The 72,089-nt window shown below is 40.6% G+C and overlaps 1 protein-coding gene and 1 long non-coding RNA gene across 6 annotated transcripts; both read left to right on the top strand.

Moving 5' to 3' along the window:
* Positions 1-18,130: 18,130 nt before the first annotated feature.
* RFT1 (RFT1 glycolipid translocator homolog) lies at positions 18,131-42,757 on the top strand. Of its 5 annotated transcripts, XR_013983292.1 has the most exons (14): positions 18,167-18,398; positions 20,752-20,837; positions 21,729-21,845; positions 22,926-23,115; positions 23,657-23,758; positions 24,961-25,095; positions 27,934-28,012; positions 29,796-29,846; positions 30,624-30,754; positions 32,167-32,311; positions 34,556-34,661; positions 39,023-39,272; positions 39,932-41,653; positions 41,689-42,757. XR_013983292.1 is itself a non-coding variant. In XM_080996552.1 (13 exons), exons 1-13 carry the CDS (start codon positions 18,315-18,317, stop codon positions 40,097-40,099), a joined length of 1,644 nt encoding a protein of 547 aa, XP_080852678.1. In that variant the 5' UTR covers positions 18,167-18,314; the 3' UTR covers positions 40,100-42,757. The 5 variants fall into 5 exon arrangements, 4 of the variants coding, with proteins under 4 accessions (XP_080852679.1, XP_080852680.1, XP_080852678.1 ...); XM_080996552.1 differs by having other exon boundaries at positions 39,932-42,757; XM_080996555.1 differs by having other exon boundaries at positions 18,340-18,398; positions 20,752-20,832; positions 39,932-42,757.
* A 15,896-nt stretch (positions 42,758-58,653) lies between these two features.
* On the top strand, positions 58,654-65,654 carry LOC308470801. Its single transcript, XR_013982660.1, has 3 exons — positions 58,654-58,921; positions 62,488-62,579; positions 65,008-65,654. It is a non-coding gene; the product is annotated as an uncharacterized lncRNA (long non-coding RNA).
* The last annotated feature ends 6,435 nt before the right edge of the window (positions 65,655-72,089 follow it).

The following is a 72,089-nucleotide window of genomic DNA, read 5'->3' as shown; positions in this document are numbered from 1 at the left end:
AGCAACAAAACTATGGGTATGTTTGCACTAATGATCAATGTGTACTCACCATGTTTCCCGTACCGTATTTTCATTAGATGTTCTCAGCAATGCATGTGCATCCTATTTATTTTTGAAGAAAAAACAAGATTGAAGTGCTTGTTCTCAAACTCGCTTCACAACAGTTGGAATCCACAAGCTGATGCAATATCATCTTTAGCTAATGTGTGAACCTCTTACCAAAGCCACTTCTTCTGCTGTAGGTGGTCCTACACTGGTGATGTGACAGTGAGAGTAAACAGGACCAAATTCAAATTCTTCAGGGCACGGGTGTGCAGAGAGTGGTGTGCAGATGACTGCTACATCACATCCAGATTACCACTCTTGCTTTCAAACCTTTGAGCATGCACAGATGGAACAGAGAGTGCAACACTGCACTGAGGGTAAAAACACCACTACCCCATCAATGCCCTCGGGTGTGAACACATATTGAAATGGATCAGAGACTAATCAGCAACGAGGAGCCTGCTTTCAAAGCACAGTGGGGAAAACAGACTTCTGTGTGCTTTAAAGGGAAAATGTGAAGATACTGTTGTGAGTTGAGGGGGGTCGGTCTGCATGATACTCTGAGGTCCTTCTACTTCCAGAAGGGTTAAAATCTAATGGGGGGATTCCATTGTTGTACTAGTCCGGCATGTTTTTTTGTGAGGTAATGGCTGCACTTGTCACCTAAGAAGTGCCACCTAAGTTTGTATTGTTAATATAACAAAATAAGTTGCTCTGTGCCAGAGGGCAAATGGGTGGGCCCCTTCCCTTGCCTGGCTGGTACAGTGGTACCTTGGGTTACAGACGCTTCAGGTTACAGACACTACAGGTTACAGACTCCACTAACCCCAAAATACCTCGGGTTAAGAACTTTGCTTCAGGATGTGAACAGAAATTGCATGGCGGCCGCAGCGGTAGGCCCCATTAGCTAAAGTGGTACCTCAGGTTAAGAACAGTTTGAGGTTCAGAACGGACCTCCAGAACAAATTAAGTTCTTAACCCGAGGTACCACTGTAGTTGGAAGACAAAAGCAGAGGGTGTGAGAGCTGAGCTGGGAGACAAAGGCCAGCCTTGATTTCTGCTTGATTCCAAGGCTGTGACTATGGGAGAAGCAAGACCCTTCAGGCTGTTGATGCTGTGAGCCCCTCCATCTTAGGCTCAGGTTGTATATGTGTGTAAATAAACCCTACATCAAAAAGACAACACAGGCTCTGCAAACTGAACCCTGGGTAAGTGGCTGGAACCCCTGCAATCACTTGCCAATTGGAAATTGGGGTGGTGTCTAACAATACCCTCTGTTTGATTAATCACACTTGCATTGCCATAACTGCAGTGTTTCCTCTAAATGCTAGTGGAGAGTTAAAACAGAAGTTAAGCCTAGGGTGGAGAAGGTATATATAGAAATCTATTTTTCTTCTTCCCTCATAATCCTCCAACTCAGCTGTAGCTACTGGGGGAGGAAGTTGGCTAGCTAGGGATTTTGCCCCAGGTGAAGCCTCCATAGGGCCACCATTGAGGCTGCCAGCTTGTGTGTGTGTCCACAAAAGTGTGTGGGGGTGCCAAACTGGGTATTTGTCTCAGTTGAAATAAAGTCCAGTTTCATCCCTGCTCAGGGCCTTCCAGTGAAGCTGAATGTTGGAAGATTCAAGACATACGAGAGGAGGTACCGAGTTAAACTATGAAATTTGCATCATCAAATCATGCTGGCTGGGGCTGATGGGAGTTGTAGTCCAAAATATCTGGAGGGCATTTGGTGGAAATGACTGGTAGAATCCGTGACCAGGGAGAAGAGTCAGTGGAGGAAGATTGGAAGAAATTCAAAGATTATCTACAGAAACACTGCAAAATTAATGAATGTTAGAGTGATGTTGGATTGAAAATAAGTGGTTTCCAGCTGTACAGGATAAAGTTATAGATAGATCAAGATTAAAGATTAAGATTAAAGAAGTTTAAGGAAATGGAAATTTGGTACTTAAGAGGTAAAATTTTAACGTTATATTACAGTAAGATTAAAGATTAGGATTAAAGAAGTCTAAGGAAATGGAAATTTGGTACTTAAGAGGTAAAATTTTGATGTTATATTATATTAAGATTAAAGACTGGGATTAAAAAAGTGGAAAAGAAATTGCTGGACAAACAATTTGGACTGGAATACGAAAGAGGGAGGTATGAGGAAGTCCAGAAAATAAGTAAATTTAAAAATGGAAATGAAAAAGTGATGTTGTTTTTAATTGTTCTGTTTTTTCTTTTTTCTGCTTTTTGCCTTTTTTTGTGTTTTTCTTCTTCTTTTTGGATTATGTATTTGTGTATTTCTTTTTTATGTCTTTTTGTCTAACTTTTTATTGAAACCTTAATAAAAATCATTTATAATAATTAAAAAAAATCAAAAATCTGGAGGGCATCAAGTTGTTATGAAAATGCCATTTTCTCCGCTATTTCATTCTGCGTCTTCTGTTTCAACATAAATTCAGTTGCCACCTGCAATCTTAAAACCATAAGGACTACTAAAACCATAAGGACTACTCTGAAGTAAGAGGCTTGAGGCTTGTGGCAATAGTTTAGAATGTGGGGAGGACTTTCAGGCAATCACATTTTGTGAGACTCATTTCCTGAGCCAACGCAGAACTCTGCAAATCTCAGATTCCGAGAATGGCAATCCACTGGGACCAATTACTCCCAGCCACCTTACCATTCATATCCACATTGTTGTGTCACTGGCTTAGTAGCTCCTTCCCTTGCCATACGCATGCTGCTTTGTTTGATTTCGCATACAGGCTTTATCAAACAGATAATCTGTTTGTTTTAGCAAGGCTTATTGTTCAGGAAGCTGCAGAAATAAAGGAAGGTTTCAGGGGTGTCAACTTTATCGGAGAAAAACTAGTCCAGCTTGAATTATGGGTTTTCTTATTTAATCGAACCCACTTCAAGTGATATGCTTGAAAAAAAACCCAACCCCCAAATCTTGGAACAAACCTCATTCTGTACATCAGAGCATTTCTGTATCCATTAACTGGGAAATCAGAACAGAACACCGCATAGACATCCAGCAGGATTTATTTACTACTGGCATTATATTACTGTGGTGTTAACTCCTGTAACTGAAGAGAAGCAGATGTTGTTTGTTTAGCAATGCTGGACATGATGAGACATTGCCCTGAAAGCTTTAAACAGGGTAGAAAAGTCTGCACAGCACGACACTGGAGCATTGTAAAACTACCCATGTGTAAAGTCTGCTATTGCTTTCCCAGGACACTTATTTCTGGACTCCTCCTCCCTCCTTTCAATTCGAAGGACAAATTGGACTTTTCTTTTTCCATTCAACCTCATAAATTTGTTTTCGTGAAACAGTTTAACCGAGCTTCAACAGCATTGTTTTAGAAGTATATAGTTTAATAAATGGCTGGCACATTTATTTCTGGTGTGCTGCTGTGGCCCAGCCGCTTCTTCTGAATCTGAATGGCTTCCAGGCAGCAGCTGGTTTCATTTTTAGCTGGGTCAGTGTGAGCCTAATTCACAAGGAACAGTATAAATGTTCTTTATAATTGTTTAGCTTTGGATTCTTTAGGAATACTGTGGGGTGTGGTTGTGTTTTTAGCTGCACGGTAATATTTAAAAGTGATGTCTATTTGTGTAATAGGATTATGTGACGGGAAAAGGGTTTTCCATGATTCTAACTTATGGGATTCATCACTGGGAGATTAGCACACATGCCCTCCTTTCCCCTTTGCCTGGATACCTTCAGAGGAATAAGATCCAGCCAAGATACCCTCCCTGGTTGTGTATGCTGTTCCACCCTTCTCCTCTTGAATAATGACATATACCATATACATGTCCATTAAAATGCAGGTCTTCAAAATTTGCTTGACACAGTTCAGTGAATATTATTACTCTAATGACTAGAGAACACAAATGCAAGGTCAAAGATACATAATCCTATCTATTAAAATAAAATGACAAAACATCACAAAGTCTGTTCCTGAGCCCATGTTTGCCAAGGTAACGTAGAGGTTCAGGGGAGGATTTGGGTGTGGGGGGCAGCTATTTAACTTCTAATCCTAAATCTATTTATGTTGGTATGGGTTAAACCACAGAGCCTAGGACTTGCCGATCAGAAGGTCGGAGGTTTGAATCCCCGCAATGGGGTGAGCTCCCGTTGCTCGGTCCCTGCTCTTGCCAACCTAGCAGTTCGAAAGCATGTCAAAGTGCAAGTAGATAAATAGGTACTGCTCTGGTGGGAAGGTAAACAGCGTTTTCATGCACAGCTCTGGTTCGCCAGAAGTGGCTTAGTCATGCTGGCCACATGACCCGGAAGCTGTATGCCGGCTCCCTCGGCCAATAAAGCGAGATGAGCACCGCAACCCCAGAGTCGGCCATGACTGAACCTAATGGTCAGGGGTCCCTTTACCTTTACTATCTTTTACTGGTTTCAAGTTAAGTATGCTTAACACATAGTCACTACTAGGAGCTTTTGTACCCTCCACCAACTACAACTCCCATCAGCCCTAGACAGCACCACCATAGGAGCCCGAAATGTTTAGAAGACACCCAGTTGGAGAAAACAGATTTAATAATTCTGAAAAGAATCTGTAGAGCTCACAGATTTCAACCCCTGTGTCTACCTGCCTGAAGTATTTATCTTCCTTGTTTTTAATTTGTGCTTTGATCAGCATTTCCCACAAAGTTTGCCTCATTCCAAATTGTATATATTGTCTGGTTGGCAGCCTAAGAACACACATTTTTGTGCTTTTTTGTGTAATCCATAAATGTATGGGTTGTACAATGAAATGACACATGTTTGGCCAAGCAGTATACATTGGGAGCCTGTGAAAAACCAAAGCACAGGTACAGTTCTGGTGTTACACACTCTCACCTTCCAATAATTCAAACATGGGACTGAATAGATGAGACAGTTCGTTTGATCTGGCCTCATGCTAAGCAGTTTCTGCCACGCCAGAACTCATATAGAGCGAGAAACAACAAAGTATAACTCCCAGACGGGTAGCCATGTTGGCCTGTGGCAGCAAAAACAACAGTCCTGTAACATTTTAAAGACTTTTTAAAGACTTTAAAGATTTCTGAGACAAAGAATCTTTTTTATCCATTTGGAATTCTTTTAAGCATGACTAAAGAGGTCAAATGAATGACTTACCAGCAGGAGTGGGGACTTCTTTGAGCCTGGGGGCTGCTGTACCTTCCGGGCATCATTCCAGGGGTCATGCCCTAGCAGTGTGTAGGGCCAGAGACAAAAGCTACCAGGCAACAAGTGTACATTTTACCTTAGTGCAATAGCCTATTTTGATGAGCCTCTGTAGAGCTTGCTCAGAGTGCGAAGTCAAGGCATACGACATCTCTCGGATAAGGACCTGCCACACTTTTTTCTTGGTGTGTAGACGTGTCAGGTTGAGCAGACCCCCATTGCTCTCTGGAATGGAGACACACTTAGTCTTCAGGCATAGGACAGGGAAAAGAACATGCCAAAGAGAGTTGGGGTAAGAACACAGCCCTGTTTTACATGGTTGAGAGTTATGAGTGCCAAGTAAACAAGGCTGGGAGGCTACCTGTGATCCCTGGGTCTAAGGTCCCCCCACCCATTTAGAGATACACCAGTCAGGATGCTATACAAGAACTTTATCATCTCTCTCTTATACAAGATTGGAGCAGCATCATGCTGCATCTACAGGAGGCACTGCTGGTCTCCTCCTACCCTTGCCCCCAATGGAGATCTTAGCTCACCCTTCTTCCCTGGTCTGTGTGCCATTTCGTGGTTCACCTCGGGTGCCAAAATGCATTGGGTCAGCTCTGTGCACAAACATATTTAATCATGTTCCTATATACAGGATTCCTATTGCATAGTTATAAGGGCTTTAGAGTCCTCTCAAGCTACCAAAAGCAACCTGAAGAATGAAGTTGCTTTTTTCCTTCACTTCCTGTGTTCCATGCTATTCATATAAAGAGGAGAGGCCTTTTCCCAGAACATGCTCTCCAGGACGAGCGTCAGGCCTCACTGCTGTTAGAAATGTTGCAAAGCCTTTGAAAAAGGTTCTTCTTTTTCACCCTTTTGTTGTGGCAAAAGGCTCTTGTTGAATAAATCCGATCATCCCATTCAATTAGGCTGTTGCTGACTATCTATTATTCATAAAGTGCTTGATTGCCTTTTCATTGTTGACTGTGTAAGGTTGGATAAGATACGATTTCTGACGGTATTCTTAGTCTAACATTGCCCGACTCCTCGGAGTGATACAACAAAGTCCCCTAGCTGGCTCCACATTAAGCTGTCTTCACCTGCCTGCCCACTTACTGGTGATAATAGATACCGGATCATAGGAATGTTCACCATGTGCCATCAAACAAATTCACCAAAAGCTTATCAGGTGGTAGCTTTCTCTCCTTGCTAATTTTGTGCTAAATCTGAATTAGGAAATAAGTTACTATGCGATATCAAGCAGAATAGGTTTTATGTGTACCTAATAGCGTTCCTTTGGGGTTCAGCCCCCTGTTCTGACACTGAGAGTTGCTGTCTACCACTAGCCCTTCAAACGTGGAGCACAGACCCAGCAGTGCTGCAGGAGTTAAATGTACAGTGAATCACCATGTCTGACACTGAAAATCTTGAAAAGTGTGGCCCTCAAAATACACTGAAGACCAGCTTAGATGTCACACTTGCCACACCCAAAGCACACATTTAATGGGTGCCATTTTGTCTGAACGCACCAGCCACTTGCACTCAGGGCCGGCCCTCCCATGAGGCATGGAGAGGTACACACCCATCTATTTTATTTGCCACATATTTTGAACACACATTTTACATGCTAGCCTTCAGAATGATTTTTCAATGCATGACACTATATATACACGTTGGCCAGCATATTCCCAAAATAAAGGTTTTCCCTGGAGATTAAAAGTTTACAAGAAAAGGCATCGAGATTGAGACAGAGAAAAATGCCTTATTGGGAGAGAAAATAGCTGCAGTCATCAGATACATTAAGATAATATGTTTTTCTTGTGCAGGGACCTTTTCTGAATTTTATATCTGGAATTAAAGAGAAAAGCCTTAAGCTGCAGCTTCACCACTAATATACACTAGTGTAATCATATTCAAGTTAATAGAACAGCTCTACAGTAAGATGACTCTATTTTCTTATCCTCCAACAGGCTTCAAATAGATATTAACTGGGTCAGAGTTCAGCAGAGAAGTAATGAGTATTAGCGTAAAAAAATGAGAGGCACAAGCTTCATGGGTTTGCTGAGTGGCATTCAATTTGTGGCAAGCTGTCCAGTTTTTCTAAACATGCTGAAAGGTGAGCCTTAGTTTGGAACAAAACATTGAGCTGTCTTTCTTGAACTACTAGCTGCAGTTCACTAAAGAGTCTAGATCCTTAACAAAATGCTTGCCTTGGTTTTCAAGTGAAGTGTGGCTGAGCTTCCCAAGTAAACTCATGTGCAAGGCTTCATTCAAGAAAGCCTAAAACTGAGGATGTAAATCTGCTTGCAAATGGTTTAGATCCAGAACAGCCGCTCCTGCTCTTACATGGCCCTTCTCATTTGCTCTGCTTCACTAGAGGAGCGGTGGGTGTAATCAAGATATTTTGCTTCTTGGGGTGATGGACAAGATGGCAGCCCACCCCATACCACAAAGAGAAGCTGATTTGACTGGCAGTTGAATATTATCTCCTTGGTAGTGACTGCCAGCATTGTCCACTGCTCCTGAGGGTAGCAAGCAAGCAGTCTATGTTTAGGGGTGCAGGGCAGTCTATGTTACCCACACAGCACTGTCCTCACCTCAGTGCTAAGTCCCCACAACACTCAGTGCCTGAGGTGGCTGCCTGACACTAGGTTCTTTCCCCGAAATTCCTTTTTTAGGGAGCCCCATTTGACCATCTCTGAATTTTTAGAAAGGTTGCTATGGCCTTTTTAAAAACAACAACAACAAACCAATACCATTTAGGACTCTGGGTTGTTTTATTGCACTGCTCATTTTCCTTTCAGCAGCTGACTTTAAACAATAATATTAGTGTTTAATTTTGTTTTTGATTGTACTGAAGTTATCTGATATATGCTGCTTTGAGAGATCCCATGGGCTAGTTAAGTGGGATGAAAATGGTTTAATGAACAAATAAAGAGAACATTGCCCTGAAAATGAGAGAGAAAAGAATGTCTTTTCCTAGTCTTAGGGCTGGTTCACATATTCATATCAATTCCTCTGGTAACTTCAGAATCATGTGAAGAAATTTGACTCTGGAGTTCTTACACATAGGGTGGCTCTCAACCGGGATTGTACTTCTGTGTTCAAAGTAGGAAGACAATAGAGCAAGGATAGGAGAATATGTGGCTCCTCCCACTGTTGTTGGACTACAACTTCCATCATTCCTGATCTTTGGTCATGTTGGAGTCTTACTAACATTTGAAGGCCACAAGTTCCCCATACTTGCACTAGAGGGACAAACAAAAGGAACATTTCACTGACTGGTGGGTCTGCTTATTATATTGCAGTCACTGTGTTCCTCTAACTACAGTACTAAAACTCCCATCATCCTTGACTATGGACCATGTTGGCTAAGGCTGATGGGAGTTGTAGTCCAAGAATATCTGGAGGACACCTCAGCTAACCAAGCTGTACTATTCTTAGAAATCCATGACACAATGAGGAGCTCGCTGCAATGAAATGGGAGTTTCCCAGTAGATTTTGAGGGAATCTTCATAATACACATGTTCTAAAGACAATAACTTGAAAAAAACATATTTTTAAAAATTGCGAATGAGAACCTTTATATGAAGGATATACAGATGAAATAGGCATTAAGTGGTGGAAGACATCGAGTAATTGAAGTTACAAAAATAACTACCAGAATGGAATTCAACTGAGCAGTTCACCAAGGGAACAGGAGAGCATCTGAGAAGGAGGGTAATTGGCAGGCATTCAAGCATTCCATTCCTTTCAAACAACCACCAGTCCCAGCATGCCTTTTTTGGAAAATTAAGTGTTTTTTGTTTCCTTATTTGCATGAATTGATCCATTCCCATCATTTTGTGTAAATGCTGAACCAATGGTGTTGACATTGCAAATGTGCCATGAATCAAAATAAATATTTTTCTCACAAAAATATAGATACTAGAAACAAATTATATATTATTTTTCCCTTAACACAGATTGAAGTCTGATTCACATAATTGCTTCTTGCGCCAAATCTATGACCACACAGTATGTATGTATTTCTATATTTCGGTATGCACAGATGACTAATCTGTGTTCAGGTACCTAAACAAATCATACAACTACTGGAGCACAGTACTCCAGAATGGACTGTGGCTCTGTACACATTAAAGGCATAAAACACAGTGAGTTTGCTCCCACTCCCCACCCCCATTGCATTTTAACTTGAATTTGCAGTGTTGTGCACATCAGAGAGGGGCAGGGATGTCTTCACCCAATGCTCATGGCCTGTTTTGTTTCCCTGCCCCACCAATGCTCCAGAACACATGAAGTTCTTGTCTGTGGGCATGTGCCCTCCTCTGCACATGTGTGGCAGCTGTCTCAAATGTACACACTCAGCTTAAGTACAAAGTGAATGTGACTTAAGTTTTCTAGTCAGATTGAAGCTCCCTTGAGGGGAAAAAACATCAAAGAGCAAGAAACTACAGGATGAATGTGGATTGGGGCTAAGGTTGTGTGTATGTGGCTTCAAAAACTAGCAGTTGAAGTGTGCTGGAGTAAGCAATAATGTATACAAGGCCTGAAAGTGTGAATTATCCCTAAGTTATGATTTCATTTGTGTGGTGTGTAAAAATATTAAGCTTTAGAAGAAGTATCAATCTTCTCCAGGACCTGAAAACTTGACTACAGCATAGTTTAGGGTCGAAACACAAAAGGCACCCCCCAATTTTCTTGTTCAGATTAATGATTTTCTTGGGGGTGGGAGGGATGACTAATAATTTCCAAACTTTGTGCTTGGAAACATTACTAGCTATCCATTGCAGAAATGAACTTGGCTCAGTTATTATCCAGCTGCTACAGACTGGAGATTGAACAAAGGGGAAGGCTTTTGCATCTAGTATTTCAAGAACAGAATAGCTGGCCTAAAGTCAGCTCTCTTGGGGAGAATCTTTCTGCTCCCCTTTGAAACTAAAAACCCTCAAACAAAGAACTGTTCTCTCATGCAGTTTTTTCCTTCTTGATGGAGAAATGAAACTTCTTGGATCTTTTGCTTGCTTCTTTTTATGCTTCTTTATGCACCAGCAGTTTATTACTAAATATTTTAGTGCAATTTCTGTACAAGTCACTTATTATTAATTGCAAATTTAATTGCATATATGTATAGCCCACATTTTGAACTAAAAGTGATCCATATTCCAAGATTCTTCACAAATTTAAAGTCCAAATACATACGTACATACATACATACATACATACATAAACTACCACAAAAAAATGATAGCAAAACAGAAACAGACTTCTTCTTTGGCGATCCCTTGAGACTAAATTACTGCAGTGCACTTACTATGGGGCTGCCCTTTGCTTCACTTGGTGCAGAATACGATGGCTAGGTAGCTGACAGCATGTGACACCTCTGCTAAAATATCTGTGATAGAAAGGAAATTTACATACCAAGTTTATTCAGTGTCATTTCACTATAAATGATTACCTAAGCTCTTTTAAGTTTGACTCAAAATAAAATTAGACACTGTAGAATGCAAATAAGTCAAATTAGGGAAGACATATTTATGGTGTCTTTGTTGATTATTTTCCATTCTAGTCATATAGTTCAGGGATGGCAGAACCACCATCTGAAAGCAGATCTTATTTTTAAATCTCTCTAGTTTGAATAAAGACACAGGTTTGAATAGATGATCTGCATCAAGAAAAAAAGGGTATGTATTTTTTTCCCTCAGCTGGCAAATTCACGTATCTGTGGAAGAGAATTTTTTCCTTTTATCATTTAGCAATCTGGACTACTTACCACATGAAACAGTTCCCTGTTATTTGAGCTGCGTGATCTAACCAAGGAAAGAGTCATCGCTGACTTATCATTTTTATTTGTTCATGTACTACCTAAGAAAGTATTGGAAACAAATTTATTGTGCCATGGCACCATGAGCATTTTCCAGAGGGGTATTATACATTTGCTGCTGATTAAACTCACTGAGCATGGCTACTTTAGAAAGAAAAGAAAAAGACCAGTGTTTTGATTTCCAGTGCCCCAAGAGCTTCAAAAGATTACACCGTAGTTAAATGGAGGTACAGAACTCAAACAAAGGCAATGTTTGTTTGACTACATTCAAACTGGCTCAGTTTCAGCTCCTGTTCTGGTTCAGCACACTGCATGTTTTCAGTAACCAGATAGAAAATCTACCGTATGTAAAAATGAAGAAAGAATGGGTGAAGGTTATAGTTAATCATCTTTTTACTCTGGCTTTAGGCACTTGAGGTGTATATTTTTAGGACCCACCTTTTTTTTGTGACTGTAACTTGTTTTTAAACTGTTTATTATTATTTAATGTTGTAAGCTGCCCTAGAACCTTAGGGTGAATGGTGGGTAATTAACAACAACAAATGCCCAAATGCCTGAACTATCCTGAAGTAGATTGTGAAATTACTCTTAGTATATAATATGCAACTTCTTACTTGTTCCCCCGCGAAAAATGGGAAACCATCTTTCTTTTGTACATATGGCCAAAATCCCCCACTGCTTCTGTACATTGTCAATCCAAGTATCATAGCTAAATGAGGAAGAAAGGTGCTTCAGAGTGGCGAACAACTCGGCATGAGGCTAGGAGGTGCATTAAGGAGCTAAAGCCTGCGAAATCTCCAGCACAAAAGCAAAGTCCATGCTTCAGAATTATCATGGGTTTTAAATCCAATCTCAGGGCAATGCCCTGATTAGAATGTTTTATAATTAAATATGTCCCCATTAATTGACTAGACTAATGCGCTATTGTGTTCATTACTTTGAGCTGTGAATGGATAAAAGGCCTTTCTGTTTTTGTAATCCAGTAATGCACTTGGATTTATTGTGTACAAAAGCATAAAATGAAGGGATTAAAGCACTGCAAAGCAGAATTATGTGCCACTTGCTACAATTTGTTCCACTGATAACCTTCTTTTAATAGGCACTTTACAAAAGAAATTTATTTTATTATCATCCATTTGCTGTGCCAAGCAGGGTTTTTAAAACACTCAGATGTCCTTGCTGAGTACCTTGATGTGTGTTAACCACGAAATAAGATGTGGCTTTTAAATAGGACGTTAATTAGTGCATTTGGAGGAAATCTTCAGTGTTGATAGCTTAGCTGTCAATGATCATTGGCTGTATCTTGATTCATTTCATCAATTTATATTTTCCAGAGGAAAAAAAAGTAGTTTACGGTAAGGATGCTTACAAATATATAGTTTTATAAGTGAATCCTCTGCAGATACTGCAATTTGGGAAAATAAACTTTGCCCCCTGTATATAGGGAAATACAGTCTTTAGGTTTTAAGCACAAGACAGAATTTCACAGTGAGGCACATTCAATGAACTTGGCATCAAATGTGAACTGACTCCGTCAGAAGGCACTGTGTTGTGAAGAGCTGATGAGACTATTTTGTACCTGGTATGTGAACAAGTTGGTCTTTCTCCCTGTGCTCTGCTTTATCTATTTCCTGTAGAGTTGAACTAAGTCCTGATTCATTCATGACCACAGCAGGTGTACCACGCCTTCAACTCGTTCCCAAGTGACAAGATAGTAATGGCTGTGTGGAGAAACTGTATGGGCAGGATGCGTGATATGGTTCCTTCCCACACAAGCATTACCCATCTGCCCAGAAGAGTGACACTTGCAAGGCAAGGAACTATGTAATTTGCCTGGCTCATGTAGAGATGTTTCCTGGAGCAGTGTGGGAGTGGATCACAGGGAATCAGCTCCCACACTTCTCCAGTGTTGCAGGAATCACATCTAACATAAAACACTAACATGAACCCTCTATACATTTACACAAGACGGTCACATTGAACTTAGTAGAATTTATTTTTCAAATAAACAGAGCGTTGGGCTATATGGCTTGCCCCTACAACTTACCATGTGTTGGAACTATTCACCTGACCTGCTGCCCTGTTTAACTGTAAGTCATTATTCATTTTGAACAATTAAAAAGTAGGACTTGCAGTGATAAGAAGGCATCCCTGTGTTTAAGGTTGCAATCCCAAATAAACTTACTTGGAAAAACTCTCCACAGAAATACAGAGCAGAAATATTTGTGTGGCTGCCCCTGTTCTGTGGAACAGCATTCCTGCTGAGATACAAGGGCTCACTATCTGCAGTTTATAGAAACAGTTTAAGACATTTTTTTTGTTCTGGAAGGCTTTCCCAATGGGACAAACGAGTCTTTAACATGAGGGTCCATTTGTTAGAGTTGTACATGTTGTTTTTCTGTTTTTTAACTGTTTTAAATTATTTTATGTGTAAATTGCCGCAGCAGCAGCAGCAACAACAACTTTCTTCCTTGATACAAGTGTGAAATTAACATGCAACAGGAAGGAAGAGTATGCCATGTATATGTCTGCCCTTTCCATACCATGTTATAAATGTGTATATCTATTTTTGTATCTACAGGCCAGTTGAAGACAATACTTCATCTATGTTTGTGCCCATGCAATCGGTTGTAGTAGGTTCTAGTCCACAAAGTCTTATACCACAATGAATCGCTTAGCCTTTTAAGGTGATGCAAAACTCTTAAAACTATAAAAAGGAACTGAGAAAATGATTTGGTTACAAAGTTGACTATTTCTATACTGGGATTAATATAGCTCAGCAAATAAAGCAAATCCTGACTAGCCCAGTAATTAGACTTCCGGTATGTGATTGTTTGGAGAACATGGTGCCTTCCTTTGCCTTAGCAACGAGATCCTGGCCATGAGTACAGTCCTCCATAATCATCATCCTGACTGAGGAGGTTGTGGAAGGCGGAATTGCACAGCTGAGGTTTTCCTGATGGGTGGATGTATTTTAGGTTATCTTCATCTTTTATTCTCGAAAAGACAGCTTCCACTTAGCTCTGCTTTAAAAATAAAATAAGGCATTCTGAACAAGTGTCTCCGACTGCCGACTGCCACAGGGCCTTCTTGAAAGTTCTCAATAGAGATACCCCAGGCCTAGAGGGAACTATATAAAACCTTGTTAATAATCCTGTATTGGTGAAGTCACTGTTCTGCTGTTTACAAATATGTCCACAGGCCCAATAAGTTTGTTGTCAGGGTAGGACGACATCCCCAGAGAACTGTAACACAAGCAATGGTTTTCTACGGTTTTTGAAACTGGAAATGTTGTAGAGAACTGGTCTACATAACAGAGGTGGCTATAGATAAGTGCAGTGTGGAGCTTCTGGGATGGTGGAGCAGGTGCCAGCATTATTACTCCAATGGAAGACAAGAAATTTGAGACACCAAAGCCCACCACTGTAGATGAACTCAGCGTGTGAAGAGGTTTCAGCTGGTTGCTCCAGCTTAGCTGCATGGCTCTCACAAACCATGCTTGCGTTCCTATACCAATACAGTGGTACCTCAGGTTACAGATGCTTCAGGTTACAGATTACGGACTCCACTAACCCAGAAATAGTACCTCGAGTTAAGAACTTTGCTTCAGGATGAGAACAGAAATTGTGTGGTGGCGGCGGGAGGCCCCATTAGCTAAAGTGGTATCTCAGGTTAAGAACAGTTTCAGGTTAAGAACAGGCCTCCAGAACGAATTAAGTTCTTAACCCAAGACACCACTGTACTTCCATGCTTTACTTAGCTACATATTACATGATTTTAAATCTCTGCTGGGGTTCTCTCACCAAAAGAGTACTTGCAAAACTAGAATCTTGGCATCCAGGAATTCTCCCCTCTATATTTTCATTTGCGCCAACAGAAGTAAGCTGGGCCCTGAATCCAGCACACGGCTGCTTGGTCATACACTACTGAGTAATTTGTGAGGTTGAGGCTCAAAAGATAGTGAGTGGACACTTTGGCTCCTGTCTCTGCAAATTTCAGGGGCACCCAGAAACAATCTGAGAAACAATCCTGACTCAGGATTGGGGGACTACAGGGGTGGTGGCTGTACTACCAGGCAGAGCTGGTTTCCTCTGGGCTATTATTAATTATAAAAATATTTATTTATAGCCTGCCTTTTTCGCTTACAGGCACTCAATGTGGCTTACAGACAAAACAGAAACAGCTAAAAACATGGGGTATGTGAAACCATCATTAAAAACAATTAACCCCCCCAATATTTATTATATTATATTAATATTAAATATATTAAAACATCATCCAGGTCACTAAAATAAAAACATCACAGTACCATCCCTTTCCTTAAATACGGTCAGTTCCCAAAAAAGAAAGTCTTCTTCTGCTGAAGGAAGGATAACAAAGAAGGAGCCAGTCTAACTTCTCTAGGAAAGGTGTTCCAAAGTCTGGGAGTGGCTACCAAGAAGTGTTATCACTCATGGTTTGTAGCCCAAACAGAATTCTTTATACATTGGCCATGATGAGATGAAAAAATAAACCACAAACCCTTTACATGGTGTCAGCATGGAATAACACAGACTGTTCATGCTGCTAATTTTGGATACAAGGCACAAATTCATTACATGCTGTGGAATGTCCTCTGCTGAAATGCAAAAGGACCCATGCCCCATACTACAACTTTCCCATTTACAGGTTGTTGCATTTAGTTAAAACACAATATCAAAATAAAACACAATTACAATGATATGATAGAAGGTCACAAAAGAAAAGATGATGCTAGGATACACGGTTGAAATAAGGCTGAGGCAGCAACTTTTCCTACTCATTGCCTTGAGGAAGGTTTGCCATCTAGTGGATCCAACAGATAAAAACATGTTGAGGAAAAGTCCCCTTAATGCCAACGGAAAGAAGTGAATTTAAGTTAACTGTTCCAGTTATTCCTCTTATTACACATTTTTTTCTGTACTTTTAGAAAGTGTATGATGTGATACAGGACTATAAATCAGTGATTATAGTCTATAGACTATAAATCAGTGACTTGACATCTTTCCGCAGGGCCTGCAAGACAGAGCTGTTCCACCAGGCCTTTGGTCAGGGCGCAGCCTGACTCCCTCCTTTGGCAATCTTTACAAAACTTTAGTTTATGGTTGCCATCAATTTTGATTTTAATTTATTTTTATAATGTTTTTATAATGTTGCACTATTTTAGTGTTGTTAGCCGCCCTGAGCCCGGCTTTGGCTGGGGAGGGCGGGATATAAATAAAATTTATTATTATTATTATTATTGATTATAAAAGTACATTTGCTCTTAGCACCAATTGCTTTAGATGTCACAGGTTTTTTTCATTAAACTATCTGTTGTGACCATTTCTACCTGTTACGCTAAGCCAGAAAGTAATGTTTATTAAGTCATACTGTGTATGAACTAAGTGCTAGTTAATGCAGCCTGAGCACTTCTGCCTTGCTCCCTCCTTTAGTGAGTAGGAAAACAAAACACAAAGTCACCAGTTTAGCATAGCACACACAAAAAGTCCTAACTGCTAAGCTAATTCTTGCTTACCATTAGATTCTGTGTATGTGACCAAGCTAGTGTAGATGTCGCTGAGAAAGAAGGGTGAACATACTGGGAATGTGGGCTTGGGAGAGCACCTTTGGGGGTGCCCAAAATCGTCCTGACACAGCACCTATGGAAGGCATTGATGCGTCGCTACTTGTGGGTGTAAGTTGCCCACAGCTTTCTTCCATAAAGCAGTCTGCTCAACAGACAAGCCTGGTAGGCCTTTATTTTGGTACTGGGTGCTAGCATCACATTATTTAGATCTGTTCTTTTAACCACAAGTACCAGCATTCAGGGTAGAGGTTCACATGCAGTGGAGCTATTCCACAAATGCGATCAAGCAAAGTCATTGCTGCAGGGTGATGGAGTTCTCTACCTTAGAAATGTGGTAGTAATAATTTCATTCCCATGGAAATCAATACTATAGCTGGAGAAAAATATTGATCATTAAAAAACACACAAAAACGGTTACATTGTAGAGATAGCGAGTTAACGTGAAGATATCAGTTAACATGGGACCAAGTCTAACTGAACAATTGACTAAACATACATTTATTCTTAAGGAAATCAGCCCTGAGTGCTCACTGGAAGGACAGATCGTGAAGCTGAGGCTCCAATACTTTGGCCACCTCATGAGAAGAGAAGACTCTCTGGAAAAGACCCTGATGTTGGGAAAGATTGAGGGCACAAGGAGAAGGGGATGACAGAGGATGAGATGGTTGGACAGTGTTCTTGAAGCTACCAGCATGAATTTGACCAAACTGTGGGAGGCAGTGGAAGACAGGAGTGCCTGGCGTCCTCTGGTCCGTGGAGTCACGAAGAGTTGGACACAACTAAACGACTAAACAACAACAACAACAACATTTAAGGGTTGCATATGGAAAAAACAAGAGACTTTTGGGACGTTAATGCTGTGAACTCCTCCCTCGTAGGTTCAGGTTGCATATAGTGTAAATAAACCATGTATCATAAAGGCACCACAGTCGCTGCTGTGCCTCATTTCCAAAAGGAAACATGAACCCTGGGTCTTTCAGCCACATTATCAGGGCACCTTGCAATACTTCCCTTTACAAACGCACACTAAGCTCCCGACCCTCTCCATAGGAATGATTGGCAGTCACTTGGGGGTGCAAGGCTGTTCAAATAAATCCCTGCTCCTTAACCCGGCTGCACCTGCACTTGTGTGTTTGATAAGGAAATATAGGACGAGCAGGCAACTGGCAAACAACTTCACCCCCGCCCCAAAACTGTGGTGAGGCAGAGAAAGGTTGCCCAGCCGACCTCCCGTGCCAGAAAGCACCGGCACATCGTGGAGAGAGAAGGAGAGGCGCTACTGCAGGCGACACACGGGCTTTTTGCGCGCCAAGAGCCTTCAGAAAGATGGGGCGTGGAGGGGGGGGCTCATTTCCAGCTTTGCCAGCGTGGCTCCTCGCATTCCCCAGCTATGGCAGACGAGCAGCATGCAGAGCATTCCTGCCTCACTCCATCCCGGCTCGTCGTAGCTGCAACCAAGCCGAGCGGCCGCCTCTTTCTCGTCCTCCCCTTTTGGGCTGACGCGCTCGGAGCGCGACGGGGAGGAGCCATGTTGGGCTGCGCCCTCCGACTAGGAAGCGGCGCTCACCGGGTAGCCGGACAGGGAGAGAGGAAGAGGAAGGGAGGAAAGGAGGCTGGCGGGGCGGCGGGGAGCGCCTTCCCCTTATGCACGCGCCAGCTGAGGCGGCGGCGGAGGGCTTGTCTGTGGCAGGGAGGAGATGGAGGCGGCAAAGTCAAAGATGGGCTCTGAGGACGTGCTTCGGCAGACCAGCCGGCTGGCCTCTTCCAGCGCCCTCTTGCAGGTATCCGTCGGCGGCAGAGGACGGAGGCGAGGCGGTGCTCGCTCAGCCCTAGCCTCGTCCCTTTCCCTGGCTTCTCTTCGGTGACTCGTTTTCAGAAACGCCCTCTCGACCCAGTCATGGATGCCTCTTCCCGCAGTTTGAATTGCTTGCCTCCTCTCTGCAAGAGGTTTGCGCAACGGACTCGCTGGCCACCCCTGTGGCTTGGTTGCGTTTGGTTTGCTTGCTTGCTTTTGCGCCCTGTCACCTGTTTCCAGCTCCAAACTATTAGATGTGCGTGTGAGAGAGAGACATCCACATATCTTTATTCCCTCGCAGAAAAGACCCTTCGCCGGCGATGACACATTACCTTGCTCAGTGGGTAGACTCAGCTGTTGTTGGACCTCAGCTCCCATCATCCCGGACCGTTGGCGCAGCTAGCTAGGGATGATGGGAGTTGTAGTGCAACAACAGCTGGGTCCTCGAGTCTGAGAAACACTCTGGTAGAGCCTGAGACTCTTAATCTCATGGTCGTGGGTTTGAGCCCCACATTGGGAAGAGGGCTGCTGTCTGGGGGTTGGACTAGAAGTCCCTTGTATGATCCTGCGTAGGATCCACACATTTGCTTTCCATTTTGCATTTGTGGTCGTGGAAGAAATGAGGCATGGATTTTTTGGAGCCGCACCCAATGGGCGTATCTCCTCAGACAGTATTGTCTCTGTACGACATTGCCATACTGATCACACAAGAGTGTTTTTCCACCATATGTGAACAGGACTATTGGCTTCCCAATAGTCTATTGGACTGTTGGTGTCCCTGTACAAGTACACACATGTATAGTATGGACATGCTCCATACATGGGGTTTGTGCAGCCTCCTTCACATGTATTTTGGAGCATCTTTCACAAAAGTGCCTTCTCTAGGGATAAGTAGTATTTGTAAAATGTTCCTGAGCATCAATTTCCCAGCAATGCCCACTATTTGTTGTTAGAATAAATTCAGAAAGCTGTGAGTTCATGCGATTCAGTTAACTGCTTCAAATAATTTGTGACTTGTGGCAGAATATGTGCATAGGAGAGAGCTGTTAATCAACAACACAAAATCGTGTAATTTTAGGGCTTTTCCTTATACAGTGGTACCTTGGGTTTAGTAATTAATTCGTTCCGGAGGTCTGTACTTAACCTGAAACTGTTCTTAACCTGAAGCGCCACTTTAGCTAATGGGGCCTCCTGCTGCTGCCGTGCCGCTGGAGCACAATTTCTGTTCTCATCCTGAAGCCAAGTTCTTAACCCAAGGTACTATTTCTGGGTTTGCGGAGTCTGCAACCTGAAGCGTATGTAACCTGAAGCGTATGTAACCCGAGGTACCACTGTATTCATGTTTGCATTCTTTGCTTTCTGTATGTCTCAGCATCAATAAACAGATTATTTATTTAGTGTTTGGTTCCTTGTGTCTGAGTAAGACCTAGGTTAAAATTCCCACTAGGCCAATAACGCTCACAGGGTGACCTTGACTTAGTCACCCCTCATCCAGACCTACCTTAGAGGGTTGTTATGATGTTAATAATGAGAGCCACGTACATCACTTTGAATTCCTTGAATGAAAGTTGGGTTATGAGTGCAATAATAAAGTGACTTCCATTTCAGGAATGCGGTTTTAAAAGCCTCAAGTCACAACCATATATATGCACACGGTGGAGACCATTTCCCCCAGGACTAATGGCATCAGGTGGATTTTCACTGGGATTGCTGCTGGACAGGGAAGGAACAAATTTCTCCCTATACTCTTCAGTCCTGAGGAAAATCTGTTCTTTCCTCACCTGCTCTAAATTAAAATCAAACAAACCCTGATGTGCTTTCAAGTGATGTTCTAAGTGTCCTGCCTAGCTTGGTACTGAGAGGAACATGCATAGAATTTTTGTAGTTGTGTAGTCTACATGGCTGTCCTCCCATGCTCAAAATTATTATACAAGAGAAAAGGTGCCTATGTTTTCCTAAGTTTGAGTTATGCTGCTGGTTATACTCTAGGTTGGAATGTGGGAAGACAGGGCCAAGTTCACACAAAATGCTAAATCATGATTTAAAGTTGCAGATCATGTCCCGCTCCCTCCCATGTGGCTGGGAGGACGAATTTTGATTTTAGTTTGGTTTTGAAGAATCTTTGCTTAGTGTTACGTATGAACCAGAGCTTCAGTGGGCCTAGTATAAATCTATCATATTGCAGCCTTAGTGCGAATGGCTGAGGTAAAATTTGTATTCAAGACTTCCAGTTTACATAATTAGTAAGTTGCTCCTTGAATCTGATTTTGTTTACATGAGTTGAAAGCTGGTGTAAATTTATTTCCTGTTTCACTCTATTTTTTTTTTTTTTTTTACAGATACTGTTCCGCCTCATTACATTTGGGTTAAATGCTTTTACCCTACGATATGTTTCAAAGGAAATCATTGGCATTGTGAATGTAAGGTAATAAATAGTAATCTGTTTCTTTTAAGGTATGAGTGATTCATGATTCCAAATTACGGCAGTTTGTCTCACTATATTCTGTTCTATTTGATTTCTTTTTAAACCTGGGCAGTGACAAAGTAAATTACTCCACTTAACTTTTTGCTTGGCAGGGATGCTGCAAAGAGACATTTTGAATGGTTTAGTTGAATTAATGTCTGCTGTGTTGTCTAAATGCAAATTTGAATTTGTGATTTGGTTTCTTGGACAAATGAATTTCCATCCTCTAGTATGCAAATCTATAGTACTATTGAGAGTGCTGTGTTTATGCAGTAGTTTATGACTTGGGTGGAGATTCAGTAATTTTTAGTCTTTCTTGAAATATGATGTGTGGTGTGTACCTCTCTGATTTTTATTATATTCTCATGGTGTTCTTCTGGGGCGGGCATTCCAATTCCACCAAATGTTAGTTTTGAAATGTACAGTATATCTATTTTTATTGAAAATCTCATCTGTCTTCCGGACTGCAAAGTTCTCTGGTTTTTCTTTTCTTTTTGCTAGCAGTGAATTGAAATATTGAAGTTGCTTGCATGCTGTACTATTCTTATGTTGTTGCTGCTGTTTTATCTTGATGGTACTGTTATAACAAAGCCAATAACAATTTGAACATATAAAAAATAATTGATACAAAATATACTGCTGAAACATTTGTCTGTCTGAGGCAGCAGTATAGTTTTGCATTTGGTGATATGTTACTGTAACTGTTGGCATTCTCTGCCCCCAACCACTTATAAGGGGTTAGTTAACCCAATCTTCTGTGCTGTTTATTATTGGAATTATTTGAAGTTTTTGTCTCGTTGACAGTTAACCTTGTACTGAAATTACTCATTTTCCTTTTTTAAAAACATTTAGGCTGATGCTGCTTTATTCTACAGTTGTTTTCTTAGCCAGAGAGGCATTCCGAAGAGCTTGTCTGAGTGGAAGTACAAGGAGAAACTGGACCAAAACATTTAATCTTTTGTGGACAATGTATGTTTAAGTAAGACATTGGAATCCTCAAATTAATTACTCTCATTAGCTCACTCAGTTAACCCTTCCCCCATTTCTCCTCTTATGTCTAAGTACATAGTAAAAATAAAAAACTACCATCCTAATTTATTATGGCAAGGGTTTCACCTGTCATCCTGGAGTTCATACTTGCATTTTCAAAGATTCAAAGCAGATGTTCCACTTGCTGTAGCAAGCTTTATTCTACAGCAGGCAGTGAATATAGGATACATTGGCTCATTTGGCTTCCTACATTTTAAGGGAACAGGTAGGATGCCTGGAATGACAGGTGGCCATCCAAGTTTCAGTTTGTAGCACTTCTGATAATCTCAGAAAGGTTAAATCCTTTCGAAGTGCCTGTTTAATTTATTTGAGTTTTACGTGTACTTTTGAAAAGGCAGGGCAGCCTCTTGCTTTCATACCATGAATGAATCAAAGAGTGAGCACTTTAGTTTTTTGGTTTAGTTAAGGTAGAAAATGGAATACTTACTGGTAAATAACTCAGTGCCTATCTAAACTGCAAATGAAATATTTGAGCTTATCTGCTGTGCTGCGTTTCTGGGGATTTAACTCTTGTTTCATGAGAATCCAATGCATATATTAACTACCATGTCTACATGAAGCACAGCTGGGGCTTGATGTAGCTTCTAAGTCTGTGTGCAAAAAGCTGCCCTAGATCAATGTAGTGGTTGGGGGTTTGTCAAATGGAAAAGTGTAGATTTCTTGAGGAATTGGGTATTTGTATCGGAAAGTTTTTAATGTTTTATGGTGTTTTTATGTTTGTTGGAAGCCGCCCAGAGTGGCTGGGGCAACCCAGCCAGATGGGCGGCGTATAAATAATAAGATGGCTGATGAATTTCCCATGCATTCTAAGGGGTAGTATAAGTAACTTAGAAGTAGCCTATAAATACAGATGTACAGAAAACAGATGCACATATTTTTGATGTTGATTTTATTTGGACTGCTGGCTTTCAAAACATAGAACAGCTCATTTATAAAAACTGCAGAGAAAAGGACAACATATGATCCTGTCTAAAGGACTCATCTTTTCAACTTTCATAGAGTCCCCTTGGGCGTGTGTTGGTCTGTATTCCTGGGCTGGGTCTGGCTAGATATACTTGAAGTTCCTGATGAAAATGCTGTTCCTTACTACAACTTTGGAGTGGTTGCCTTTGGTCTTTCCGCTGTAATTGAACTTCTAGGTGAACCTTTTTGGGTTTTAGCCCAAGTGCACTTGTTTGTAAGGCTAAAGGTTAGTAAAATGTATGCAGCATTGTTCTTGTTTGGGTTTTTATTAATGTGACACACACACACACACACACACACACACATATATGGACTGGTGAATGAAGCAGTGAATCTTTTTTTTAAAAAGCTGTTTAGTGTTTGCTTTTAAAAAAGAGCTAGTTTCACTCTAAATTTGGAGAGCATGATGCACAACAAAAAAATGTTTTTTTTCATTGTCTTATATTAAGTATTGATTTAGGAGCTGATATAAATAATTTGTCTGACTTGCACACAATGCTAAACCATGGTTTATTTAACCATGGTTTAGTGTTGTATTCAAACCTTGCTCAGCAGCTTAAGTATGGTTTCTACATGCCATACTAAACTTTACCTCTTATGAAAATAGGCTTAATTGCAGAGACTATTTGTCACTATTACAATTAAACATTCTTAAAGATGTTTGAAAGGCAAAATCTGATCACAGGATTTTTGAAACCAACACATGTAAGAATTGCCATTAGGAACATAGTGTCTATGTCTAACATGCTTTTGTATATTCTTTGTAGGTAATTGCTGAAAGTCTCTCAATCATTTGCAAATGCTTTTTGACAGTTATTTTAGTAGTTACGTATCCTCACTGGGGGCTTTACATCTTTTCTTTGGCCCAGGTATGATTTCTGCCATTATTACTATTGTCTCTTTGATCTGATATAATAATTTTAGTTGAAGAAATTAACATTATTTTTGCTATAGCTTCCATGCTTTGGTCCCTTCAGTTTTTCATGGATAAAAGCAATGTTGCAGTCCACACTATTAGTACCTCTATCCCAATATTAGGCTAGTTTAAGATAACGTCATATCAGGGGCATAGTCATACACAAATGCACTTTTATTCAACAAATGTTTACTTAAAATCGACCCATTATACATGGTTCATAAGGCTGTTGGGTAGATCAGTTTAAAGTCAGTTGTATTTCAGTTAAGCATATAAAGAAAATATTATTTTGGACTGTTAGGCTGCAACGCTTTACTTGCATACTTTGGTGTAAGCCCCAGTGAAATGAGTAGACATATATAAAATTGTGTTGTTAATTTAGGAGGGAAAAAACTGTAAGAAGTTGACCTTTTTCTGGTCCATTTAAGTCCCCCACAAAAACTGGTGTGGAAAGGATCAGGAATGAACTTGTAATAGAACTCATGAAAACCCTGGCTCTTATTTTTGAGAATTTTCTTAATTGTATTAATTTGGATTAATGGTAAGGATAAAAGTGCAAGAAGTAACCACAGAGCCTGGATAGCTCAGCTGGTTAGAGCACGGTGCTGATTATGCCAAGGTTGCAGGTTTGATCTCCGTATGGGACAGCTGCATATTCTTGCAACGCAGGGATTTGGACTAGCTGATACTCAGGGGCCCGTCCAGCTCTACAGTTCTGTGATTCTATGAACTGCAATACATAAACTGAGCATCATAATACCAGATTTTTCATTGAGCATCTTTGTGATAACAGTCAACAGCATATTAAGCTCCTCTACAACTACTTGTATCTCAGTGCTTTGATTTAGGACTGCACGTCCTTAAAGGCCTTGTGAGAACTGCACAGTCACCTGTGTTCTCTTGATGAGGTTTCTGCAGTTCCAGCAGTCTGAAAAAGGTCCACTGCAATTGCAGTTTAGGCAATGCCCACATGGAGGCGCTGGTTCATGCAAACAGTGCCAGTGCTGTGAGGCCTTAAGCCTGGGAGCTGCCATCATGTCTGAACTGGAGCTGAGTACTTGGCAATTGAATTTTACTGGTATTTATTTTGTTGCTGAAGTGGAAATGCTGCAATAAATGGTATGCTGTGTAGCTAATGAGATTTTGTTCTTGCAGCTTCTATATACCAGCGTTCTGGTTTTGTGCTATATAATGTATTTCATGATGTTTCTGGGTTCTCCTGAAGCAACCAAAAAATCATTTCCAGTTACTCGTATGATATCTGTTTTACCTAATTTTGGACAAGATGAGGTAAGTAAAACAGCTTTATGTTAAAAACCAACTATTCATAATTTTGACACAAGAAAAAATGATGATCATGTACAGCCATTGTCCCAAGTTAATTCTTATAGTGAATCTCATTATAGGTGGCTTGCTTAGTGGCCATCAAATCAGTGCCATACTGCCATTTTCAAAGTCTCTTTAATAGCATTTCCCCTGTTAAATTTTATTGCCTGGAAAAAATAATCCATGCTTTCATTCATACAACAAATATTTTTCTAAAATTTCATACCTCAAATGGTCTATATACAGACTTTGCTGACTGACTTTCATTTAGAAGCTATTATTCCGGTATATTTCTATTTCCAATAGAGTAGCCTCTCTTCACCAGCTACTCACAATTTCCCATATATAATTTAACAAAAGCATGTGTGGATTTTTATGAACAGCATATCCCAATATTCTTGCATTACATTTATAAGTCTCTACATAATTTATATTAGTGTGTGGTCCTCTTTTCAGCATAGCATAGCTTTTAAATATATGTATTTATATTTCCAAATTTCCAAATTTCTCTAGATATTAAAGTTCCATGTAATTGTCGTTTTTAAAATGTTTTCTTAGACTGTTAGATATAGTGGCTATTTTGATTTTCCTACATCTTTTGCTATATCTTGCTGCCATTTTACCACAGGTAGTGTAATTTCTTCTGACAAATTCCATAATAATACATTATTTCTGTGAGTCAAAGCAAAAATGTTTAAAAGAAGCCAACACTCTGGATGAAATAAGGTTTTTCTATATACACATTTTTACTCCATTACGTTAAGCCAAAATATTATATCAAAAGGAGCTTTACAAACCTTTATGCTTAAATTAATATTTCAGCTATAAAAATACAGTATCATCCACAGTATTTTGATTATATGTGCCAGATACATTTATAAAAGACGACTTGCATGAATTGAAGATGCTGACTCGTCTGGTGCACAATACATTCAATAAATTGTGGAGCAGAGATTAAATTCAATATAGTTAAGAAATCCATGCATGAAAAGAAATAAAGGTCCCGTTTTTCAGCCTCTGTATCATTGAATATATTAAGGTGAAAACAGACCTTCTAACTTTAATGGAACTTGACATTGCTCGGTTTGCATAAAGTTTGTAAAACTACTCTGAAATATTTCAGAGAGGAAAGGGCTGAGGTGGAATGAACTACTGTAAACTAGCCTTATTAAGTAAGAATACAGTTTCAGCTACTCTAATATTAGATTTAAAATTTTCCTCCATAGAATTCCTATTTACATAACCAAAGTATTACATTTAAATCTCCAGAGACTATTCTTGTCTCATAGCACAGTAGACATATTCGACCCTCTTTTGTCTATAGCTGATCCTAGCTAAATCTTCCTTAGTGGGGATGGTATTGCAGGGAAGTGAAAGAAAATATTAACAGTGTATTGTGATAAAAAGCAGCACACTTGACTTTTATGAAAAAGCATAAATTATCTTAAATGGCAGTAAAGTATAGCTGCTTTGGTTGTTCTGTTAGGAATTTTGAAAAACAGCTTACATACTTGTGAAGGAAACTAACAGAGCAGTAGCCATAACATTAGAAGGAATTTCCATATTCTGTACGGAATTATTTATAATGAGTATTTATAAGAATACATTTCTGAGACCAAGCTGCCTGGATTACTTTACTAGCAAAATATTAATTGCAGTTCAGAATAAGAGAAGGAGAGTACAGGTTTACATAGCATATTAGATTGTATTCTTGAATTATATATTTGATTAGTTATAAGATTAATTGTACCTAACCAGATGTATAATATCATGCAGCAGAAAGTTTACCAGTCAAAACTCTAAATAGCAACATTTTGCCTTTTTTCTTTCTGCAAAGAATATTTCTAATAATTGCATGCTTCTCTCTTTCATGTACTTACTCAATTACAGTTGATATAATAAAATGCAAGCTTCATCAAAACTGTTTTTCAGAGTAAAGCTTAATGGTCACAAAAATATTGAGAGTGATCAAATACCAACAAGCAATTATCATTTCGAAAAGCATACTTGGCTAGAAACCACTTCGAGCAGACTTTAATATCAATATTTTTTTGCATCCTGCCATGGCATCAAGGTATAATTAGGCAACTGAAATAATTTAAATACCTTTCACTTCAAAAGGCCTTGTCTTACAAATGTCTGTCTGCTTTGCTTATCAGAAAGCTGAAGCTTGCTGTTCTGAGATATGTGTGTGAGGAGTATGTAACTGTTCCTATCTACAAAGTCAAGTGATTTTTTTAGTTTGTATTCTTGGTGCAAAAAGTTATGCTGTGTCTGATTTGGATGATGGAGCACTGGTATTGGAGCTGAACCAACCATGGCTTTGAGGCGGTTAGCTATCGCCTGCCCTAATTGTGCAGGGAATTTTGTGGTAGCCTGGAGGGCCACAGTGTAACAACTTGTGGGCTACAGGAAACTTGTACAGCCCTGAGCAGAGAACCAAAAGGTTATTGGGTTTGTAATTCTGAGTAGCCACCTCCAGTTACAGAGTTCTCACGGATGATAGTATTGTATGAACTGATGCTCCATGGATGCAGTTCTGCTGCAGTTGCCGTGATGTAGCATCTCCCAAAGTGCTGTGATTGTAGAAATCATGATAGGAGTTTATACGTGAAGCCATTTCAACATAATCCTTGCACCTAGAATATGTCTCAGGGTGCCATGTCAAGGTTGTTCACCTGTGCAAACCAGCAATAGATAGTATTACGTGCATGTTGTACACAGTCAACGGTCATATTGATGTCTTAGGAGTATTAATTCCTTCAATACTTCACAGTAATTTTATATCTATTTAACTTTCAGGAATTTGTTAACTGGGAAGAGGCTAAATTGACTTGGAGTTTCTTTAAGCAATCATTCTTGAAGCAAGTTTTAACAGAGGGTAAGTATGATAGCCTCTTACGCATCCATTTAGCCCCTCTCTGCAAACACCTACCCCCAATATTTTGCGGTTTCCAGAATTGTTTGTTTTATAGCTTGGGCTTAGACAGCTAGGAGAAATGTGTTTGTTGTTGAAAGATACCAATTTGGTTTTGCATATTCATTGGAATGTGAAAGTTGTAGATAAAATATTTAGGAAGGCATATACTTACTTTGGGTTTTCTCCTTAGTCCTTCATGCTGTGGTTTCATTGTTAAATATTCCAATGTGCACTGAATGCTTAGTGGAATTGTGTCACTGTGGTGAAATGATGACATAGTATGTATATAATATCGCTTTATTCATATGGACCAACAATTGTACAATTGGCACTTGTAACCTTCAGTAAAAGTTTATTAGCAGCTCATAATCATTATTGGACTTGGCTCCGAGCTGATGTTGAAACAATAATTGATCAGATGTCTCTAACAAAAACTGTCTCCCCCTCCCTTTCCCCTCTCAAGTATCTATCACCTGAGATACTTCTCAGATCATTCCTAGGGTTCTAGTTCCACAGCTTCAGAAGTTTTGTCGTAGTAAAGTCGTTACATTATTCACTTTGCTTAGATCTTATTTTTCAACTTCTTTTATTTTCTTACCTTGTTACGTTTACAAATATCTACTGCTCCAAAATGCAGGGCTGTAACAAATGCAGGTGGGGATGGAACTGCTGAGAAGCAGATTTTGGCAAAGCATTAGGAAAAAGTCTTCTAATGGTAAGAGCTCTTTGACAGGGGAACCCACTGCCTTAGGAGGTGGTGAACTCTCCTCTACTGGAGATAATTAAGCAGAAACTAGATAGTTATCTTTCAAGGATGCTGCAGTTGCATCCTCCTGAAAAAGCCTTTTAAAACAATTCTCCACCAATTAATAAGAGAAGGAACCACATTTGAAAATTATATTTAAAAGGTTTAGTAAAGTAGATTTGAAAAAGAAAAAAACACCAAAGAAAAGGGAGAGAAATCCTTACGGATAGAACACGGGCTTTTTGCTGCAGGTATTTATCTTCTGAGATGGTCAAGGTGTGTTTTATCAGCCTCCGTCCTCTCATTCTATATTTTGCAGCCTTCTCAAGTGCCTGTACTTCCTAAAGTTCATTTGATTTCCACAGCTGGGCTTCCTTTTAAGAGCAAGCAGGTGGGGAGACTGCCTACTGTGTGCCTGAAAACTGTTTATTTGTTTTTAAAGTGATGCCTTTTTTACTTCTAAAGAAATAATCAGAGATATATATATATTTTAAGATTAGAGGAAGCTCTTCCATTTAAGACAAAATCAGGAAGTGTACTGATGTCTGCAGCCAACTTCCCCAGCTTCACAAGTGTCAGTTAAAAGCTATGGGGAAGATATCATGTGGTAACGTCTCCTATGAGATATTTTGGGGTCAGGAAATGGAGGCTGCAGAATCCTGGAGAAATCTGCAGAAATCCTAAAGAAATTCTGAAGTACCTTGAGAACAATGCAGAAAAAAATGGAAGCCTCTTTCGCAGGAGAAAGGAAACTTTTGAGAAATTGGAATACAAGATTCAGCATAGTGCTATCCTGCGCTGCGGATTCTGCATTGAGCAGGCTGGGAGTAAATGACCTCCAAGATGGCTGCCGGCTCTTTGATTTTGTGATATTGAAAGGCAGTCACTGGGTCCGACATCTCTTGTGCTCAGGATAAGTTTGAAATTTCTTGTTGTGCAACCGCTTGTAAGTATAATGGAAAGATAAATAAATACTAATATTAAGTATTACTTTCGTAGGTGAACGGTATGTCATGACGTTCCTGAACGTGCTAAATTTTGGAGACCAGGGTAAGCAAGACATTTTTTTACATTGCCTTGGTTCTTGAAATTGGGAGAAGCGTTCTTGGCTTACTTACTGTGGCTTGTTTGCAGCAACCAGCATGCTTTCATGCTCTCCTTTAAACCACAGTTTATTCATGTGAATAAGGCCAGCAAATGGTAATCTGATTCCACATTCATTTAGAAATGTGGTAAGTCTGCAGATGAATGGCTATAAAATAAGTGCAAAGGCGGCAGCTTTCTTTTTAATTTGAATATGGAAATGCATTTAATTATGTTTGGAACTTTAAAAGTGATTTACCTCTTCTGCTAGTGCAGGGCTGTCCAACTTCCAAGAAACTGGCAGTGATCTACCCATTGTTGAGCTTTTTTTTTGGAAAGCTTCATCAAAGTTGTTGAGCTATTTGAGGGGAGGATGAGCCAAAGTTGTTGGATCGACCAAGGGCATCCCGCGATCGACCCGTAGATTGACCTCTTGGACACCCCTGTGCTAGTGGAAGCCAGCACTAGGACTCTTGCTAGTGCAATAGGACTTTCCACCGTTCTACCCCCATGTACCCTTCACACCACCCTCAACTCCACTCTGGAGGGCCAGGAGAACCCTCAGAACAATGCACGGGGGGGTGGAAAGAGTGGGGAAATTGTTCTGTTGGGCAAGTAGAAATGTTTGCACTGGAACGGTTGCCTTAGTGCTGCATCCATTTAATTTCCCCCCCTCTTTCTTTTAAACCAAGAAATAATTTTACTATTAAACACTTAATTAGATGTTTCTGTTTATTTATAAAGGAGTGTATGACATAGTGAACAACCTTGGTTCTCTGACGGCTCGATTTATATTTTTGCCAATAGAGGAGAGTTTTTATGTTTACTTTGCTAAGGTTCTGGAACGCGGAAAAGATACCAGGTTTCAAAAACAGGTAAATTAGTCTTATTGTTCAGTAGTCTGAAAATGTACATTTAAAGCGAAGGATAAATAACGTTTACTGATTTAAAATAAGTATATGCCAACTTTCACTGGGCATTTTACACAAATAGAATAATTCCTGGGGTTGGAGCCAATGTTGTTGATGGGGAGGAGGCTATTTTCCCCTGCTTGCCCCTTTTCTTCACTTCCAAAACATCCCACACTGTTCTGATGGGTCCTCTCTACCAGATTTGGGGATGTGATGGGGGCTGCAGAGGGGAGGGTGAATATATGGGGGGGGGACCTTTTGTTTTCTGCTGACAGAAGCCTCCTCTAAACTAAGAAGTTTTATGTTATCAGGGTACCATTGGATAAAATCCTTTCAAAATACTAGGTTTGACATAATTATGGGGTATGAAGTGAGAATAAAAGTTAATTGTGCAGGCATTATCAGAGATAAGGAGATGGTAAGGTTATGGCTGTTGTCTTATTTGTTTCATTTTTTAAGAATGGTTTTTAATACTTTTTTTTCTTCATAAGTAGCCTTGAGTAAGATGTATCATAGAACGAGTATGCATGTTGAAATAAATAAATAAAAATAATGGGTTGCATTCAGCGAATATCTACTCACAGTAGAACTGCTGAAATTAAATGTTGGTTGAGTACAAACCAGTAAATTTAAATAATGCCGTGGTCCTGGTGTGTGTATTTGTCAATCTACTGAAATTATATGGTTGGAGGGGTCTATGGTTTAAAAGAAGGACTTGGGGCAACTGAAGAATGTGTATTTGAATGGGACTTACTGTGGTTAGGAGTGAGCTATTAGTGTCTAAAGAGACGCTGTGCCTATTTTTAGTAGAGAAGCTAAGGTATGCTCATATATCTCACAGGAGGGTATTGTAAATAAAGTATTAGATGAGTTCAGGATCAAATGCTCTCATTAAGCATAGTTTTAGTTCAGGAACTATATTCAATATCATACAGTATGATCCCTTTTTTATATTATTATTATTTTCTGCAGAGGTAGAAGTTGCATACTGTTGTGTAATTTACCAGAAGTGTTAGTGTTCTTGGTTTTCTCTGATGCATTAGAAGCTAGTTTTTGTCAACCTGTTTCCTTTGTCACAGCAGATTCTCAGGCATTTCCTGATCTTCTATTTAATGAAGGGTTTTGTGCAGATTAATTAAGTTCTGTCTGGAACTTGCAGCACATTTGATATATAAATATGGCTACTATTGAATATGTTCATATTTCTAGACACAAATAGTCTACAATTATTATTGAAAATTATTATAATTTGCCTTTAACTAGCGAAGTAAAAATAGTGAATTGTAAAATCTAATTATTCCACATATAAGTTTAACACAGTAATCTGGCATATGTTGTTTTGTTTTGCCTATTAAATGAATGCAATTCTTTTTTAGGATGATATCTCCATGGCAGCAGCTGTATTAGAATCACTGTTGAAACTAGTGCTTCTGATTGGCCTAACTATTACAGTTTTTGGTTATGCATATTCCCAGTTGGCACTGGATCTTTATGGAGGTTCAATGCTCAGTTTGGGATCAGGTAATGTCACATCGCAGCTGCCTTTCTGAAAAGTAGCTTCATAAGCATCAAACATTTTGTGGAAGCCTCCTCAGTTTGCTTTTCATACATGAAAGTACTATATCCACATGGAATAACTAACACAGAGAATCCGATCCATTCGCATTGCATGCCCTACGATGTCTGTTTCAGAAACGGGGCTTCTCCTTGTGTTCGGAAATTTCATTATGTATAGAGCAATATAGGATGGTTGCAGTATGATATTTTGCATGTCACTTTTAGTGCTGAGAGAAACAGGACATCTCTTTTCAGCAGTGTTAATCATTGTATTCTTGAGTACTTAGCCCTCTTGAAGATAGTAATCACTACAATATTGGGATATAAATGTTTAAAAGCTCTAAAAAGAAGATAAGATGGATTCCTCAAAAAATTGATCCAATACTGATTAATAGAGGAACATTCATTTTATATATTATATGCTGCTTCTCAGCAGAACCGGTCTTAGGTCAGGCTTCCTGGCATGCAGTTTGAGCTTTGTGGTTTTAAAAATTATCAGTAGAACAGTTAACTGGAAATAATCAGCAGCTACATTCATTTATTTATCCAGATAAACATGCATAAGATCAATCTGTATTAGCAAAGCTGCTATATTGTCTTCAAAAAGGCCTTTGAAACTGTGTGGCAGGGTTCCTAATAAGAATTGTTGTCCTGTTCCAGTTAGGGGCGCGAACTCGCTTCAGAGAAATCGTGAACCCAGACTGAATCAGGCTTCTTTGGAGAGATTTGGTAGCTGTTTGAAGCAAAGCAGAAGCCCTTCAGATTGCTTTTAAGCTAATCAGACTGTTCCTGACCATCCAGGCCTAATTCAGAGGCACATAGACACTGGGTCTTTTAAAATTCATACTTTCCCCCCATATAAGCTTCCCATATAAGCAAAATGCCAGGGAGGGAAGGAGGAGGAGCTTTGAGATTGATAGCACTATCAAAAAATAGAGAAGTAAATAAAATTTCTATCTCACCCTTCTTCCCAAAGGAGCAGATCCCATCTTCACTCTTCCAATATCAAATTTAAATGTGACTACTCATCCCCTGTGCATTTCACCAATTTCCCCGTGACATATATCTTCTCTCTCTCTCTCTCTCTCTCTCTCTCTCTCTCTCTCACACACACACACACACACACACGCACACACTCACTCTCTGTTAAGCAAACTCAAAACTTAAAGTTTACTTGCACAAACATCCCTGCACCTATTTTTTCTGATATTTTGTAGGCTTCATCCACTCACAAACTGCTACTGTTTCTGTCAGTTTCATCCTATTCTGTAAAAAAAGCAAATAAGCTGTCACTGCTTATTGATTCTCCCATTATAGTCAATGGGATGGCATGAAGCTTCACGTTTTCTAAAGTGAAGTTCTGATTCAGCTACAAAGTGAAGAGTGTCCTCCAAAGCAGTCTGAACTGAATTGACTCACTTCTTGAAGTGGCATTGAGATTGAATTTTGTATTTGGTGCATGCCCCTAGTTTCAGTCAGAATTGGGTACAGTGGTATCAGATGGAATATACTTTTTGTGCTTCCATTATTTATTTCAATAAAGTACCCATCTAGAAGTGATAATTCATCATGGTTGAAGTGAAAAGGGAGGAGGCCATGTGTCCATTTGAATTGTGAGACCAGGTGACTGAGTGGAAGGTAACAAAGCAGAAGAAAGGAAGGTCTTCTTCCTCTCTTGAACATATATTGAATTTTGCAGATGCCAAGAGTGATATGGGGATGGGGAAAGAAATGAAGGAGCTCTCCAAAGTATTGGGGTAATAAATTACTCCAGTCTCCCTCATATTGGTTGGATAAATGCAACAAAAAAGGTCAAATTTTCTAGACTGGGTCTTAGAACTGCTTGTCATAACCCACCAGAAGAGTGGCAACAACCCTGGACAAAATTCTAAATGTTGTCCGTGACTTAGTACAAAATGTTTTACTGTAGGTGATTTCCGACTAAGTCATGCTCAGAGTATGAAAACAAATGGACCTTCTCAGAGTATTACTAACATTGGATATTGGCCATTGTGCCTTGCTGCTCAAGTAACAGTAGGGATATATTTTGTTCTGAACATGATTTTTTTAAAAAAAATTACATCAATTGCAAGTTGACAGTCTGATGCTGTTATAATTCATTAATGACATGTTAAATTGCATTAATGCACAGATCTCAGCAATGAGGGGTTTCATTTTACTAATCTTCTTGTCATAATATTTTCTCAGGGCCAAGTCTCCTGCGTTGCTATAGTTTATATGTCTTGCTGCTTGCTGTTAATGGGGTAACAGAATGTTTTACATTTGCTTCAATGTGTAAAGAAGAAGTGGACAGGTGAGTTTAAAAAGGCCATAGTTCCATACTATTATTTAGCTTTTCTTTGATTTCATGTAACTTTGTATGAGGATATTTTATATAATATACACCTCAGAATAATGTGCCTGATAACTGCTTGATGTGTCCCATTGCTAGAAAATGTAATGATATGAGGAATAAGCGCTTACATTTGAATATCTTACGTGGTTGGGAATCCTGGGTACCTTCTGAAGGGTGTGGGTTATGATTCTTGAATAGGTATTTCTCTGAAATCGAATGCATATATTCTGTTCTTTCTGTTTCAGAGCTACTTATCTTTTTTATGACTAGACTCTCCCATTCTTGCTTAACTGATAGTTCAGACTTGTCCACTGTCATAGGAAATGGGATTTAAAGTGGTGCATTCTATAAAAAGCATTGAAAGAATTCAGTAGGTACTAAAAAAAAATCCTATGTTCAAATAATAATATACTTTCAAGTATATGTACTTACAGATCTAGATGTGTGCTTATTATTACAAGAGAGAATGTTGTTGCATTCAGGTCCTGTTTGTAGGTTTGCCATAGTTGGCCACTGTGAGAACAGAGTGTTGGATTAAATGGGCCTCTGCTCTGATCCAGCGGATTCTTCTTACGTACTTAGATTATTATTATTATTTATTGAATTTATATACCGCCCTATACCCAGAGGTCTCGGGGCAGTTCACATAATAAAATCAAAATATAAAACCACAAAACACATAATAAAAATAAAAACAACCAACCCAATTGTAATGATCTCTGGCAGGCAAGCAAGCCCAATAAGAAGTAATGACTCTCTGGCAGTTTTATGTACGTTAACAAAAAGACACATCCAGAACATGGTTTCTTGCCTGCTCGCACTGATGATAGTTGGTCAGTCTGAATCATTGTCCCTCCCACAGCAGGAAGGACGCCAAACTCCCACCTTTCCCCTCTTGCCCTTCCGTTGCCCTCTTATCCAGTCTCCTCTTATCCAGAAAAGGGACTGAGAGGCTGTCCTCTGCACTTTCACTTGACACAGTCTCAGACCTCTGCTTATCTGCTGATTGCCTAGTAGTTCTCTGGCTGCCTTCCAGCTCTTCCTCTTCTTGAGAGCTAACAGTGTCTTCCTCTGGAAGGGTAGTCGAACTGCCCTTTCTCGACTGTCAGCCAGTTCTCATCGGCAGTCTGTCCCTCTTAGCTCAATTTCTGAGTCTGACTCTTCTTCTGTGCACTGGTGAGCCACGTTCCTGACACCAATAAAGCCCCACCCCCAAACCCACCACATTTTAAAAGGACATAGGATGTCAATCAAATCAACCAAAGGCCTGGTTAAAAAGGAACATTTTTGCCAGGCACTTAAAGGTGTATAATGAAGGCACCAGGCGAACCTCTCTGGGGAGAGCATTCCACAGATGGAGCCACTGCAGAGTAGGCCCATTCTTGTGTTGCCATCTTCTGGACCTCTCAAGGAGGAGGCACACAAATAAGAGCTTCAGAAGATGATCTCAGGGTCTGGGTAGGTTCATATGGAAAAAGGTGGTCCTTGAGTTAGCTTCTATCTGACACAGCTGCATATTACTGGAGGGCACAGGTAGATAAGAGCACCTATAAAGCTTGTGACATAGTTTCCTGGAGAGCCAGTGTGGTGTAGTGGTTAAGAGCGGTGGACTCGTAATCTGGTGAACTGGGTTCGCTTCCCCGCTCCTCCACGTGCAGCTGCTGGGTGACCTTGGGCTAGTCACACTTCTTAAAGTCTCTCAGCCTCACTCACCTCACAGGGTGTTGGTTGTGGGGGAGGAAGGGAAAGGAGATTGTTAGCCGCTTTGAGACTCACTACCCTGATAAAGCGGGATATCAAATCCAACCTCCTCTTCTTCTTGTGGTTGGCCTCATTGTGAGCCATCTCTTCAGTGCAGCTCTTCAGTGTGTAATTTCTAATGCCATGCTCTACAGATGTCTGTTTGCTTGGGGTACCTTCTGTGCTGCAGTAGCTGAAGGATCTTTTAAGTCCCATCTATCTTTATAGAAATCTCACATTGCTGAAAACAAATGTTGAGCACCATGCTGTTTTGAGATTTTGAGTTACATATTTAGGGTAATGCAATGTACTTTGCTGGCCACTGTCACTGCAACTGAGAGAGTGAGAGAGAGGTTTTTTTGTTATTTCATTTTAAATTTGCTTTTTCCCCAAGTACAATGCACTTTTAAGGCTGTGGATTTGTAAGATGTGATTAATTGGAAACTACAGCACCAGCAAATGTATCCTCTAGTGAAAGAGAGCATCCTTGAAGATGCTCATTACAGCATTCTAGACGAAGATCAGTACAATGTTGACTTATCCTCATTTATCATTTTCATGAATTAGTTATTAGCTCACATTTCCTTTACATGTGTGTCTTTGTGAACTAATGAAGCCGTCTGACGTAGTACAACTGTGTGTCAAGTAGAGATATGAACTCATTTGGAATAAAGTTTGGGATAATATGCAGGGATCTTGTGTCTTGGGGAAATATTTCTGCAAGTTAAATGTAAATGGAGAGGGGGGAGACGATGTTCTGAACTATCATAGAATTGTAGAATTGACAGGGACCCTGAGGGGCATCTAGTTCCATCCCCTTGCAATGCAGGAATCTGAACTAAAGCATCCCCGACAGATGGTCACCCAACCTCTGCTTACTTTCGTTTTGGGACATCCCAAGATACCATTATAAGCCTGCAACCACAGAGCAGAAAAATAAATATTGAGAGACAGTAATTTTAAGACCCTTGTCCTGCTCTTCAACATAATCAGTGTTACTTTGATACTAGCTGCTCTAGTTATCACATGTGTAATCTCACTGATAAACAATGTTCTCAAGAATTTAGGAGCACCTTCTTTTAGAAATAAAACTTTGTAGCTATTTAACTGAAGAAATCTTTAATGCTGAAATGAGAAGAGATACCAAATAACCATTTAAATATACACTTGAGGTGTACATTTTTAGGCTCCAACATATGTATTTATGTGATTAGGAGTTGTTTTAAACTGTCTTTAATATTGGGTTTTTAATGTTGTTCGTGGTGAGTGCTGTGGCCTGGACAGATTCCCAGGAACCTGACAGAGTTCCATGGAGGGCCACAGTCAGACTCCAGGCCTAGGGTTCCACAACCTTGTTTTAGAATTAGAAACCCCAGGTTTATGTGCCTATCTTTTCCCTCCCCCTTTCTCTGAGGTAGGCAGGAGGAGATCAGAACTTACTGCTTTTTTTCAGTTAAAAGTAGTTTGTTTTATCTAAACTCAAAATCATGTTTAATCTTAACAATGGTATGTTTACCTGCCATTCACCTGATGTCACATAACGTCAAGTGATTCAGCTTGAAAGGAGTGCACAAGCATGTATTCCCAGTTCTTCCTTTCCAGCTATAATGCAGCACTTTTAAAGTTGGCAAGTCTTTCTGTGGCAGCAGGTGCCCAAATTTACCCCTTCTCTGAAAGAACAACTACCAAGTTGGGGAGTGCAGTATTAAATATATATATATATATCAGTGTACTTCTCATGTTTATAAAGCAAATTTTGTAAAAACATAATTATATTTAAAAACAGCTTATTGTGTCACTAAAATAAACAAACACGAAGCCCTTTGTAACAATATTAGATGTGTTTTGACTTAGATGTGTTTTGACCATTACTTGTTAATCTACATCTTCAGTCTCACACTAATCACAATTTCATATATAAAAATATTGAAAGTAATATCCTGCCTCTTTGCCCAATATAGTATAATAACATCAACGGTATAACAGTGGTTATATTTGTAAAGTAGACAGAAATGGAATGTTCAAGGTATTATGATTATGAAGAGCAGGCGGAAGAGATTGAATCTCTCTCTTTCTCTCTTACTATGTCTGGGCCACTGCTGCTTTTGCTCAGATGGATAAGTTGTCTGGTTAAAGAGGCTAGGGGGAAAGTGAACAACTTTTGAATGTCATATTAGTTCAGAAAATAAGCCAATCTATTTCTAATTTGGGGGTGGGGCTGGTGGCAGGTAGCTCAGCTTACTTTCTGAGCCAATGGCTGGGAGTTGATCCATCTCTATTGTTATTTTCATATTGCAGATGGGAAGCTGGTATATAGTAGCTCATCTATGGCTATCCATTGAGTTAATAGATACGGGAAGATTTTTATTGGTGACTTGCTGATGAGTCATAAACAAATCTCTTTAACTACTAACAATTGAGATTTAACATATATGCTACCAGATATAGGTCTGCTGCTCTTTACCATTGATAATGAATTTTCCTCCTCCATCCCATTCATCTTAGAAAGCAAATTGTTAGGCTTGTAAAAGATGAATACTGAAACCATACAAACTGTTCCTTTTTTGTTTTGTTTTTAGGTACAATTTTGTCATGCTCGCTTTGTCTTTGGTTTTTCTGTGCATGTCCTATTTCTTGACCTATTGGCAAGGCAGCATAGGATTCATCTTTGCAAACTGCTTCAACATGGGGATCCGAATCGCACACAGCATTCGCTACATCCACAACTATTTTGCACAGAGCCCTTATAAGCCTTTAAAGGGCCTCCTTATATCACCGTTGCTGTTGGTTGTTTATGTCATCTGCGGAGTGGCCATGGGCTTTTCAGAGGTGAGTAGTACTTTTTCTTTGTGCTTTTGTTCTGCCAGAACAAGTGAATAAAGTAGTCCTTTTTTTGCTATTAAGTAACCCGCAAGTTAGTTCTGGTTTATGATGTACACAGAGCATATCTACAGATATGCATAAGATATTGAAACATACCCACATGTAGAGAATTAATTTTTTAACGCTTTGAAATGTTATTTCTTTCTTTGTGTTATTTATTTATTTAAAAAGTTTCTCCAGCGCTTCTCACTCAGTTTATCATAGCAGTGCACAACTTATTTTTATGCACACACAAAAATGTAAAACTCATAAAGGTGCAGCAATCAATAGACATGAATGAGTGAGCTGATGATTCAAATGCTTGGGTGAATAAAATTGCTGGTGGAAACACGAATGAAGGTGCTAATGAACAGTCTCTGAGGGAACACCATTCCGTAAAACAGAGTGACAGAAGTTTGCAGAACCTAAACTAGCTTTTATGTGATTGTTTGGCCTACCTAAACTATCTTATAAACACAGGGAGGCTTTACTGGGTTTTAGTTTTCACATTACTGTGAAGAGAATTACCGGGTCTGTCTTATCTCTGAATCGGAGCATGAACCGTAACTTAAAATAATATATTTCTTAAAACAGTAGGTTAACATTCTGTCTTTCTTTCTTCGAAGGTGTTCCTGTGCTGTGATAAAGGGTGGCTGGCCAGGTTAATTCACGTTGCTGTGGGAGCACTGTGTTTTACAGCAACTCTTGCCACTATATTCTTCACAGAGACCAAGCTGATCCATTTTGTTAGGAAACACATTTTGTCAAGATATACCAAAGAAGTGCTAAAATAATCGTGTACAAGCTAATTTCTGTACAGTGGTACCTCTAGATGTGAATGGGATCCGTTCCGGAGCCCCGTTCGCATCTAGAAGCAAATGTAACCCGTGGCCACGGGTCATGTTTTAGTGCTTCTGTGCATGCGCATGACATCATTTTGAGCGTCTGCGCATACGCAGGCGGCGAAACCCGGAAGTAACGCGCTCTGTTACTTCCGGGTTGCCGCGGAGCACAACTTGAACGCGCTCATCCCGAAGCACATTCAACCCGAGGTATGACTGTATATGAAATGTATATATTTGCTATGGAGGAGATATACGGAGAATTAAATACGTAACTACTATAATATACAGGTGATACTGTCCATGAAATGTACACAACTGGTAACAAGGTAATTCACAGCAATTTAAGCTGATACATTTGTTCAGAACTCCAAAAGTATACCCGTGGCAAGCAACTTGGTAAGTTTACAGTGGAAGGTTACTGCTGCCTGGTATATGAATGCAAATATTACGCATAATCCTCACTTGCGGAAGCTAGTAGCTGGAAAGTACTGGGCATTACTCTTGTGATGCTACACTAATGTCACATTGAACTGTAATATACTTTAGAGACTTGAGGTGCACATCACCTGACTGCTTCTTAACTCTTGACAGTTAGTTTACTCCCAAATTTTATTCTAATCCCAAGACACAAAAATAGTTAAGTACACTGGAGTCCAGCTATTTGCACTGGCCAGGGCAGAAGGTTTTTTTTTTGGGGGGGGGGAGGTGGATTTTGCTGTGGCAGCATGAGTCTGATGCAGCAGAGAGATTGGATTAGGCCTATTTCTGGTAACAAACCAGAATGCCCCATTTGAGAGGTATATGCTGCTGGTATCTTTTGCTTACCTGCAGTTTAGGTGGGCCCAGCCAGGAGTTTGAGAGAGGTGGCGGCCCCCATGCCAGGACAACCATGCAGAACATGGTGAATGGGACAGCTCTGCCTCATCAAAACACCCTTCAGTTTGCTGGATTGCTGTGTTTAATAGGTAGTTTGTCTGAAATGTCATGTAGCCATGCAAAATTGTTGTTGGACTATGGCGCATTTTAGGATTGAATTGCTTTACTTTATTGTGCCTGAGCCTGGAAGGCACTATAAAAGAATTTAAATTAATTTTTTTGCTGCCCTTATAAGATTATTGTAATCTAGACAAGCATCTCTGGCCCCTGTAAAAAGTGCTATTTGTAGCACATAGCAGCAAACCCCTTAACTACATTGGGACCTCTGAAGGAAATGAGATATTTTTTTCCATGTATTCTATATATCATGATTTACCAGTAATTCTTAAAACAGTTGTTAGTAAAAATGGATAGAAGAGGCATAAAATAAGCATAGGAGAGTTTTCTTCGTTTAAAATCAGGATTTTCATATATTGATGCCTTAACTATTTTGAAAATAGTTTTGAGGGCTGCTGTAAGCTAATGTTTTGAAAGCCTTATAGGGGAACAGGAAGATTATCTGGAGAATTGATAAAAACAAAAGCCAGGATACAGTATTACAAGAATATATATGGACAAATAAGGTTTGTTGTCAGTAAAACTGAAACTTGAAAAGTATTAAGAACATAACTGTTTACTATAATCATCTCTTATTTTGTTTAACGCAAACAAATCAAGCCTAAAAGCGACTGTTCCTATTTCCTTCAGCTTGAGGTATTGCAATGTATAGGATTGCACTATAAAGGCCTCATCACACCTAAATTTTGAACAAGACTATAACAAGTGTGTGTGTGTGTGATATGGTAAGAGTGTCAGCTGAATCATATTCTGCAGTATAATGAGACTATGGTTGAGGAAGTATGTTCTATGATTTACAATTAGAAAATGGTTCAGCTGTGTTTTGAAAACTGGACATGTAGGAGACATAATTTGAGGGTGGTCCATACAAAATTTGGGGAAAATTATTATTATTATGAATGAGTTAAACATTTGCTAAGAGAGTAGCATGTTGACAGATGCTGTGCATTTTTCTTTTATGGACTATGCTAGGGTATTTTTTTAAAATAGCCATTTTTACTGCATCTTGTACTGGGGAAATGGTTTGTTGTGTTAGTTTAAGGGGCACATCTAGTATGTGCTGTTTTGACAAATAGTACTTTTGGTATGTAGTTTTTTTTCTTATTGAAGAGACATTTTTCTGGCCAATGTTAGTCAATAGACTTGATTTTTCTGCTGTTGCCAGGTAACAGTTTTTGGCCAATCTTAGCCTCAGAAAGTACAGAAGCTTGCTGTTGCTAGGCGAGATTCACACAGACCAGGCCTCAGCCTTGAAGAGTTGTCCAAAATGTTAACAGTTAAACCAAAAGGTTGTTTAATTGAATGTATTTTTTATAATATACATTTTCTAGCATGTTCATGAAATGTTCCGTGGAATCAGGATTGACTTCTGTTCTCTGCTCATAAGTATGCATACATTGCCAATTCACTGTTTCAAAAAATGTCAGAAACAAATTAATAGGTTTCTATAGAGTCAATGCCTTTTTCTAGTTAAATGTATAATTTGTCTCCAGAGTTTCAACTGTTTGTTATCTGTATGGCAGGGATATACATTTAATAATGCAGTAAAGTTGTAGGGGGCCAAAACATACCTGTGATTGTAAGCTGTGATTAATGAAAGCGAATGGGTCTGTTCCTTTTTTGTTGTTGGTTAAAATTGTCTGTCTATTGGGTTGCTGGATTTTAGAAAATCTGCATTCCTTTCACTGTAATGCTAAACACACTACTGAGCAGGCTTTGTTGAATGCCATGGGATATACCTCTGGAGAAACGTGCTTAAGACTGTGATGCAGGACCCAAAATGAGTAAAAAAAAAATTTTTTTTTTAAATTGAATGTTAAAATTAAATAAGTCCTTAAATTTGTACTTCTGAAAGAAAAACATCTTTGGTTGCTAACTTGGGTGTGTGTGAATGTAAAAGTGCTAGTGGAAAGCACACTCGGTAGCAAATGTCAATCAACTTGTGAGGCAGTTGCTAAATGTATGGTGTTGAAAGATGCTTTCTTCATTGCTATCTTTGACCCATTGACTCATTTGCAGGCACACTCTTGATTCTGCCTTGTAAGGTCATGCGTAGGCACTGCACGAGTTGTAATTTTGATTAATTTTCACATGTAATCTTACCTACAAAAATTCATACCACAGCAAATACGTATCCTACAAGATAGACTAAACAACACAAACTGCCTCTCTGGAATTAGTTTTAACATTTCTCCAAAGTTTGATATAATCTGAATATGTATTATTGAAGCTCTGCCTTATAAAACAAAAAGTTGGAATATTTTATATTCCGAAAGTGAAGGCAAGTCTGGTCTATTTTCTTTCCTGTCTTAATTTTATTATAATAAAAAAGCAAATCTTACTCTGTTTTGATAACTCTTTGTAGTTCATATAGATCTCCTTCTCCAAAGATTGCAACTGTGTTCTATAAAGGAACTATGGTATCTTAATTCCTTAAAATGGGAATCAGGCCAGATGTTGTTGAACTGCAACTTACATCACCCCTGGCTATAGTTACTGGGGCTGGTGGGATTGTAGTTCAGCAGCATCTGGAGGGTCACATTTGTGGCGTTCGTACAGGGCCCCCGGTCGTCTCACGGACTATTGACCCGTACACCACTAATCTGCTGCCACCAACCAGGTCCTCCCTGGTAAAACTTCAGTCTCAGTCAGCTTTTCAATTAATAAAGAATAGTGTATTTTATTTCAGACACAAACAAAACTTTTACAGCATTCCAAACGTTTGATAGACCCACTGACTCCACCCCCCTGGGTCCTGTCTGTGCAACCTATTTAACTATTTCCCCTCCAGCACTCTCTCATATATGTTAACGTCACAACATTTTCCCCACTCTTGCTGTAAACTATGGGAGGCATTCACCTACCACATCCTATTAGCATTAAGGTTTCCAGTTGTGTAGTAGGACTCCCCCCCCTCTCCTCCCCATGCATGTGACTTGCACCCTCTGAAAATCTGCCCCAGAGGGTCGGGGGTCCCCAGAAAAGATTTAGGGAGAGGAGATGTGAGAAGAACATGCGATTGCACAAGGAGAAATCCTTGCACTGATGGAAGCAGAGACTGTATTGGATCCCCCCCTTTGGAGTGTTGAAAGAAGAAGAAGAGTTTGGATTTGATATCCTGCTTTATCACTCCCCTTCAGGAGTCTCAAAGCAGCTAACATTCTCCTTTCCCTTCCTCCCCCACAACAAACACTCTGTGAGGTGAGTGGGGCTGAGAGACTTCAGAGAAGTGTGACTAGCCCAAGGTCACCCAGCAGCTGCATGTGGAGGAGCGGAGATGCGAACCCGGTTCCCCAGATTCCGAGTCCACTGCTCTTAACCACTACACCATGCTGGCTCTCCAGTGTGAAACTGGCTCTTCAGTTTAAACTGAAAAACAGTTTAAACAGTTGGGGGGGGGGCTGTGAAGTATTTATCCTGTGGGCAGCTATGGAACTGAGGCTAAAGTTCTAAATGGAAAGAACATGAAATAACACAGAGCAGATACTGGGTTGAAAGGCAAAGAGCTTAGATAAACAAGAGTGAAAGGAAACTGAGGAAAGAGGAAAAGACTCCCTGCAGTCAGGACAATGGAAGTGAGTTGGTAAAGGAGTTTGAAGGCTGTAGACCAAGGAGGGGATGAGGGACGAGCATTGAATTTCATGTATTTTGTTCCCAGACCTGTAAAACATGATTATCAGACTTTTCTCTGTGCCATATGTCTGAAAAGAAATTTGGGCCTAATAATAATAATTAATATTATTATAAAAATTGAATGTTGGACAGAAGGAAATGTGTTTCATGAAACTGAGAGGTGAGAAGGTTCCTATTATTAATTTGCTTCATCTGTCACTGTTCAGTTATTTCATGGCCATCAGTTCCATCATTTTATTTAATTTTTCAATCAAAAGCCATGGAATATGAAGAGGAATGCAGCAATAATTGAGCAAATGGATTAATTAAAAAAATGCTGTTCTGATAGCTACATTAAGAAGTTTGCATTAAAGCCCTTCAAAATGACGGAAATTGGCTCAAATACTGTCCATTGTTTATATGTCTCTGTTTTTACATGGTCAATTCATGAAGATGTTTACATTCTACTGACTTTGCCCTTGGCAAATGTTGTTCTTGGAGCAGAGAGCTGATTTGCAAATAGAAACCATCTGGCTATGCTTTGTGGATGAATGGGTGTTAAGGAACAATCCCTACTGTTAATTTTAAAAGGCCTTTTGATTTTAAAAGAACTTTCAAGGTAACAATGCCTTTTTGAAAGGCTGATTCTGGACCTGAACTAAAGTTGGTGGAGCAAAAATTGCACCATCTGGATAGACTGGTGCTAAGAGATTAGAGATGGGGTTGGGAGAAAGTTATTGATCAGTGTTGGTTTTGTGATCACTCCTGTATTTTCAAGGTTGAATAGACCTACCAACTAACTGCACTTGTAAAGGCAGGAGGGTACTGGATAGACAGGATCCTACTTGCAAATGGTTTGTATGAGTCCAGGAGCCACTGTTACAGCTAACAACAATGAGATCTTAAATAATTTGAGCTTATGGCAACAAATGGATTAAAATATTAGAGGCCAGAGGCTCAGGTCAAGTCTAAAAGCAACAACAAGATTTGAAAGGGCCAGAGGTAGACACCAAGACAGGCCACTGGTTGGGCTCTAAGGTAGGGGGCCAGACTTTGGTATAAATTATCCTCATGATTATTCTTTCTTGGGCAGTTTTGATGACTAGAAAAGAAAGAGCAACCAGGCTTTTATTCTTGGTGTACAGCTCAGGCACTCAGTTTCCAAGACATCATGGACCTTATATTATGGCCATACTTATTTTCCAGTCCTCTTTATGTCAGGCCTAAACGTCAAAACATTGGGATTAGACAACAAAATATGTAACAGCAATGGGGTTGCTATAAGTTATAAATGCCCTTAGAAAGGACATCAAGCCACTGGAGGTATTCTTCACAAATGTTCCCTGAATATTTTCATGTGCAAATTCTGGTGGATTGTGGAAAGTAGAAATAAAAAATGAATGCTTTTCAAAATTTTAATAAACTTTGGCTTACGTGCTTTCAGTTTTGATGCCAAGTTGAAACCTCTACATTCCAAATTCTGTTTAATTACTCTCTTGTATGTGACGGACTCACTAATCCTGTGTTCTGAAACTGTTCACTAGGAGAAAATGCGTTACAAATGCAGCCCTTTGTTCTGTCGAACTGTCAGCTGAAGTGAGGCTGAGTACAGCTAGAAGCAGAACATGTGCTAGTTGAGAGCTAATTACTAATGAGAACGAGAAGTGTTTTTTTAAAATAAAGAAATAACAATGAACCTTGCTGCCTGGAAGTGTTAACAAGAGAAAACAAATAATTTCTTACAAGGTGAAAGGAATTGGCTTAATTTGTGGGAAGCAAGGGCCTCTTTTGCTACCCTTATGTAGCAGCATCAGGGTATGTGTGGTCAACATGCAATGTGTTCTTCTACCTGGAGGAAAGAAAAGCCCTGCTGAATCAGATGAAAGGCCCATCCCATCCAGCATCCTATTCCCAGTTTTCCACACTGGCCAACCAGGTGACTATGGGAAGCCCCCAAAAGGACATGAGCACAACATCACTCTCTTTGTTCATGTTCCCCAGCAACTGGCATTTTGAAGCATACCACTTACATTACTAGCAGTAGTACATAGCTATCATGACTTACCGTAATAGCTACTAAAAGACAGATTCTTGGAGCATAAGGCTAACCTTTGAAAACGAACCATGTTGGTGGCTGTCACCACCTTGTGGTAGGGAATTCCATATAGTTCAGGCATAAGCAAACTTGGCCCTCCAGATGTTTTGGGACTACAACTCCCATCATCCCTGACCCAGTGCCTATGCCTGATATAGTTTATCCACTGTATGAAATACTAACTGCTTTTGTCAACTCTTGAGTCTTACAACATTTGGTGTCCTTGGCTGGCCCCGAGCTCTATCATCATGAGAGAGGGAGAAAAAACTTGCCCTCCCCCTACTTTTTTGAAAATTTTATAGACTTCTATCACATCTCTCCTTGTTTTTTTTTCTGAACTAAAAAGTTCCAAATGTTGCTCGTTTTGGTTACCTTTTCTGAATCTTTTCTCTATGAACACAGGAAACAGAAATAGGTGTAGGGCCTACTATGCCAAAGAAGAGAGTGTGTGAGTTAGGCCTTCACAAACATCCATTACCGTATATATATATATAATTCACTGCCCTTCCATCCTCATCTGATTCAAACACAGACTGCTGTCTCTACAAAGTATCTTGTCTTCTAGCTTGCTCACAGAGGTGAAGAATCATGTCTCTCACACAGTATGATGGAAATGGCACCTGAGCAGACTCACAACAGCAGCATTATGCAGCATACAGGTCCATGATAATATTTATCTATCTGAGTCACGATTCAGGAGTAGGAGGGAAAGTTCAGAACTGGATGGAAATGGAAGATATCCCAACAGTTTCCTCACCCCCCCCGCCTCCCACTGCCCAGTGGCATGCTCGCTTATGAGACTCGCCTCGTGGGAATGCTGAGATAGCGAGCGCCTGCTCTTGTCAGGACCAGTGAGTTTGCTTCCATCTGAGGAAGCAGTACCTGCTTTCAGGCACCTGGGTGATACCCTGCAGTTCTGGCTCTGGTTCAGACATTGCTTTCTGTTCAGCTTCCCCCCTCACTTGCTCAAAGGCCTTCCCAAAATCCACTGAGGCTCTGTGCTCTGCAGGAAGGTTTGAAGTCAGCCAGCATCCCTGCTCTCCCCCAAAGCGACTGAAGTCAAGGTGGAAAGGAGAGATCCTTCTTCCTCCAACTTGGGTTTCCACACTTCCATCCCAGTCTGTTTCTTCCTCCTGTAAACCCAGTCCCAGTCCCTAGAGCGCTGCAGGCTCAATTCTGCTTCCAGCGGCCATTTCTAAGGTTTATTGATTTTCAGATATAGGTCCTGTGTTGCTGCTGTTGTAAGCAGTCAACCAATTTGGGTCTTGCTTTTTTAATTTCTTGCAAGCTGGCGTTGGTCTTTAGGTGCTATCTTTCAACATGAGTGAGCCTGCTTGTTCAGAAAATAGAAGGGAAAATTGAACGAGGCACGTCAATGTCTCACAAGCATTTATCTAATGCTAGTGTGAATTCCAGTGTGTGATTTTTACTTGACATGGTAAAGTTTATATAACGATTGAAACACAGGACATGAAAATGATGTGCTGTGAAATCACAGGGCACTAAGCAAAAACACTGTTCCGGAAACAAATTGCTTCAGCCACCAGAATTGGGGCTGGGATGCTTAAGAATGTTTGCCTAATCATTTTCATCAGTTTCGTAAATTGCTTCGGCGGGTTTGTTTAGGTTTTCCTGCAGCTGTGAATTAGGCTTTAGAGGGCTGGGGAGAGAAATGCAGCAACCAAATATAATGTTGCTTTGTCACTAAAGCACTCATAGCTGCCCATGAATGCGGCTTGGAAAAAGAAGAAGAAAGAAGGCAATGACACCATATCTGGTTTGAGAAGAATATAGATAGCTATATTAGCGCCATGTAATTTGGGAAAACTGGAGTGCAACAATGACTCCCAGACTGATAATGGTACCTTTTAGAGCACTGATCATATTGCAGGGTTTTGTTAGCCAACTCAAGTCACGGGAGTGGAGGAAGACCACAGTGCTTCAGGCAATGGATGAAGGGCTGGCAGGACTATTAGGTAGAGTGAGGCAGCCACATCAAGTGTGGATGCTGAGGGGTTGGGAGCAATGGCAAGGTGTTGGAGAATGGAGCTGTGGGGCCAGGCAGTCACCAAGCCTGCTGCCCTCCAGCTATGGAGGATGTCCCCTCTCCAGGATCAAAATTAGAGTCAGCTGCTGGTCCACTTGGCCTTAAATGGGAGCAGGTTGCTGCCTTGACTTTTGTATCAGGCAGCGAAATGTCTTAGGCTGGCTCTGGTTCACACACACTGGTTCATTACTTGATGGCGTGGGGCTGAGCCAAGGGTGAGGGGGCCTGACTGATTCATTTGCAGGGTTGGTTCATGCAAGGTGTGCCTGTGTGAAACAAAATGCAGAGTGTGCTGGGACCATTCCAGTCAAACAACCCAACTATCCAGGGTTAGATACTGAAGTAAAATATGTCAATGCTCTCAAATATTCAGGCAATATTTTCAGTTGAGGTCAGACAGGCCCGTCCTGACTGAACTTCTGGTGCCTACCAAAGGCAGCTGCTTCTATTTCAATTACAACAGTTGAAGTTTAATTTTATATTTTTATTTTAAGCATCTTTCTAGATGGCTTAGAGACTATTGCAGTTAAGTGATATATAAATGGCTTAAATTAAAAACAACAACAATATCCACACATTCAGAGAATGTTGTTGTTTAGTTGTTAAGTTGTGTCTGACTCTTCATGACCCCATGGACCAGAGCATGCCAGGCACTCCTGTCTTCCACTGCCTCCCACAGTTTGGTCAAACTCATGCTGGTAGCTTCGAGAACACTGTCCAACCATCTCGTCCTCTGTCGTCCCCTTCTCCTTGTGCCCTCTATCTTTCCCAACATCAGGATCTTTTCCAGGGAGTCTTGTCTTCTCATGAGGTGGCCAAAGTATTGGAGTCTCAGCTTCAGGATCTGTCCTTCCAGTGAGCACTCAGGGCTGATTTCCTTAAGAATAGATAGGTTTGATCTTTTTGCAGTCCATGGGACTCTCAAGAGTCTCCTCCAGCACCATAATTCAAAAGCATCAATTCTTCGGCGATCAGCCTTCTTTATGGTCCAGCTCTCACTTCCATACATCACTACTGGGAAAACCATAGCTTTAACTATACGGACCTTTGTCAGCAAGGTGATGTCTCTGCTATTTAAGATGCTGTCATTGTCTTGTAAGGTTTGCCATTGCCTTTCTCCCAAGAAGCAGGTGTCTTTTAATTTCGTGACTGCTGTCACCATCTGCAGTGATCATGGAGCCCAAGAAAGTAAAATCTCTCGCTGCCTCCATTTCGTCCCCTTCTATTTGCCAGGAGGTGATGGAACCAGTGGCCATGATCTTCGTTTTTTTGATGTTGAGCTTCAGACCATATTTTGCGCTCTCCTCTTTCACCCTCATTAAAAGGTTCTTTAATTCCTCTTCACTTTCTGCCATCAAGGTTGTGTCATCTGCATATCTGAGGTTGTTGATATTTCTTCCGGCAGTCTTAATTCCGGCTTGGGATTCATCCAGCTCAGCCTTTTGCATGATGAATTCTGCATATAAGTTAAATAAGCAGTGAGATAATATACAGCATTGTTGTACTCCTTTCCCAATTTTGAACCAATCAGTTGTTTCATATCCATTTCTAACTGTAGCTTCTTGTCCCACATAGAGATTTCTCAGGAGACAGATGAGGTGATCAGGCACTCCTTTTTCTTTAAGAACTTGCTATAGTTTGCTGTGGTCGACACAGTCAAAGGCTTTTGCATAGTCAATAAAGCAGAAGTAGATGTTTTTCTGGAACTTTCTGGCTTTCTTCATAATCCAGCACATGTTTGCAATTTGGTCTCTGGTTCCTCTGCTGTTTCGAGATCCAGCTTGCACTTCTGGGAGTTCTTGGTCCACATACTGCTTAAGCCTGCCTTGTAGAATTTTAAGCATTGCAAAAATAAAAATATCAGAAGTGACTTTTGAAAGAACCCTTTAGAACAAATTCATTTTAATCGATTATTCTTCAACCCACTTTGTGTGTTTTCTGGGCAATGAGAATTCATTCCCTTGGTTAGCCCAATCATGGCAGAAAAATGTTTGCTGTTTTAAGGGATTGGACTATTTCATTGTTTTAATGGTAAAGGTCTCTCCTTTAATTTAACCTGTCATCTATAGTTGCTTTGCATCTTCTTTCCAACTGTGTTTCACTGACATAAGATGAACAGTTCTTCTTCATCTCCAATTCTGTTTTTGGCAGCAGTGTAAATACGTATTGATTAAAGTCATGGCTTTCTCTTTAAAGTCAATAACCTTTGAATAACATTAGCTGGAAACTGTAACAAATGTGTCTGATGATGATGGATTGTATTTTGAGGTGAAGCGTTTTCTGTGCTGGAAGAGGAACCTTTTGCAGAAATCTTCATAAGTAAATTTGGGACAGTTGTGTATCAGGCAGCAGCAGCCTTCAGATCTAACTAGCTCCAGGCAGCATGAAGGGATCCTGTGGAGGTGTGGGTAGCCTAGTGGCAGCGCAGCAGAACACAAAACAGTACCCATGTAACTGAATTTGCTGATGCAGCAGCCATTAAGTCCCTCACAACGCAAGTCACACTATGCATACAATGAAATGGCTGCCACACCCAGGAAGTCCAGTTGTACTGGATTGGCTTTCCTTTCAGTGTTGCTGTTAGGGAGACAGCCTAGTGGGCAATAGGGCAGCAGCAGTGCTCTGGACAAAAGGCCTGGATTGCTATTTTAAATTCCCCACAGTGCAGTCTCTGTGACAGGAGACATTGCATTGTGGGGGAAATAAAATGCCGATTGTGCCAGAAAATCTAACTATGCTATAATTCAAATGATGTTCTTAGGCTTTGTGTCAGCAGTAGACCCTTCATGGGCTGCAGCATTTGCCAGGGTATGTCATGTATTGATGTTGCCCCTACTAAACTCAATGCACTGGAGATAAAAAAGGGAATCAAATTCAATCTCCAGCTTGTGTAGCTTCCACTCATTTGGGTGGAAGGACCGTAGCTCAGTGGTAGAACATCTGCTTGGTACGCAGAAGTTGTCAGTTGTGATAGGGTTGGGGGAGGCCCCAGTTTGAGCTCCTGGGGAGCTACTGCCAGTCAGCGTACACATACCAGTGATGAAGAGATGGTTTCTTATGTTTCATTTCAGCAGTGCTCATCATGCAGGACAAAGTTTACCACTACATTTTGGCCAATTTCTTGAAAGCCCCCCCCCCCCCTAAATTTTAGAATCTGAAATGACGGTGGCTGATACACAGGACTGTATGCAATAGACCAGGCACCCCCAAGCTTCGGCCCTCCAGATGTTTTGGACTACAATTCCCATCACCCCTGACCACTGGTCCTGTTAGCTAGGGATCATGGGAGTTGTAGGCCAAAACATCTGGAGGGCCGCATGTTGGGGATGCCTGCAATAGACCACTGAGCATTTCTGCAATTCTATGAGCCTCAGATTTCAAATCCCCCTGAAGCTCATGTGTGTGTGGGATAGTACAGATTTGTGAAGCCTCCTGAGAAATATGACTGTAATCATGTTGAAACCTCTTTCGCATCCCTCAGAACTGGCAAACCCATTCTAAATTTTGTTGTAGGAAGATATTGGCATCTTCCCTAGAGCAGCCAAGCAAAATGCATCCTGGCATTCAGAGAACCAGTAATGGCATGATGCTTAGAGTACTGGACCTGGACTAAGAATATCTGGATTCAAATCCCTGCTCAGTCACAGACCTTAGCCTATCAGGGCCAGCCATGGGCGGAATCTGGAAAGAGTCAGGACTGAAGGGAAACGGCAGGACTGGGAAACAAGTAGAGGTCACAACAAAGCACCACCAGCGTCAGACAGCAAATGCTAACACTCACATACACCTCCTTGCTCAACCTCAGCTGGAAAAGAAAGCCATGTAGATCCTTTCCAGTCCAGCAGGAGCCAATGTTCAGCTTAGGTGCAGCCAGGATGATCTGGAAGGTTCTTCCCTGATAGGTTGCAGTTATGCAGTTAACCACACGGGGCAGTGACCAGCAGTTCCTGACACTAACCTAACTCTAAAACAGGGGTGGCCAGCTCCCAAGAGACTGCGATCTACCCGCAGAGTAAAAAACTGGCAGTGATCTACCCCTTGGGGGGGGGGGTTCAGGTCAAAGTTGTTGAGCTTTATTTCGAGATGAGGAAAGCCCCATTTTTAAGGGGTGCAGGGTGATATTGTTGAGCCAAAGTTGTTGAGCTTCTTTGGGGGGAGCCAGTGATGTACCACAGGCGTCCAGTGATCTACCTGTTGGACGTGCCTGCTCTAAAGCAGTTGTGAGGATGAAGGGAAACTGCAGCGAGGAGCTCTTTAGAGAAAGGTCAGGATAAAAAAGCATGTGAGAGAATTTTTTATATACATTTTCCCTTCCATCGTTCACCTCTGGCTGAGCGACAGTGCATCCCTCCCCACTGGCCATTGCTGCAAATACTCTTCTAGTCAAAACTTCTCTCCTATTGACTCTACTGTGAGTGGATGCACATGAATGATCTAGATGCTTTCTTGCTCCTCTTGACAAAGGATATAGAATTTGCATCTTGGAACCATTTTAAACACTCCCTTTACATTCATTTCTGTACTTTTATGTTTAATTGTTTTTCCAGTTCTGTTGGTTCACATATGCAGAGTTGAAAGTTAACTCTGAGAAAGAAATGGAGCATTGTGTCTGTTCCTTCCCTTCCCCATCCTTTAATTCGCCAAAGATCATTTGTTTCATTAGTTTACTCCATAAAGCAACTACATAAGTTACCACAATAGAAGTGGAATAAATTATATTTACTGAAAATAACTATGCAATTAATTTTCAAATGATTTGCCTGCAGTGTTCTCCCACATATAATAGAATTATTCAAACGCCTGCAAACATTTTACATGCAGTACTGGAGTGAATTAGATCAATCAAAAATTAATTGCTTCCAAGGCATCAGCATAGTCTTCTGGGATTTGCTGAACTCCAATAAGTCACAATAAAGTCATAATAATTGATGTAGCATGGAATGTTACAAGTGCCACTTCCTCATAATGGAGGTTTTATTAGCTAAGCACACTGGGTAGAAAAAATGAAATAAAAAGATAAACAAAAAATAAGTTAAATATCAGGAAGAGGCCATTAATATTAATTTTATTGTGTGGTAACATATTCAATCATATTGGCACTTTGCTTTAGCTAACCTGTCGCTTTTGGCTGATTCACATGGGAGAGCAAGAATGAATCTTTACATGGTCAGAAATCTCTGGATGACTGTAACACATATTTGAACTACTGGCAGAGCTTTATAGCCTTGGCTGGGTAGTCTGAAGGAAACCTCTTTCCCCTGAATGTGGCATCTGGCCAATGAAAGGACTGGTGACATTTCCTGCAGCTAGTTGCTTTTTCTAGGCAGTGGGGACTGCTTTGGGAAGAATCTTCTCAGTGTTTACAGACCCTCTGAGAAGTCAGTGCTCCAGAAGACATCACAGTCAACTAACAGATGTGTTCAGGGGATGTAGAAGATGTACATGGGAAGGATTGGGAATGGCCCCATCTCCTTAGGTCAGGGGTCAGCAAACTTTTTCAGCAGGGGGCCAGTCCACTGTCCCTCAGACCTTGTGGGGGGCCGGACTATATTTTGAAAAAAAATATGAACGAATTCCTATGCCCCACAAATAACCCAGAGACGCGTTTTAAATAAAAGCACACATTCCACTCATGTAAAAACACGCTAATTCCCGGACCAACTGCGGGCTGGATTTCGAAGGCGATTGGGCTGCATCCGGCCCCTGGGCCTTAGTTTGCCTACGCATGCCTTAGGTCTTCTGTTGTTGGAGGCCTCTGCACCTGTGGATCTCTGGCCCAGCACCATGAGTTTCATCCACCTACTTCATCTCCACTGTGAAGCGATTTTAAAAGAGCAGCTTTTGTCTGCCAAATGCATGGAAGTGGTGCCTCACATCATTCCAAAGAAAAATTACAGCAAACATGGTAAGAATAGGCTGTCAGAAATGCTTCCTTCATGACATGGGCTGCCTTATCACATGCCAGCTTATTCATCTGTTACACGCTGTGCTATTTTCCGGTTCTTCTGTGGACTCAAAGACTGAGGAGCCATAGCCATCCCCATTAGCATATGGTTAGGTCATAGGAGAAAACTCCTAGGTCCTTAGGTCCTTTTGCCATCCCTAAAATATTTGAGGGGGTGGGTCCCCCCAAAGTTGATGGGCATTGCTGATAAAATGGTGTGTGTGTGTGTGTGTGTGTGTGTGTGTGTGCACGTGCCCTGCGTTTTGGGATCGATTATACAGGGCGGGGCTTCCCTGCCCCCCTCCAATATTTTATTCAGGGTGGTACCCTGGGATGGGATAGCCAGGTGGAGCTGCCACTGCATGGGGATGAGATAGTTATTCAGCCCTAAAGGAGCTTTCTTTTCCAAACCAGGAAACCAAATGCCAGGTTCCTTTCCTAGATCTCAGGAACAGCTTATTCCTTCTCATCAATGCGTCACACCTTTTCTGGCCCTGGACATGCTTCCCCTAATCGTAGCCCACAGCTAACAGAATCATTGAGCTAAAGTGACATTTTGAGCCAAATATAAAAGAGCAGGGAGCAGATAGCTGATCGCTTTGTCACCTGTATGCTCCAATGGAGTTAGGTGGCTTGTCTGTCACTGCAGGCTAACTGCATATGCATATTTGTGTGTGAGTATCTATATCATCTATAGCTATAGCTATCTGTGAACATACACACACATATGCAGTTCCTTTATCTTTTGAAATAGTTTTTTCCTGCTATCTGCTTGGAGCTGCTCTTTGAAAAGATAGAATAATTTTAGTTTTAAAGTTATCCAATGCTAATAATAAGAATAATAATGATAATAATAATAACAACTCAGAAGCCATGACTTGTCATAAACATGTTAACACCACATGTTCATTAATTAATTGGCTTATGACTTTGTATCCATTTGTACTTGTTCTGTTAATTAGTCTTACAATGATTTTGGTTGCAGTAGTAAAAAATAAAATGAAATAAAAATAAAACCCAGCTATCTTATTGCTGGAAATTGATCTAAAAATATCTTGCAGGGACATCTCTTGTTTTCCTTCTAAATTATTGCAGATCATGCTTCCCATTTCCCTCCATTCATTTCTTTCAGACATGAATATCCTTCCTCATCCTGCACTGGAGACGGCTTTAAATCATATTTAAAATCACAACAGCTACAGTAATGAAACCAGTCATGGCAAAATTATAAACAATTGCATATTGCTTCTGCCCATTAAAACCTGTGCTTCAACTCTGAGGGATAGTAAAGGGAATGTTAGCAGAAAAGCTCCCCACCAAACTTTCCAATACTACTCACTCATCCCCTGAGTTCAGCACTGGACAGCTGCTCATCAAGTCTTCTAGGAAGAGGGTGGTCTTGGATCGGCTGGTGTGATGGTTGTTGTCCACACCAATAGGTGCTTGTAGACCTAAAACAAATTCCACATAGCAATGGTAACTCTAACAGCAGTAGCTGCACAATTTATTTATTTGCAGGAGGACAGGGGTGGAGGATTAATATGTCTTACATATAACATGTAGTGCTGGCAGTGCTTGAAAATACAAATGAAGGCCTTCTGTATCAAATAACCGGATCTCCTTTGTCAAAACCACACACCCAGAGCAACAACACAACAACAAGAAAGTTACATGGAATTCCCACCCCCATCCGAAATCTACAATTGCATCTACAGTGTGGGCATGGATTTTTAGAATTTTAAGAACAACAATGATATGAAAGAATTGCAAGGATTTCTCACTGAGCATCAAGAATTTTACATTAAAAGAACCTTCAAGCTTACTCTTATACATATTGTCAGTAGGTCAGCTGTGTTTATGAAGCCTGTTCAAAATTAAGAGTGGGAGGGATTCTTTGAAAGCAGAGCCACTGTATGTACTTTTGTTACCAAAAAAATCTTCAATAAAAATAATTTGAAAGAAAGAAAGATATAGAGATAGAAAAATAGATAGGGTTAGATATAGTTTTAATTTTATCAATATGAGCATATTGTTTTCATTTGCATTTTAATACAGAACTACTTAAGTAATAAAAATAAAAAGCATTAATATTATATATATATATATATATATATATATATATATATATATATATTCTATTGAATGGGCTTCTATGTTGTTATTCAATAAGTATTTCCAGGGGGCTTACAAAAGAATAGAATACAATGGTGATATAATCATAAAAAGATTGAAACCAACCAACCAGGAAAGCAAATTAGGAGCATTAAAAACTCAGAACGTGTTAAAAGCTCAACAAATGTTTAAATGCCTGGTAAACAAAAAGTTATCAACTTGGTGAGTATCCCTGAAGAACAAATTCCATAGGGAGGTCATCACTAAGAAGGCCCCTTTTCTAGTTCAGATAGCAGCAATGCCTGGAGGAGATCTCTAAAGGTCTCAGTCCGCAGACAGATGTGAACACAGCATTGGAAGAAGACATTCCTTTCTCAGCTCCTTGGGCCCAAAGGCATACAGGATCTTAAAGGTAAGCATGAACTGTTTTGAGTTGTGTTCAGTAACATCAGGAGCCACTGAAGCTCTTGAAGCACCAGGATGACGTGTTCTCAAAGACTGGTCCCAGCTGGTAATCTGGCAGCTGTATTTATCCTAACCAAAGTTTCCAAAAGTCTTCAAAGGCAGTTCCACTTACGATGCATTGTGGAATGTGGAAGTTTGCTAGAGCAGGGATAACGTGGGCCAGGCTGGAGAACGGTAGCAACTGCTGAATGTTCCCGGTGCTTGACCAGAGAAGAAAAAGTGTCACAGAAGTATCCCATGGTCAACCTGTTGTCAGTCCTTCATATTTGTTAAAGTGAATGCACCAGGGCCTCAAGATACATCACACGTCAATATACTTTGGCAAGGAACAGTATTATGTGGGGCTCAAAACTCACCTTGCAGGTGCTTGACTTTTTACTAGCCTGGTGCAGGCTCTGCCTGCTTTGGGTGGTTTCAAGGAGGGAACTCTCCTTTCTGAGCCTTCCCTGCTGCTGTCTTCTCCATCTGATCATCGTCCCACATATCCCAGCAGAGAAAGATCATTGTGTATTTGCATAGCAGGAAGTCCCACACCATCTAGACCTAATTCCAGGGACTGAGGTTTGCCTACATGCATTGAGGCTTTTGTTCATCGCTGTGACTACTGGATCATGGAACTGCTGGGTAGGAATGGTGTTTCCTCTAGGAGTCAGTGTGCAGGCTGGCTAGCAGCTGGCTTCAATATGTATAATAGAATAGATCTCCTGTTAATAAGTTCAAAGAATGATCTGAAGTACATGAAACAGGTTAATTGTTGAGGCTAAGCACCTGGCCCCATGAAACTGCTCCGATGGGAGATCACCCAGGAATCATTTGTCAATCTCCTTCTGTCCCTTGAGGTAGCTATATAATAAATAAATAAATACAGTTAAAATCCTCCTACATAATTGTAAAAACAACAACAACAAAAACCTCTTCACTCATTATATTCTTACAATAAATAAAAAATCAGACATGTCTTTTGGTGTTTAAATATTTCATTACTTACCTAGAGGTACATTTACCAGGGAAAAGATAGCATAAAGGTGCTTGACTTATATTAAATTTTAATGGAAAGTAGTCCCTCTCTAGTTGTGTTTGAAAACCCCTCCCCATAGTCATGTAGGTTTTTTAAATTATTATTTACACTTCCAAATGATCTGTATGTCCACAAATAGTACAGGATGTCTGTATAGCATAAGGAGTTTGTGTGTTTGGAATAATTTGCAGCCCAATTTTGAGACTTGCTGTGTTAGCAGATAAGTGCTTAGGCTGAGGCATACTAACTGCTGTGCCTTTGCAATGCAAGTAACAAGCTATGATGCTATGATGATATTGCAGAGACGTTGCACTGACATTGCAGGCAAATAATTATCATGCAAATGCTTAGGATTAGGATGGCAGTCTGTTTCTTTGAAGCATGAATAACAGTTTTTCTTTTTTTACCAGTGAAACCGGTTAAGAGTTTTGAGACTGACTTCTTTTATCATGGGGTTTGAAGTGTGAGATTTGCAAGATTTTATGGTAAGGCACACATTTTTTATTATTAATTTGCTCATTCTTGCCTCCATAGCAACAGTCAGTGCATTTTAGCTGGCAATATCACTGATGCATCATTTTGTACCTAAAGGAAGTTCCTGGTTGTACAAACAGATCAAACTGCATTTCAGCCCCTATAGGAGACTGTTCATCAACATATATAACATGACATAAAACAAGGCCCCCAGTGCAACTAAAATAATATACTTTTTTCCACTGATTTTAGTGCGGTTTCCCATGAGAATTAAGTGTTTGTTTCTGTGGATTTGGGGCTTACAGATGAAACCTGCAAATAGAATAAAAATGAGCTATGAAAACACTCTGTTTGATGCATTTCTCCATATGAAATGTTTTTCTAGTTCCTTATTGTTGCTTTTTAAAATTTTTATTCACTTTAACAGAAGCGTACTTTTTTGAATCTTGATGAACTCTTCTTTTTTTTTATTGTGTGAATGATTCTTCAAGCTGTCAGTGCAGATGCCTTTCTAATGGGCATGCAAGACCTTTGTACAAAAAATTATCTTCAGCCATTAAAATGCTAAAAATAGTTTGGCATCTTTGCTTTTACAAGGATTTTTTTTACAATATGGGCTTTAACATGTTTCACTGCTGTTCTTTTACAGCTAATGAATTAATTGCAAACACAAAATGAAAGCTTGTAAAAGGCTAATGGCAAATCATTTACAACATGGTTCCCTTTAGTTTCTTCCAGTACAGTTTGCTCTTCCTTAATGTGTGTCTGGCTCAGCTGTTTTCCATGAGTGGGGCAACCCCGAGCAAGAAGAAGCTAGAACAGGTAGCCACTGCTGTTCTCAAGCAGCTTCATTAATTATGAACCCCAAAATTTGGGATGCCCTCCAAACTGGTGCCAAAGTTTTGCAATAGTTTTGCAGTGAAAACTTTATGTTAATAATAATAATAATAATAATAATAATAATAATAATAATATATTTATACTCCACCCATCTGGCTGGATTTCCCCAGCCACACTGGGTGGCTCCCAGCAGAATATTAGTAATAATAAAAAAGCGATACAACATCAAACATAAAAAAACTGCCTTCAGATGCCTTCTAAAAGTCAGATAGTTGTTTATTTTCTTGACATCTGGTGGGAGGGCGTTCCACAGGGCAGGCACCACTACCGAGAAGGCCCTCTGCCTGGTTATATAATAATGTAATAATAATAATTTATTATTTATACCCTGCCCATCTGGCTGGGTTTCCCTGTAACCTCACTTCTCGCAGTGAGGGAACCACCAGAAGGCCCTCGGAGCGGGACCTCAGTGTCTGGGCTGAACGATGGGGGTGTTTTGCAGTGCCCCCCTCCAAACTGTGTAATTGGCAATGGTTTGGAAGGAATACCAAATATGGGGGTTTGTAGTTAATGAAGCTATCCCAAGCCCTGCCCCAATGGGTACCATGCTCAAGTTTCTTTACTGGAAATGAATACAGTGGTACTTCGGGTTACAAACACTTCGGGTTACAGACTCCACTAACACGAAAGTAGTACCTCAGGTTAAGAACTTTACCTCAGGATGAGAACAGAAACCTTGCGGTGGTGGCAGCGGGAGGCCCAGTTAGCTAAAGTAGTACCTCAGGTTAAGAATGGTTTCAGGTTAAGAACGGACCTCCGGAACGAATTAAGTTCAGAACCAGAGGTACCACTGTATATGCTAATTTTTCCACAACATGACTCTTGCAGTGTTTGGACAAACACTTGAAAGGTTCTTCATCTTTAAAGGCAGGCTGCAGATTGGGATTCTTAGGGCATCGACCCTTCAGTAAACCTATTCTAGAGAAAGTACGGCAATCCTTTTTTTATGGCATTTATATCCCACCTTTGTCTCCAAGGAGCTCAAGGTTCTCCTGCTCTTCATTTAATCCCCACAACAAGCGTGTGAAGTAGATAAGGCTTGGAGGCCGTGACCAGCCCAAGGTTACCCAGTAAGCTTAATGGCAAAGTAATGCAGCACAAAAGCAACATTAGAAAACCAGGACAGAAGCACCAGCGTTATAGTTAGGAAAACACAATAAATACCATGTATGAATGCACACTTAGACTAGAACCAGACCTTCCCAATACACAGAATGGATATTTTTTGCCATGTCCTATGAAGGGCAGGCAAATCAAAATCTATATAAAGAACAATAGTTGGACTGTGGCATCATTTCAGATCCCCAAGTGAAGAGGTGGGGTGTCAACATAGAAACTCCAAAATAACCTCCACAAATAAATACAACTGGAAGAGGAAGAGGAGAAAACTGTTCCAGTTATTCTGAGGGGCTGGAGAAAGGAAAAGGGTTGCCAGGTTTGTATTATAATTCTTAACCCCATCAAACCTCTTAAACCTGGGCTTGTGATGGCTTGGGGGGCTCCTTCCACAGGATCTGTCGCACCACATTTTTACAGTCCATCAGAACATCTGCTTCTCTATGTGGGCTGACAATGTATGGGAGAAGAAAGAAAATAAAGATACACAATTTGTAATCTAGTTTCATCTAGATTGCAACCCATATTATTGTTATGGTTCTGAAATGGCTGAGGGCTCAGTGGAACATGGATACAAGTCGGGTGGAGATTACCTCACAGAACTCTCGACATTCTTTGCAATATCTGAATTTATTTCAGTGAATTCTGTTTGTACTTTCTGATTTGGCTGAGATGAATATCTGTTGTATCTAAGACCCAAAATTATTCAGTCAGAATATTTTGCCATTTTCAAAACCAACAGTGGAAACATTGATCCTTACAGGTCATGTGGACAAGACCTTGAGTTTATGAAGTGCACTTTTATTGCAAGTTGAGAGAAGAAGTAAGAAGTAACAATAAACATAATGGAATTGCACTTCTCTCATGACAGTAGGGGGAGCAAGTGATCTGCAAAAGATGCTATGTAGTTCACTGGTTCCATAAAGGAAGCCTTTTGTTGTGACACAGAAATTGTGTTTTTTTCTGTTTCCTTATGCTGTACCTAATATAATGAGACAAGTCTTCTTAATGAAGTGGCCAAATTGATTGCTGACAAATGGGATCAGGAGAAGGAGCATGTAATCTATAGCTTCGTTTTAAATTATTTTGGATGCATTTGTGGAAAAAGCACCTTCAAGAATAGCTCTCTTTCAGGAGGGAAACACACTTGTTGCTGAAGAGAATAAAATGGCTTTTCTGTATGCCTGGGGATTTAGTTTGTTTTCTCTATTTCTAAAAAGCAGTTTGCCATGAGTGGGTCAAATCAGTTCACTGTAAGACAGTAGCATGTGGTTTTATTTTTGGATTATGGGATTTGTCTTTAATAGCAAACAGTTATAATCCCCCAGGCAAACAAACCCAAGGGGAAATAAAATATAATTTCACATGTTTTAAAACCACATTTTTTATATGTTTAAAAGCATTTTAGACAAGTTATGCTGAATGCTGTGTTTTCACTGACTTGAAAATTGGTTTGTGTGCAGCAGGTGTATTGGAAATTAGATAACCTGTTTTCCACTGCAACCTACCTACTTTCCTTCCTTCCTTCCTCTCTTCCTCTCCCCATTTTGGATTTTTTCAGAGCTGCGCATAGGACTTCAGCAAGCAAGGGTTTGTGGGGCAGGATTGAATGAAAGTCATAAGCTGCCTCCTCTCATCACCTGTTGACATCAGGTACATGACACTCCCTTTTGCTGATGAGGATGATCTAATTCAGTGTTTTTCAACCTTTTTTGGGCAAAGGCACACTTGTTTCATGGAAAAAAATCACGAGGCACACCACCATTAGAAAATGTTAAAAAATTTAACTCTGTGCTTTATTGACTATATATAAAGTAATTCTCTTGAATAGGAATCAAATAAACACAAAGAAAGTATTTTATAATTACTTTATTATGAAATAGTAAGTAAACAGAAATATGAAAAATTATAAAATACTTTATTCAGTGCGCAACCTGGGCCTGTTTGGCTGAACACAAAGCTGATATTCTGGCTGGAATCGAAGAAAGACACACACGTAGCTCTTCGTCAACAGCTCTCAGTCTCTCTCTGTATTTAGTTTTTATAGCAATCATGCTTGAAAAGCTCATCTCACACAGATATGTAGTGGGAAATGGGAGCAATGTCAAAATAGCTTTGTTTCCCAGAAGGGGGAACTCCTTGGCAGTATCCAACCAAAAACTGTCCAAAGGTAGATCAGCAAATCTTAGCTTGAAACCACGATTTTGTCTCAGTTCAGTTAGTTCCTCCTGCTCCTGTAAAGTCATGTCCTTTCCACCAACTGATGCTGAGCTATAAGGGTCCCTAACCCAGTCAAGGCATTCAGTGGAGACTGAAGAGAAATAAAATGACAACTTCTCCTTGAGAGTTTTTAAATGTTTAACTATTATCTCACACAGTGCAGCAGTGTGAACACCTTGCCATTGCTTGGTGAGTGTGAACATTTCAAGATTGCCACTTTCCACGTGTTGATGCCAGAGTTGCACCTTTGAACGGAATCCATTTATTTTATCTGTACTTGTAAGCAGGTTTTCATTTCGGCCTTGCATTCGTGTGTTCAGTTCATTCAGATGATGAAATATATCTGCCAGGTATGCCAGCCTTGCACACCACTCATCACTTGCAAGCAGCTTTGCGTAATCTGACCTCTCATTTGTCAGAAACACTTTAAGTTCCTCCCGCAGCTCATACACACGAACCAAGACCTTGCCACGCGACAACCACCGGGCCTCCGTATGAAACAGCAAGGTTTTATGCTTCGCTCCCATCTCCTCACACAAAGCTGCAAATATGCGACTTTTCATGGGTCGTGACTTTACAAAGTTTACCATGCGCACAACATCATCCAACACATGAACTAGGTCTGCTGGTAAAGTCTTGGCTACGAGGGCCTCACTGTGTAAAAAACAGTGCGTAACAATCACATCTGGATTTCTTTCCTTCACTCTGCTTACAAAGCCTTTGGTGCACCCGACCATGGCTGCAGCTCCATCGGTGCAGACACTTGTGCAGTTTTCCCACTTAAGTCCTCCTTGTTCAAGGCATTCTGATGTGACCCAAAAAATTTCTTTTCCTGTTGTTTTTTCTGGCAATGCCTTGCAAAAAAAGAAGTTTTCTCTAATTGCATCACCATCAACAAAACGCACATTGGCCAAGAGTTGAGCATGTCCACTGATATCAGTAGACTCATCAAGTTGCAATGCAAATTTCTCACTGATACGGATCTTTTCCAAAACCACATTTTCGATGTCTGCAGACATGTCATTAATACGTCTGGAAATTGTGTTGTCTGAGAGAAGGACTTTGGCTATTTCCTTAGCTGCTTCAGGTCCAAGCATCTCCTCTACAATAGCTTTGCAGGCGGGAAGTATTAATGTCTCTGCCACAGTGTGCGACTTTTTTGACTTGGTTCCAGTTACAGATGGGTAGCCGTGTTGGTCTGCCATAGTCGAAATAAAAAAATTCCTTCCTGTAGCACCTTAAAGACCAACTAAGTTAGTTCTTGGTATAAGCTTTCGTGTGCATGCACGAAAAGCTGTGTATCTGAAGAAGTGTGCATGCACACGAAAGCTTATACCAAGAACTAACTTAGTTGGTCTTTAAGGTGCTACAGGAAGGAATTTTTTTTTTGACTTGGCTATAAGTTCAGCAACTTGATAGCTAGCTTTAAGAGCTCTTTCATTTACCTTTGTGGTTTTTCTCATGAAAGTTGCCTGTTTCTCCGTGTTTTCACGCAGGCGAACAAAATAGTCCGCATTCTTGTTTTGAAGCGAAGGGTGTTTCGTTTGGAGATGGTGTTTAAGTTTGCTTGGGACCATAGCACTGTTAGCTAGCTTTTCACCACACACCACGCACAGTGGAGTTGGTTTGTTTCCATCTCCGGTGAAAGTAAATCCAAATGAAATATAGCTTTCGCTATATTGCCTTGTGCCAGAGAATTTGCTTGAGCTAACCATCTTTGCTTTCTTTTGATCGCCACTCATACTTGGGCTCTCATCTGGCTCCAAATTTTGTTCAGAGTCCAGTTCTTTCCTTTTCAAAAACTTGTCCATCACTGCAGTATTTCACTGTCACTCAGTACTTACTGGCTTGTCTCCTCCAGATAGCCGCTGTCCGTCACACTCAGCACTCTTCTGCGCATGTCTCCATCCAGATCCATCAGTCAGCGCTCTTCTGCTCTTCTGCTCATGTTTCCTCCAAATCCAGATCCATTGGCGCTCTTCTGCTCATCGGCGATCTACTGCAATGTCTCCTCCTGTCCGTGTAACAGTGACACCGGAGCTATTTATAGTCCTTAACATCAGTGGTGGGATTCAAAAATTTTAGTAACCAGTTCCGACATTCAAGCATGGTTTAATATTTTTTTCTTTAATGGCAAACAAAAACGTTGCGGACCGTTCTCTGCTCAGCGGGGATCGATCCGCTGATCCCCGCTGATCCCCGCTGAGCCGGCGGATGACAGCTCCGTCTCTGCACTTTGTGCGGAGAGGGAGATGTCAGAGCCCCGCTGCTCTCTATGGGGAATCGGATGAGAGCGGACCGCCTGTCCGCTCTCATCCGCTCCCATCCAATCTGATCCCCACCCAGGATGGATGGAAAATAGGGTGGACACAGTCCGGCGCCCGCCTAGTGGGCGAAAATTTGACATTTTTTTTTTTAATCTTTCGAATTTTTCAATTTTCCCCACGGCATACCAGGCAACATCTCGCGGCACACTAGTGTGCCGCGGAACAGTGGTTGAAAAACACTGATCTAATTACTCCAGCCAGCTGTGTCAAAAGCTGCAACATAATTGTGGAGTCCTCTAGAATGGTAGACATGTGTCACACTGAGAACTCAAAGCACAAGGAAAACAAATGGTCCTGTAACCTGTAGGATTTTATCACCAAAATAAAATAGTCGTATACAACAAAAGCAAGAGGAAAATCAGAAGCAAACAATCTTTTTCATAATGAAAAAGAAGCTTTCTCACTTCTATTTTAAATATGGGTATGTCACTTGAAATGTCCATATACTAGCAGAGATTAGCTGGGGCTGTTCAGGAATTTGAAGAAACTGAAAAATGTTTGTGATTTTTAAATAGATTGGGCGCTGTGTGTGCACACACATATAAACACCAAACCCAGGGCTCTGATCCGATCCAGGGAACAACTGACTCAGTCCTGAATCAATTCTTTTTCTGTAGGGGAGGGAACTAAGGTTTAATTAATTTAATTTCGCCCACCATCTTGATACAGAATGGCGCCTAGCATCCAAATGTAGCAAAGACCTCTACCTTGGGAACACTCAAGCGAGGTTTTGTGACAATATCTTGAGAGATATCCAAATCAGTGCAGGTTAGAACCATCCTGCCAAACTGAGCAGGATGCCCAGAGCTGTCCAAATTGGTGTAGTTTAGACCTGTTGTGCCCCCAAAAGGGTGAAATCACACCAAAGTCACATTTTGTTCCACCATCTTGATTCAAAATGGAGCCTGTTGTTTAAATGTTGACAAGCACCTTGGGAACCCTCATGCTGAGTTTGGTGATGATATCTTGAGAGGTGACTGAACCTATACAGAACAAACTGACTTTCCAAAATATTTAGTAGGTATGCATTTGAAGGCACCTATTCAGGATCAGAACCCAAAGGAGAAACACTTCTGTTTGTGCTCAATACCAGAGGAATGTAGAGCTGTAAAAATATGAATTAATTCCATCCTACTTTTTCAGTGCAAATCTATACCAGCCTAATCATAAGGTTAGGTCTTCAGAATGGTGTTTGTACATGAAGCCATGAGCTTTCTGAACCTAAGTAGGTCTGGACCTGGATGAATGGCCACCTGGGAACCCAGGTTTCCATGACAGAAGAAAGGTGCGTCAATTAATTCAAAGACAGAACCACAACATTGTTTGAATTGCTGCTGCAGTTCAGTCGAGAAGGTCCATAGAACACTGGTCTTCACTGTAAATGTTAAGTTGTGGGTGAACATATCAGACGACACAGTGATTCTTCCAAAGCAGCTCTTTATTTGTAAGCTGAAACAGAACTGAACTGAAGAGCTCAGTCAGCCTGCTTATATAGAGCTCCAGAACAGCGTAACTGTAGCAACTTTCTAAAACTATCCAATCACTGAATGTCACCTTCGATCCTTCATTTGCATACAAACTATCCAATCACTGAACGTCACTTTCAATCCTTCATTTGCATAACTATCTACAGTTTCCCCCTGCTGGCCCAGGGTGAGAACTTCAGTACATAACAGTAAACATATACAGTGGTGCCTCGCAAGACGAAATTAATCCGTTCCGCGAGTGTCTTCGTCTAGCGGTTTTTTCGTCTTGCGAAGCAACCCTATTAGCGGCTTAGCAGATTAGCGCTATTAGCGGTTTAGCGGCTATTAAAGGCTTAGCGGCTTAGCGGCTTAGCTGCTAAAAGGCTATTAGCGGCTTAGCGGCTTAGAAAAAGGGGGGGGGAAGCGAAAAAAAATCTCAAGACTCGCAAGACATTTTCGTCTTGCGAAGCAAGCCCATAGGGAAATTTGTCCTGCGAAGCAACTCAAAAACGGAAAACCCTTTCGTCTAGCGGGTTTTCCGTCTTGCGAGGCATTCGTCTTGCGGGGCACCACTGTACTGTTTTCAAGAATACTTAAATAGTTTACTGTACTTTTCCGTCTATAAGACATCCCCATGGATAAGACGCCCCCTAATTTTCAGGACTCAATATTAAGAAAATGGGGGGAGATAGTCCAGAATGGGAGGAATGCCAAAAAACCTCACCTACATTCCAAACGCTTGTGACTGAACGCAACGCAGAAGCCTCCTATCGGATTTCCGATCGACACCAGCAGTCACCAATTACACACCCAATTGTCGCAGCAGAGCCCAATCACCAGCAGCCATAGTTGTAGCAGCGACCAATCACCAGCGGACAATCTCGCAGCAGCAACCAATCGCAAGCGGACATTGCCACAGCAACGCCCAATCACAAGCGGACATTGTCGCAGCAGCCCAACACCCACAATAACACCAGTGACAATCTACTACTCAAGACAGAAATCATTCCCACCGTTCCCCCTCTGCACTACCCATGTATAAAACTAACCCAATTTTTAAGCGTTGTTTTAAGGTAAAAAACCCCGTCTTATAGACGGAAAAGTACGGTAATATCAAATTGTCGATCTACCAACAAACAATATGCAAATTCTTATCAAGATTTGCCTTCCTTTACTGGATGATTAAAATATTTGAATTGTAAATATTTGGATTGAAACCAAATACCGATTTTTAATAATAAGGACATTTCAGACCAGAGAGTGTAACAGATATCCCAAGTAAATTGGTGGAAATAATGACTAAAGTTGGAACTGGTCAACTTATAGAAGAACAAGTCTTGTTAAGAATCAGCATGGCTTCTCAAAAGGAAAGATCCGCCTTATCAGCCTTTGGATTTTTTGGAGAGTGTGAACAAGCATCTGTATGATTTTGTATGATTTTTAATTGCATTTTTACAGACACTCTGAAGGAAGCTAGTGAAACACTGGTGGCATATGAACCAGTTTGGGAACCCCTGCAGTACACTTACAGCTTCTGACAAAGTCTGTGACAGAGGACTTCTTACATAGCTAAGTGGCCATGGAAGAAAAGGACAGGATCCCTTCTTGACTGCTAATTCATTAAAGAGAAGGTGAAAGTAAATACATATTCTCACAATGGAAGGAAGTATGCACTGGGATCCCTCAAGGATCTGTATTGGTGCGCTTTATTCCTAAGCAACCTGAGGTCGGGAGTAAGCAGCGACATGGCCAAGTTTCTCAATGGCATAAAAATTATTCAGGATTGTGAAAACTGAAGCAGACTGCAGACAATCATAAGGGGAAAGGGAAAAACTGGGAGAGCAGAAACAGGGATTTGATGTTAGTGTATGTATTTGTGTGTTTATGGGGGGCGGGGCTGGCAAGCAGGAATTATTATTATTATTATTATTTATTAATTAAATTTTGATATCATCCTTCATCAAAAGATCATCGGACGTTTCACAATATAAAAATACAAAAATGTATATCATTATAACCCCGCCCACACCGAATCAGTTATTATTATTTAATAGTAATAGTAATGCAGGGCTGTCTTAAGCATATGCGGTGCCGGGGTGCAAAGATCCGCCCAGCGCCCCTTCCTGGTTGCCCAGGCACACAGGAGGGCGGAGCTGGCCGCTGCCTCAGCGTCTCGCAGGCTTGGTTGCTCCCGAACTCGCGGCGCAGAGCCACCCGCAGCAGAAGAGCCCGCCGCGGCATTCTGACTGATGGGCGGGCTCTTCCCCGGACTCTTGGCCTGGCACCCCTGAGAGCCTGGTGCCTGGGTGCCCTGCACCCCTAGCGCTTATGGGTAAGAAGGCCCTATAGTAATCTAATAGTAATAGTAATAGTAATAGTAATAGTAACAGTAATAAGAGCTCTTGGGACCTAGTGATAGCCTCTCCACAGCAGTCCTTCTTCGTAGCCTTGTGTGTTGACTGTGTGGGAAGTAATCTCTGCTTGCTTCTTGTGTAGCCTACTAAATTTCTCAGTCTCCTGGAGCTGACACTGATGTGCTGCCCCCTACTGCAGGAAAAACGTGTGTTCTGGACAATTTGGATGTCTAGATGGACCGGGAGCATAGACAAGGTAATGGTTCTCCAACTATAAGGCAGAGATTTCAGCTGAACCAGACCAGCCGTTAAATAGCCTCTTTCCTTAATTGTGGCCTTTTTGTTTCTTTAAACTGGGAGAGTAGTTGTTATAACTAATAGTTGTTTAAATAGCACCTATTTAGTGCCGTAGACAGTAATAAACAACAACAGACAAAGAAGCCCACATTCTTAAAATAGACCAGAGACAAAGGCATGAGCAAAGGGAAATGAAGTAACAGGAATAAATATAATTTTAATGTGTGGTTTCAACTGGTAGAGCATGAAGACATTAAAAATATTTATACTAGTATTTCAAATTAGCACTTATTTGTGGAAAGCATGGGACTGATCTCCCAAATCTGCCTTTTAAACTTAAAATATTGACAGTGGTGTAATCAAAGTCTTCACATTTTACAACCAGTTTCCTGAGGCTGTCCCTTAGAAACCTATTAAATGTGAACAAGAAACTAAATCCCAGTGTCCCTGGGTGGAATTAAAGGGCTGAGCACAACCCTGTTCTCTACCGAGAATCTTCTTCATCTTAGACATAAAGCTGTCATATTATCCTATTGGCACCTTCTGGGTCCTAACATTTGTGGCTATCATTTACTTTGGATAAAGCATCTCATTTTAGCATCGTGGGGGGAAATGCTGGCTAACATTATTAAATGTATATAGAGATGGCTTTAAAGTGTAACCATTATTTGAATTTCATGTGTTTTTGACTATCAAGACAATCTGTCCAAATATGACTTATTTATTGCATAACTCTATGCCACCTTTCTGCCATGGCACCCAAGGCAGTTTACCATTTTAAAATACTAAAACAGAAAATGGTACAAAATATAGTCCTCTGAAGTAGACTGAATGCACAAAGTCTTCGGCTTCCTCACTTTTGCCATAGCACAGGAAACAGACACAGGTCTTAAGTACAGGCTTCCCCTCCACTTACCTGGGGGTTAGGCTTTGTGTGTATAAGTTACATAGTACAGAGTGGCGAGCACCCTCTAAAAAGCCTCTAAATGCCTATTTTCTCCGGCTCTCCAGCTTTCTCTCCACTTTCTCTCCACACAACTCTTCTTCAACTAGAGTTGAAGCTCTGGGGGTGGCTGGAGGCCGTGTGGAAAAGCAGCAGGAAGGCTGCTGAGCAGGGAGGTTGAGTGGTCTAAACAAAGCCCCGCTAGTGCATCAGGTCTCTCAGAGGCTTTGTCTGTCCACACCAACGTCCTCTTTGGGCTCCGGGGAGTGTCTCCTCGTGAGTCACAAGGACTCTCTAGCTGTCTCCCACCATTTCCTGGTATGATTCTATTAATTTAATTATTTCCCGGCACTGCATGTACACACAGTCACACGTAGCGAACACTCATAAGTGGGGGGAGGGACTCTTGTAGTCCCTGTGAAGGTGCAGGAGAGCCTCTACCAATAGTTCTCTCAGGTGGTGGATGGTTCTGTCAGGAGCTGATGGTACCCACTCCCAGGCACAGACTTCCTCTCTTCTCATCAGAACTGGTATATGCCATATGCCATATGACACTGGCTACCAATTAGTTTCTGGGCCCAATTCAAAGTGCTGGTTTTGACCTATAAAGCCTTAAATGGACCACAACACCTCAAGGACCGCCTCTTTCCATATGAACCTACCTGGACCCTGAGATCATCTTCTGAGGCCCTTCTTCATTTGACTCCTCCTCGAGAGGTCCAGAGGGTGGCAACACGAGAACAGGCCTTCTCTGCAGTGGCTCCTCATCTGTGGCATGATCTCCCCAGGGAAGTTCGCTTGGCGTCTTCATTATACACCTTTACATGCCAGGCAAAAACATTCCTTTTTAACTAAGCCTTTGGTTGATCTGATTGACATCCTATGCCCTTTTAAAATGTGTTGTTTTTTTTTGTTGGGAGAGTATTGGGTTGTTGTTTTAATTTTTATTATGTATTTTGTGGTTTTATATCTTGATTTTATTCTGTGAACTGCCCTGAGGCCCCCGGGTATAGGGCAGTATATAAATTCAATGCAACAACAAGAATTTTCATAAACATCTGTACTGGCTGCTCCTCTGCTGCTGTCCTAGGCTTAAGGTTCTTGTGTTGGCTTCTGCTTTTGATTAACTAGTCACTTTAATGATTATGTATATTTTTATTTATTAAATGGTGCTTTGTGTTTTGACGTTGTATACCACCCTGCAGTGTAGAAATACTTTGTAGAAATAGTTTTATAAATAAACAATGTATTGGAGGAGTTTCTCAAGGCAGTAGTTCATGGGTTAATTCTGTATTCCAAATCAGCGTGCTGTTGTTGTTACTTCATGCAAACTGTACATCATCTTGATATTGGGTACACGATTCATTAGGCTTTAAAATAATATAAAAAAATCTAAGCATACAGACATGCCCAGCAACTATTGCCATAAAAGGGTATTTCCATTATTCGTATCTGTAAAATAACTTGATATAGAACTTAATGAATATTTAAACAATAACTAGCAAGAAAAATAAATATTGCAAAACCTTAATAACGGAAAGAAAATACAATATCAG

Source organism: Podarcis pityusensis, assembly GCF_964106645.2.
Source record: "Podarcis pityusensis genome assembly, chromosome: 2".
NCBI classification, from domain to species: Eukaryota; Metazoa; Chordata; class Lepidosauria; order Squamata; family Lacertidae; genus Podarcis; species Podarcis pityusensis.
Note: the sequence above shows the minus strand (reverse complement) of the source record. Positions and strands in the feature narration are given on the sequence as shown.

Coding starts and splice junctions, on each gene's coding strand:
- RFT1 (XM_080996552.1), top strand. CDS start 18,315: ATGGAGGCGGCAAAGTCAAAGATGGGCTCTGAGGACGTGCTTCGGCAG. Junction 20,838..21,728: donor ATTGGCATTGTGAATGTAAG/GTAATAAATAGT, acceptor AAAAACATTTAG/GCTGATGCTGCTTTATTCTA. Junction 25,096..27,933: donor CTAATTTTGGACAAGATGAG/GTAAGTAAAACA, acceptor TTTAACTTTCAG/GAATTTGTTAACTGGGAAGA.